Here is a 71,339-nt window from a genome sequence, read left to right on the forward strand (position 1 = left end):
TTATTAATTAAATCATTAGTGTAATAAATTATTTATTAAGTGACCCATTCCGATAGCGCACACACAGTGCGATTTTTCAGCACGCATAAGTCATTAGCCGACAGCAAGCACACCAGACTTGGTTGGGCTTGTGTGCAACAAAATGCTGGCAATGTGCGAAAATGCTGCAATTAGCATGCAGCCAGCCGCAGTCAGTCGCAGCAGCAGTCGGCAAGGTAGCTGTGAAAACACTTTCCCAATCATCAAAGTCATTCAAACGCTTTTCAACTGCACGCGCGTGCAGCGGCCTTCTGTGTGTATCTGTGTATCTGCGTATCTGTTGGATGCATATTGTGTTGATATATTAATGATGATTCCTCGTTTTTTTTTCTTTTTCATTCGTGTCTATCGAATTGCATGATTCAACATTCACACACACACACACACACACACACACACACTGCCCAAGCTGCGACTCTATCGTTGGTAGACTGCGTATCTGCTTGCAACGCTTTGTACCTGTGTATCTGTATCTTTGGCTGCAGTCGTAGCTGTAACTGCTTCTATTATGGCTCTGTTGTGCGCGTATCTCGTGCAGCTTTTGGGGGGCGTCAATTTTGTAATCGAATTAGCGCGCCCGCTGCGCAAATGAACCATAATTTTTATTTTGTGTGCACTCACATAATGCAATAAACAACATTTTATTTAATGTTTACACGACTTATCAGTAGGGAACTCCCTGCTCTTACTTATGGCAGGTAAATGCGATCATTTGTATCATTGTCAATATTTATAGGCACTTGTAAACAAAATAATGATGCAATAAAATTGTTTAAAATTATTGTTGAAGAACAGCCAAAACTTTTTATATTTATTGAGTATAACTTTAAGATAGTATAACTTTTCTGCTCCAAATGTCGAAGACTCATATGTTGTAGACACTTGAATGATAGATGGAGAAGAGTATATCTTTTTAAATCGATTGTTCCTTTTTCAACTGAATCGCATAGTTAAAGATTATTTAAATAAAATAGATTTATAATTCTATGACAGAATGGATATTTGCATATACAATATAAAAAATCAGGTGCTAGGCTTTGCTGATGTTTCGACAAAAAAAACCATCTAATTTTGGCAGCCAGCTGCCAAGGTCAATCAGAAATAGAATCGCATATCGAGCTCTATTTATTACTCACATCATTCATATTATGCATATTTCGAAGCAAGCCCCAAATTGTCAGTTTTCATTTGGCAATTCGAATCTCTTGTCTAAATATATTATTAGCACATAATCGAGAAAATATATATTTTTAGTGCTCGGACAAAGGCAGACAGCGATGCGACAGTCGAGGGTGAGTGTGAGTCACCTTTGGCATCGTTCCCGTCGCCGTTGAGTGATTTGTTGTTTGACGATTTATTCATGACGAAAAGCTAAGTACGAAGAGATACGTAGCTCTTAAGCATTAGCTGCGCGAGACATTTGACACTAAATGCAATTTAAAGGCAATAAAACAATGCACAAAATCCATTTAAATAAATGCTCATTATGCATGCGGCGTCATATCTCGAGAACGGCTCGAGAATTGCTCGAAATGCGAATTTACATACAAGGGGACACAGGGAGCTGCCAGACAGACACGAGATGCAAAAGGGAGTGCCATGTCTGCAGCGGTTCTTGGAGGCCTCGAGGTGACAACCAAGACGCCGTCGTCGTCGTCGTCGTCGTCGTCGTCGTCGTCGTCGACGTCGTCTTTGTCGCCTGACACACTGACACTGACGAAGCTGGGGGCTGCGCCTAATTGATTAATTGCAAAACAACAGCGAAACACGATTTGCATTTGGATTTTGGATTTCGGATTTCGATGTTTTTTAGAATGAAATTGGAACTGTCAATTTGCATTTAATTCGGCAAAAATAAATTGCCGACTGACTCACGACTTGGCTGCGGGTCGAGCAATTTTCGATTTAAATGAATCCACAAGGCTGAGATTGTTTTTTCAAGATACTACAATATATCGAAATTACTCACATAAAGCAATTTGTGCCTCACATCAGGCGATCAACAGCAGCCTGACGGGAAATTCAATTTGTTTATATTGATGCGTGCGATTTGAGTCTTTAAATGAATTGCCATTATTCAGATGCTAATTTAATGCGCAGGTCATTAATAATTATAATTGTCATAAGCCTAGAGCTGACCTTTGGCTTGGCCTTGCATAAAACAAGTCGCATAATGCAGCTGATTACAAGCCTGGCAACATGCAGCTTACATTGTATGCCCGCAGGCAGCAACAGCAGCGGCAGCATCAACTAACCGGACAACAACAACAACAACAACAACGACAACAACGACAACAATGACAACAACAACAACAACAACGGCAACGTCAACAAAGTGTCGATGTTAACATTAAGCCAGCGACAAAATGAAGCAGATAACTGCGGTTTTTAATCAAATCAAATGCAACAACACAGCACAAGGCAACAAGACAACAACACACATCGGATAGCTGTAATGTAATAGGCACAACAACAATAAACAACCGAATGGAAAGTGTTAAAAATCTGATTATCATGCGGTAGCGCTGTTTTTCACATGCATGCACATTTTTCTTCCCTCTGGTTTTGCATGCCAACTGGCAATTGTTGCTGTTGTTGCCGCTGTTGCTGTTGCTGTTGCTGTTGCTGTCAGGTAAATGAACTTATAATTGGCCATAGAGTACTCTCTTATTGACTGCTACTGGCAACAGCCATCACAAGCAGCAGACGTGTGTTGGCCCACAAATGTTGGGATGGTGCCTGGGTGCCACATGCAGCTGGGGCAGTGCATTCATTTCTCGCAGTTTTAATTAAAATGTCGCTCTGTGCGGCGGCAATTTTTCAGCACATTTCAATATTTATCGTAGCTGCCACACTGTGCAAACAAACTGATAAATATGTGCAGATATATTTTTTGCGCTGTCCATTGTTGTCGATAGCTTAAAAAAAAACTAAAATGAAAAAAAAGCCGAGTAGCCAATGCCACTGCCACTGCCACCTCCCCTGCCCCATTTTTTATGGCGGGCGCCGCCGCAATGCTAAGCAAATGATAATAAACTTTCACGCCCATTAATTGGCTTTGCGTGTTTTTTCTGTTTTTGCAACTGGCAACTGGCAGCCGACAAGTGGCCAGTGGCCAGTGGCTAGTGGCCAGTGGATGACGTCGCTGCTGCCCGGCGCTTGGTCATTTTTTTATAGCATGTAATTCGTCAGCAAAAATACTACACATAAGCATATGGCGGCGGCCATGAAGCCTGCGAAATGCAGCGCCATGTCACAGCAAAAAAAAAGGTCATAAAACAACTGCAAACATAACTAAAAACACTTTCACTGCAACCTTGAGCGCGCTCCCAGCGGACAGATCTGCTCTGCTCTGCTCTACAAAGCTCTGGTCTGCTGGGCTGTCCATCTGCGTGTACAGCGACTGTCAAGCAACTGTGGCTGATATGACTGTCTGCTGTCTGGACAGCCGCCCAATTAACCACATTTGTTTTGGGCTCGTTACATAGTTGGTTGGGTTGTACTGTGAGTGATTTCATTTCAAGTTCGATTACGCAAGTCTGAGCCGGCAAAAAGTTCTGTGCGTGGCCAGACGGAAACAAAAGACTTAAGCAACAAACTCGTTTTAGCATGCGATATGCTGCTGCAGCCGCGGAAACGTAGCTGCCTATTGAAACGAACTAAATTAACAAAATCATATATCACTGGGCAGTTGGGCAGCCCAGCGACCTCCCAGCAAGACGACTCGCTGCTCGGCCCCTCGCTGTGGAATTGCCGCTTGTTGCTGGCCTGATTTATGTCTTGCACCGAATGAAATGAATTGTGTAACCCTTTTTTGCCGGGCCAAAAGCATGAAGCAAGTTAACGCGAATTTCTTGTTTTTGATCGTGGGCAGCAGCACGCAGCAGCATCATGTGGCAGCATCAGCAGCCCGGCTATTTCATCTCATCGTCAAGGAGGTGCTGCAGATGCTCCTTATCGCTGGCGGCGCATCGCGGGCACGTTGCGGCCATAAAGCAAATCAAATTGCAACAATTGTTGGTAATATGTTAATAAATTTTTCTGATATATATATACATATATATTTTTTTTACCAGCAGCTTCACTTTCATTAAGTTGCGCGCGATTCTGAATAAGCTTCGTTGAAAGTGAATTTATTACGAACCTAACCAAACGTGGATCACGCAATTTCATTGCCGAAGCAAGATGCTGTTGGAGATGATAATCAGAGACAGTCCTACGCAATTTTCACTTGTATTACTCTGATTATAATCGGTGACTTTTGGGTTACTTTCAAAAACTGCAACGCCATATTACGCGTAAACAGATACGAATGGAAGACATCAAGTGTCTCAGCACTGTAATAAGGCTTGAAGACCGGAAAAAGTAATCAGACATCCAAACCAAAATAATAATGTACTTAGCATGCCTTATTTTATATAATACAAATTAATTAAATTCAAACCTCTTCAAAAAAAAGTACGTTGTTCATTGTTTTATTTAATTTTTTGCGAGTAAGATTTGTCTGCCCTTTATTTTAATATTATATGTTATATGAGTCAGCTCTGCCTTAGCCCTGTTCTTGGTATATATACTCATTTGTTTTAACTAGGATCAATTATAATTAATTTCATGTAATTTGTGTTTATCGTAGATTTCATATAAATAATTTATGAGTAATTTTTAATCGATTTGTAAAATTCGTTTTGGACCTTTTCATACTTTGAACTGGCATAAATATTTAGTAGCTGAACGCTTAAAGCTTATTGATTAAAATTGTGAAATTGCTAATTGCAAATTATTTAGCTATTATAGCTAGAACGTGGCATCATCGTATAACAATTTGTGTAATTACTTCATAAAAAAAAAAAGGAATTATATAAACCCAATGACCTGACGTTATAGCAAAAAACAAAAGGCGGCAACGGATTTGTCGACCGCAAAAATTCTCATGATTGTCAATTGACAGCGTCAGCTTTTGTAGTTGCCAGACCGTAAAGCCGCGCAGTAAACTAGCAAAACAAACTTATGAGTATTAGCCGTGAGTTTGGCATTTTAGCCAAATATGGCGCTGCATTTGAGCGGCAATTTATGTGATTTGTGCAAGATTTTGGCAAATGTTGCGCCAGTGCCAGTGCCAGTCAATGGCCCATTGCCAATTGACTTGTTGCGGGGTAAAGCCAGCTGAGAGCTGAGAGCTGAGAGACTGGCGACATGCAGCGATGAGGCCTGTCCAAACTGAGCCGCTATAGAGTCCCACGACTTATGTATGACTGGCCACTGAGACTGCGACTGCGACTGCGACTAATACAAAACTTTATGGCTTAAATCGCATTTGTTCGTCTCAGAACAAAATCAGCTTAAGGCCAGACACGCTGACACAAACATACACACACACAGACTAAAATCGAATACAGTAGCTCATGTGGTGTTGGATTTTCTATTTTCAAAAGAGAAACGCACTCGCTGCAGTCATAAAGTTAAGCATTAAGTCGCAGAGCCATGGCGTGGGCAGCTGAAAAGCCGAAAAGCTGAAAATGTTGGGTTTGCTTAGGTCAAGGCAAAGGCGCATTTACTTAGCGCAGGCACTATGCAGAGGGCTTGTCTGGTCTAAGTGCGACCTTGATTCCTGTTGGGGCCACGCACAACAACTTAATTTGCTCATAATGAGAATCAGCTGGCTGGGCAAACAAGCGTTGCTGATTTTCCACAAAGGGTGCCCGTCGCTCTTTTCGTGGTAATCCTGTAACCATGAATTATGCGCCCCGGCCATAAAAACCATTTAGCAAAATGCGCAACCAGGCACAACCATAATCATTGTAGAACCTTGAAGTGCATTTTTAATGCCAGTGCTTGTCTGATAAGATTAAGTCATGAAAAGGCTGCGCCCTGCCAAGTTGTTAGCAACAAGCCGCATGATGAGCACAGCCAGCAGTAGACCGGGCGCTGGCCAAAAGGAGAGGGTGACGTACTGTGTGTGTTTGCGAAAGTGCTTTGGCCGGATCTCAAGTGTGTCTACATGACTCTCACTTTTAGGCCACAGGACTGCGTGGCCCAGAGCTAGCCAGAATTGCAAGAAAAAAAAAAAAAACAAATAAGAGAAAAAACCACTTTCCTGGCCTAAGCCAAATTGTGGCACGACAACTGCTGCAACAACAACAACAACAACAACAGCAACAGAAACAACAACAATTTTAATGTACATTTAAATGTCGATTTTGCAAATTGTTGCCTGTTGTTGTTCAATTTCAATTATGTTTGTTGCGCAATGCGTTGAAATTGCGCGTACTTTTTGCTATTTGCTGTTGTTGTTGTTGTTGTTGTTGTTGATGTTGTTGTTGATGTTGCTGTTGCTGTTGCTGTTGTTAGCTGGCCAAAATAGTCATTGGCTTTTGTCTTAGTTTGGCTGTGGGCCCCAGCAAATTGTTTCCGCCTCTTGCAACTTAATTGTCTTGAACAACATAATTTGGCCACAGTTACTAGCGCCAAAAAGAAACAACAATTTTTACCTACAATTTATGTAAGTTAATTTCAATTTGTTGCAGTGGTTGTTGTTATTGTTGTTGTTGTTGTTATGCGCATGTTGTTTTTGCACTCGAAAGTTGCCTGGCATATTCTCAAGCAAAATGTGTGTGAGAGATAGAGAGGGAAAAGAAGAGAGGGTGGAGCGACCCAAAAAAAAATTCCCAAAAATTGCCAATTCATGCAGTTTAAAACATTTGTTCGACATTTCAAAGCGGTATTTCAATGCCGCACAAAAGAAAGGCATTCATATGCCGCAAACAAACAGACAAAGCCAGAAAAGGTCTCAATTCCCGCCGAGGTTATTGACCTTGTCGGAAGCATTCCGTGTTGCCAGGAGTGCGACTGCGACTAACTTTGCTAACAACAACAGCTTTATTCAGCCAGCAATTAACTTATTTTTGCAGCTGACTAAGACAAACTGTGCCACTGATTGCAATCACCCAACATCATGCCACACAAGTTGCCCCAGCTGAGGCAGTGCCCCAACTGCCCCATACTATAGCTGCTTAATGGAATTGAGCCAGCACGTGCCGCATAAATATGCTAGGCTCTGGCCAAAGTAAGTCAAATGTGTTGCCGCCATAGCCATAGACATGAGGTATGACTCAATGCGATGTTCTAGCTGAAAATCATTGCATGCATCGCTAAATCAACGACATGCAAAATGCTGACTAACCAACTGAGACGGCCAATGAAATGTATACAGGCCTTTGGAAAGTACTCACTGGCAGAAAGCGATTGCCAATGTGGTTGCTCTTGTTGTTGTTAGTTGTTGCTGTTGTTATTGTTGTTGTTGGTGGCGATTTCCGCGAAATGTTTGCCATGATTCACTGAACAGACTCTGGCATGTACTTGTGCTCTTGTACGAGTACTTTTGCTCGTAATTTATATGTAGACTTTTCCAGGCATATGTGTTCAATTTGATTTTCAACTGTCAATATGTTTGTTAGCATTGTCAATGTGATTGTGATGGAAAGTTTCAGCGAGGGCAATTGCCAAGTCACTGACCAATAGACTCTGCAACAGGCTTTGCTGTTAGTAAGTATGTTATGTAGCCTGGCCTGAGACTCAAAGCAACAGCAACATAAAGAAATGATTTGGATAGTCGAAGCTTACAATACAAATACCCTACAATAGCCTAATTGTGTGCAGTTGCTGCTTAATATTGAATGTAAGCCCATATTCCTGATTTATGCATGACTTCTTCCTTGTAGCATACTTTCGGGCTAGTGTGCATTTGAGTAATTGATTATAAGGTAGCTCTAGGCTATCTCAATTAATCAATGTTGCTTTTAAGCTAGACATAGGGTATCTTATAGTTTCTCAATTAATCTCAATTGATGCAGAGACACGACAAACATATCAGGGGCATCTAAAAGTCGACCACCCGTTCCGATCCCAAGGCAAAAAAAGGGTAGCTCTTGATCGAGCAGTGCATCACAAGGAAGATAACTCATAGTAGAGCACTTCATTTAAAACTAATCACAGGATATCTTGCAGTCGACTTCTATAGAGCGGACACTTGGACACTGGGTATTACAAAGTCGAGCATTTATTTTTGATTTTCCTGTTGTTTTTTGGTTGCTTTGAAACATTTTTACTAATTGCACATGAACAACGTTTATCACTCTGACAACATCAACTGACAACAACTGCAACAACAACAACAACAACAACAGCAACAACCACAGTTAAGGAGCAACAGGCGGGCATTTGTTGTTGTTTTTTCTGCTGCTGCAGCTGTCTCAGTATCTTTCTCTGTCTCGCAGTTTTTGTTGTGGTTGCTGCTGTTGTTGTTATTATTGCTGAAGCTGTTACAAGGAAAACTCATAAGCATTATCATTAACAATATTATTGTTGTTGTCATCAACAACAACAACAGCAGCGGCAGCGGCAGCGGCAGCAACTACAGCCCCTGCATCATCAATAAGCACAACAAACGGAGGAGCAGAGAGTATCAAGAGATCGTCGGACGCTGCCTGCGCATAATCAGCAAGGCATTTAATAATTTTTATGTTTATATATTTTGTACATTTTGCTGCACACCCACGCAGCTCCATTGACTGCAGACGACGTTTTGTCTGGGAAAGTTGTTGTTGCTGTTACCTTTGCTGTTGGTGCTGTTGATGGCGTTGATTTGTCGTTAAGTTTGCGTTAAGTGACCGTCATTAGTTAAATATGTGCATTTTTCTTTAAGGATTTTCGCGTTTTTCTTTGAGATAAACACTGAAATTTGTTGTTGTTGTTGTTGCCATCAAATTGCCATAATTCATGGCCAGCAGCAACAACTTTCCTTTTCCTTTTCATTGCAATTTCACTGCCTTGCTACCTTAAATTTGTGATTTTCAAATTTGTGTCAGAGAATTGGCCAACATTAATTGAATTAGCTGCCAGCTCAGCACATAAATTGGCATTGGCAAGTCATTAAAATGAGTTGGCTCGTAAGTAGCTGGCGTAAGTAGTTGCAGTACGAACGGAAGCTGCTGCCGCAGTTAGTCAAATGAAATTGAAAGACAATTAACCTGATTAGAGTGCGGCCGGCAACATGTTGCCGCAACATGCATGTGTTGCTTCTGTACTGCGGTAGCGGTACATTGGTATCGTTAGGAAGTCATATGGCCGAGCTGTGTGCTGCTAGTGGAGATCATTAATCACAGGCTGGCCGGGACTGCTGTGCGGATACGTAATTTAGTGGCCATAAATAAAAGAAACTTCGCACAGAGCTGCGAGTGAAATTGAAATGTTTAAGCGATGAGACAAATGCTCGACTTGATTGGAGCACAGCTTTAGCTTTAAGTTTTTTATTTTTGCCTTGTTTTGGCACTCGCCGAGTCTGAATTAATGACATTTTGCATGAGTTTCGATGTTGTTTATGAAAACAGCATTCAGTTCGCATTTACAGTTGGTCGCACTGATTGATACATGTGTTAAACAGAAAATGCTCGTAGTTCATATATATTTATCGTATGTTGCGGGGAATACCCACACAGTCAAATAGTGCACGCACAGCTGTCTGAGAAACAAAAGACTTAGGCAACGAACTAGGTTGACGAAGACAAAGCGTGTTGCAGCTTTTATTGTGTCTATGGCTATTTGTAGGTTTATGACAGCCATAGAACATAAAATTGAACTACCATCCAACAACAGCAACATCCGTAAAAAAAAGCCTTCTGTGTTCACGCAAAAGAAGAAAAAAATAGGAGAAAGTGTTGCAGGGGGTCTCCGGTCAGACTGCGCCGTTTGCCACATTGTCAACGCTGCGACATCTGCGAGGAAATAGTAAAAATAAATTATTGCTAAAATAAAAATCAAGAAAAGAGCTGGCAGCTAGCAGCCGGCAGCAGCCAGACAGCCAGGCACGCAGCCGTCCAAGTCGGGATGTTGTAATTTCAATTAATGTGGCTTATAAAAAAAATCTTTTAGAGCTTTGTGCCTATTTCGCTGCATGGCATTTAATTAAAACATGTGACGGCATTTATGAGGGGTGGGCGACATCAACCAGCGCTTCATGCGTTATAAACAAAGGCACAAACAACAACAACAACAACGACAACAACAACAGCGGCAGCAATAGCAACAAGATCGTCAACTGAGGCGGTTGAAACAGTGGGAAAAAGTGTGAAAGAAATACCTCAGGCGTCGAGCATCGCCCCAACGCGCAGCGGAATTTGAAAAGAAGTGAAATTTTTGCCGTGCTCTTGTGTGTGAGAACCGCAAAGCAATTAATTTGTATCAAATACACTACAGCTATCAAAATAAACGATTGAGGTAGTTACAGCTATACGAGTATTGGGCCCACTAAAACACTTGCATAAATTTAACTGATAAGTAAAATATTTTTTATATATCTATCAATATAAAATGACTAAACACGTAGTCAATTTGCTTATAAGCTGAAAAAAGCTCGTTAAAGATTTAATTACTTCGTAAAATCTATCTTTAATTTATTTGTTGTAAACAATAAAATCTAAGGCTAGATGTTATTACTGCATTGAATATATCCATAAAATAAAAATAATTAAAACGGTTATTTTTACTTCCCCACATTTACACAAGTAGAGTATCAATTAGTCAATCACAAATATCTAATGGAACTTTAAGTTGTTTTTGTCTTTCAACTTTTTTTTTTTGCAGCCAACTTGGTAGCAAAAAGCATTTTATAAATTAGAGCAACACTTGCTGCGCTGCTAGCGGCAGCTGCTGCTGCTGTCTTTGTTATTGTTGTTGTCGCTGGCGTTGCCGCCTTTATGCCGCACCTTGCATGCGAAAATCTTTTCACGCCTCGGGCCAGGCAACATGCGAAAAACTAATTTCGGCGCACACGTCGTATGTCTTGCTCTTGGTGGCTGCGGCAGCACTGCCTCAACCTGCAGCTAGACGACTCTCCATGCCGGAAGATGTTTCAATTTTGTGAAAAATCGCAACAATTAAGTGATTCAGGTGGCCTGATTTCTACGCTTAGACGCCAACTTTAGCGTTAACTATGCGAGCCCTGGCTGCGTTAGGCTCTATTGTGTTTGGGTCAAATTTGATGCGCCATTACGATGACATCATTCAATCGATTTTAAATGTATGAAAGACCTGTGCGAGCTTTGCATAATTTGTCTAAAATGGTCAAAAGACATTTGAACATTGAAATCGAACATAAATCGTGAGATGCTCGTCTTGTGCGCTAGTCACAAACGCAGCGCTGACAAATCAATCAAGCGACAAGAGCGAGGGGAAACACTTGACATTTGACAGATCTGGCTAATACTCGTGGTAGCAACATTTACAATCTAGCTAAATAAAGTTTAGAAGCTGGCTTAGCTTATATTCCCAATCAAAACGGTTATTGGCGCCGTCATTGATCCAAAAACAAACGATTTAGGCAACAAACTTGTGGCCACACTTGAGCATAATTGATGAATTTACCTAAATAAAGAAAACAACTGTAGAAGCTTCGCTTTTCCAGCAGGTGAAATTTTCATAATTATTAATGATGATGACTTTTTGCGCCAGCGCAAATATTTGACCAACTCTACACGGCCAGAGAGCACGACAGCTAAACGGATCCAGTACCGGGACAGAGACCCCAGACCCCATATTATGCCCAGCCAGATGAGTAAGCTGACCCACTAAGCTGGCCAGCACCAACGCTGTTGGACATTTTCCAAATGTTATTTTACCAAGTGCAAAATGTAAATGAAAACTGTGCAGCGCCCTGCGGCGACCCGGCACCAGCAACCGACATTGGTTGCAATAATTCAGTAATTTTAAAGCTTGTGCAATTTCATAAATTCACATTTTCAGCCCAGTGGCCAGCGGTTGCCACACATTTCCGCGTAATCATCATAATTTTTCATGATTTTCCATGATATTTCGTTTAATGCATTTGTTAATTTAGTGAAGTCCGCATCGGAGGAGTCCATTACCAAGTGAATACAATTTGGCACACCGCATAAAATGGCACATTTAAATACATTTCAATTTGGACAGTTCCACTGACGATGACTTCATTAGCCAACTCGTTTTGCCTGCAAAAGTGTTTCTCGATTTCTTGATTAATGCTGGCCAATGACGGGATCGATGCCAAGACACAGTTTCTTCTATATGTGCACACATACACATATTTAGCTTTAGCTTTAACTATGCTGCCAGCTGGAGCTGTGCTCCCTCGACGCCCAGTTGTCAGTTATCATCATCGTGCGAGCCCGTTCGCATGATCGCTTTGCCAGAATTATTATGTAAGTTTTGGCATATTTAAATGATTTATGGCCCGCGGCATTGGCCATCGGCCGTGCGGTCCAGCTTGCTCTTGGCTTTGCTTTTTGTATAAGATGTTAACGTCGAAGTTAAAGCTGAAATTGAAGTTGAAGTCGAAGCCGACGTCGGCGTTGGCGTTGGCATCGATGACTTCCTGTCCATGACCGACGTTGAGGAGAACTTTTCATATGCGGGACTTGAACTTTTGGGGGCGCTAAGTCGCAGCCATTTGTTATCGATGGTAAAAGTTGCAGGCACTGAAATATTTTACAGTTGTGTGTCATGAACTTTAATGTTAAGCATGTTTTTTTTTCTCTTCTGTTGCCATTGCAATTGCAATAGCTGTTGTTGTTGTTGTTGTTGTTGTTGTTGTTTATGCAGTTTTCATTGCGCCTGCCGATACCTTTAAATGTGAGCAGTTCATGGGAACAACATTCGAGAAAGTCGTTGTTATTGTTAATGTAGTTGTAGCTGTAGCTGTTTCTGGTGTTGCTGTTCATGTTGTTTGGCGCACATTCATAGGTGCCAAAGCTCGCAGACGTGCTGAGGTCGCGTCAAGCATCAAATGGCAGACCCAAAACATAATTACACGTGCAAAATCTTATGTCCGACAGTTTTGGGTTAACGCGACAAAGCATCACACGGCCACAACTTGATTGTCAGGTGTTGCAATTAACAGCACGTCTAATAACTCAATCAAAAGCACCAGAGATAGCGATGGATATGCCAAACTGACCCTCATCAATATATATTATAATACAATAATGAACAGCCATCGATGGAAGCTGCGCCAAATGCGTACCTAGCCAACAATTTATAATTATTGCCATTTATGTAAGTGCAAGCCAGTGTAAACACATTAAAAAACATTTAATATGTAAGTATTGTTGCTGTAGACAAGGCCTGCGAACTTGATCAGCCACAAAATACACGACGGCAGATGCACAGCCAACCGCAGCACACACATTAGTATGATCTTAATTAAAAATACAACAAACTAATCTATATAGTAAAACAAATCTTGGTTTTTTGATAGCCGAAACATAGATACTCTTTTACTCTTGGTATATGGATGCCTCCATCTTTGCTCTGAAAAAGAAGAAGCTAAACAATATGTGTTAGAAGAATGTATGTATGTGATTAATCATTTAACGCAGAGTGTTAATAACTAAGTATTTACAATAGTATGCAATCTTTAGAAACATTTATGTACAATCTGGATTATATAGTCCATGGACAGCAGCAAAATAAAGTAGCAAAAATATTTCTCACGGGTTTGTAATTTAAACTCGCCAACAACAACAAATTCGATTGTGTCGACCACAAGTTAATTGCAACGTTTGAATGCGATAGTTTTGTGGACTCTTGAAATATTTCAATTAGTTGTAGGAAAGGTGAACAGCAGACTAGGGAAAGAGAAATGTGAAACGTGCTGAGTAACAAATGTCTGGCCAGGGAAGAAAGTGCAAGCGCCATGCGGACAAAGAGGTCTGTTTGCTTAACCCCGTCGAGTATTGGCAAATTTATGAACATAAAGCTGCATTTATGCGTGCGGCTTATATGCAATAAAGGTAACTTAGTGCCAACAGTGTCATAAAGGCCGCTGCCACATAAACAACACATACCAACAACAACAACTACACGCACGCACACACGCACACACACTGGGGCGAAAAGTGAATTCAATAAGTGAATTTATGTGCAGAAACTAAAAAAGCGTAGCAGGCAGGCACATTGCCAAAAGCGAAAATAAAATTAATAATCACAAGAATTTCACTTTTCACGCAACGTCAGAAGACAACAACAACAACAGCAACAACAGCCGCATCGGCATCTACATTATCATTATCATCATCGTCGTCATCATCATCGTCATCGTCTGCCTTGTCACCCACAAACAGGCAAAGCGTTGCGAACACAGTTGCATAAATTTATTGAAATTTGCATTTCGGTTTTTCGGAGCTGACGCTTTTGTTGTTGCTGCTGTCCCAAGTTTTGGCCTACAAAAAAAATATGGCATCGATTGATCGCAACGCAAGATATTTCAATTAGCGTAAATACATTTTTGTCGTTGTTCGACCGGACGGACAGACAGACAGACAGTCAGAGAGGCAGACGGCAGTCAGAGAGGCAGACGGCAGCCAGATTGGAAGACGAGCAGCCGCGAAAGAGAAATCGAAAATCTGTACAGACGCTTTTAAACAGCAACAGATGCGTAAATGAAGTTACGATTTTGTCGTTATTTCAAATGGCCAATGATAACCGCCAGGCTCCACGATCTATGCAAGTTTCCTATGGACAACTTCGTTAGCGCAGCTCACTTTAATTACGGCTAACAAATGTTTACGTTAATGGGACTTTTTGAATATGCATTAAACTTGCTGGGACCAGATTAATTGCAGGAATTGTCTGTTTAGTTTTTCACGTTGCTATTTATAATACGAATTACACATACTTTATTTTACCTCAACTGTAAACACCGAAATTTGATGTGCTATAATTTGTATTGAATTTCGGGCGCAGCATGACAATTACTGGTTGCTATGAGGCAGCCACCTAATTAGCGGACTGCATATGCGTTATAGTGGCAGTTCCTCTTTATATTGCAAACACAAAACATTATACAAATTTATGCAAAAGCATTATACCAAAATCGAGAGCGTGTATAGCAGTGGTCAATGATAAAACTGGATCAAGGATCTTCCGGCGTAATAGTAACTCGCATTTGCTTAACGCCACGCAAAATGACAATATCCAATTCCTTTTTGCCGTCTGCCAGCGCATCGTAAACATCGGAGGAGTTTTTGATTTCCTTCTTGTTAATGTGCGTTACAATGTCACCCGGCTGTAGACCGCCACTAGAAAGTTAGAATGGACATATTACAAACGAAAATTCATGGATATATATAGCCGCCTACCTATGCGCCGGTGAGCCCACAATAACCTTCCACACTAGCACTCCGTGCGACAGAGTGTTGGGCATATTTTGCGTCCGTGACTTCAGCTCGAAGAGTATATCGGGGGTGAGGGTAAGCATTGTGATGCCCATGTACCGTTTAACTGGATAGCCTGTCTTGTAGGCGGAACCCTTCCTGCGTCGCGCTGCGGCACGCTCCAGAAATACTTTCACATAGTCTATGGGTATGGCAAAGCTAATGCCAGCTGTGACCTTCATGGAGTTGACACCAATGGCCTCGCCGTCCAGATTCACCAGCGGCCCACCAGAATTGCCAAAGGTTATGGCAGCGTCTGTTTGCAGGTAATTGATGTCGCGATTGCGCAGCCCCAGCTCCTGTGAGGCCCGCTGGGTGGAGCTGATGACACCCGCTGTCACCGTATTGCTCAGGGCCAGCGGGCTGCCCAGGGCGACAACCCATTCGCCAGATCGCAGTGTGCTGCTTTTGCCCAGCTTCATCACGGACAGGTTGTTCACTTGAATACGTAGTGTGGCAAGATCGGATGTTTGGTCCACATCCTCAATGGTGGCTGGAAAGGTGCGACCATCGGACAGACGCACCTGTACCATTGTGTTTGGCTTGTTGATAACCACGTGAGCATTGGTCAAAATAAGACCGTTCTGCTCAATCACAAAGCCAGAGCCGTTCGAAGCCGTTATGGGCTGGCCACTGAAATAGTCAAAGTGCCGCGTATCCTTTATCTCTATATAGACCACAGAGTCTGCGCAGCCGGCGACCACATCTGCAATGAAATTGAATTCACGCCGGCGTCCGCTCAGCGCGCGCGCCGAAATCGTCGGTGTCAACTCCTCCCGCTGAGCCACCATTGTGCTGGCCAGTGCGCCAAGCGAGAAAGGCACAAAGAACCGAATGACGCTGCGCCAACTAAAGCCGGTGTATCCATTTTTATTTTTGTTATTATTATTATAGTTATTGTTACTGTCATCGGTGCCTATGCCATTGGTTGCACCATGCGCGGATTTGTTGCTGCAGTAGTACAGCGTGGGCGCACTATATCGCTTCAAAAACACTTCCAGTTTGTTGATGCTGCGCAGCGCCATTAATTTATGTGATTATATATCAAAATGTAGTAATTGTTATTTAATTTGTGCTTCCATTTGACACTTGGCTGCACAGCTGTTTGACACATACGCAGAGCTGCCTGCTGTGTCACGCAACCGCGTTTGTTTATAATCTATCGATAACCGCTGTACAAGCAAGTCGTATGCAAATGTTGGTCGTGTTAAGTGACAGAAATATTTTTGTTTATTCCAAAAAAAAAAATCTTTTTTATTGTCATAAACAACAAAAAGACAAATAATAGAAAAACCACTTTGCTCAGCAGTCAATAAAAAATATTTTGCTTGTCATTCTACTATTGCCCAGTCTGCTTGTTGTACGACTGCTCGTTACGTGTGTGGCCCGATTAATGATGCTAGTTGTATCGATAACTGCAGCGTTAGCAGACTCTCGTGCGATTGCATGTCCAAAACAGTTGAAGAGGCGTAATAACCATGGAGCGAAATTAATTGTAGAAAAATTACTTAAAAATTAAATTTACGTGTAAAATGTCACAAATAATCTAGTAAAGCAACGCAACATCATGGAGGTGTTCCAAACCGATACACATTACATATTCGTGAAGCGGGACAAGAGTCTCTGGTGGAATCGCAAGACATCGGAATTTACAATAAAGCCAGGTAAATACGAAGATGAATCATTGTGTTGGTGCAGGCCAGCAGCTGTTTTTTGTAAGTCATCTGAAACGCGCGTTGTTGTTGCCTTGTCAGCATTGACTACACGTTTAAGCGCTTCAAAACAAACAAACAGACGCCTTGCAGTCTGAGCCCGACGCACTCAAATGTTTATAAATAAATATATATGCTGCTTTAGTTTTAAGCTGAATGTCAAGGCTATAAGTGATATGGCTTGGATTTCAGCTTCAGTCGCCCACTTTATTGCAGTTTCCTTTGTTTCATCCGCTTTGTTGTGGGCGTTTTTGCCTGGCTTTATGCTCGTATATACATACACACAGAGTACAGTAGAAACTCCTATGACGTACCTCGTCTGCAAACAGGTCCATTTTGTTTGCTTACAATCTTTTTAAGAAACAGTGTGCGTTTTTTATTGCTTCGACTATCTCTTTAGTTAACATCTTTTTCCGCAGAACATATAAAAATGTTAGAAATAACTTTTACTGTACATTGTTTATTATATATTCTGAACAGACATGTTGACATTAGTTTGTATGCATGTCCTTTTAATTGACTTACGCCCGTCGTTCTGTTAATTGCATAGGCTTGACACTTGCTGCCTTGACTAACACGCAACTGGCCGACCATTGAGTTTCCATTTAGGATTGGATTCAGTGTTTTCCCGTTGGAGCTCCACCATGCCATGGCCCTTGACGTGACTCATCAGCTGACCCTGGCCGTGACTTTTGTGTTTGTTCAATCGCCTAGTTTGTTCGCTCATAAATAAATCTCATTCAAGGTTGCAGCAGCTGCTTTTCATGTCAACTTTTGGTAGCCGCTGAATATTAGTTTTTTTTTGTCTTTGGCCTGTTTGTTTTGCCTTAAACCATAATTTAAAAAAAGTATACAAAACCTTTTGCATATACTTATAACATGTCCTGCCTTATAAGTTGTATAATATGTTGATCGGCATCAATAATTTTTTGTACGTGTGAAATGCTGTTCTAAACGATTTTCAGAAACTTAGTTAGTTTTCAGCAAGATGTCCTCTTCACTGCCGCGCAATAACTAGATTGGCATCAATCTCTTGCTTACATTACAGAAATAAGAAGAATTTTTTAAAAGCTACTTGGAAGTGCGATATTATAGGCTTCCGTTGTTAGTTTTTCTGGCATGTTGAAGTTTGTTTTACTGATAAGCCAGATAAACTAGCAAATTAGATAAGATTAACAGGAAATTGCTTTGCCTTGAACTAATATATTTATATAATATATATTTATAAGTATAATGTATGTCATGCTACTATTAAATTCGCTTTTAAATGTGCAATCCCACAACCAGCCACAGCCGTGAGGCACTTAGCTCAAGGATGCTTCAAAAACGGTCGTGCAATTCTATACTTTTCTTATTTCTATGTTTAGCTCAAGGTGGGGTGAAAGTGCACAGCTACATGCACTTGTCGCTTAATTGTCGGTTGAGTTCATTGGCACTTATTCCATTAGTAGCTCAAATCAAGTCACCCCCACACATTTACACAAACGTACATGTATAGAATGTGCTTATTCATCAACAGCTATATATATGTTGTTTTTTAAAAATAACAAAGTCGTTTTGTTTTCATTTCTATCATAAGTTTATCAGCTGCGAATTTTAGCTTATTACTGTACATTTATTTAAAGGCAAGTCGATCGACTTAACTATATTGAAAGGGAGGATTTTATTAGCAAGACCTTAAGCGCATAAGTAATCAAATGTAATTGAAGGAAAGCAAACATCAATTAGACGCACATTGTCGTTAGGCGGCAATAAAAGTAAAAGCTCTAATTGCTACATGATGGCAGCTACTGGCAATTACGTCCACCCATTAAACGGGCAGCAGAACATCAGCAATATAAATATATTATTACATGCATATGCTTACACCCACTGTTTTTTCCAGGATGGGATCTCAGCTCCGTCGAAGACATCGAATGTATTGGTGTTACGCATGGTATTGTGGGCGTCATTTCGCTGCCCAATGTTTATGAGCCGCACTTGGTGGTCATAAAAGAGGCGACGGCCGTTGGTGTGCTCTATCCGCCGCATTTGGTGTACAAGATCAAGTCCATATGCATACTCAGTGCCGATGAGCCGGACTCTGAGCTGTCTAACTGCACCAAGCACACAAAGTAAGTCTTACAGATTTTAAGAATATTTCAAATTATGAATCTGATCTATGTGGTCTTTTACAGAAGCAACAACTCCACGCCTACGCATAGCGCCTCCTCAAGCAGCAACAAAAACAACAATGGGAGCAGCAGAGCTGCCCAAGCGCCAGGCACAAAGAGCACTAAACTCTTCGAGGGCATGAATAAAACGTGGGGCGTGGTCAAGAGCGCGGGTAACACAATTAAGGCTACCACCCAGCAGGCAGCCAATTTGGCGACCAAGCAGGTCAAGAACTCGGTGGGGATACGAGAGCCCAGGCAAATCGAACGACGCATTACTGAGGAGCTGCACAAGATATTTGATGATACGGACAGTTTTTACTTTAGTTTCGATTGCGACATAACTAACAATCTACAAAGGCACGAGGTCAGGGCGGATGATGGGCAACCACAGCCAGATGAGCGGTTCTTCTGGAATATGCACATGATTAGAGATATAATCAAAATGAATGTGCGTATATGATAGATAAGGAGAAAATATAAATGATATAATATATTATGCATTGCAGGATAAAACATGGATACTACCCATCATTCAAGGTTTTGTGCAGGTTGAAGCAAGCGTCATAGGCAATGACTGCTTTACATTATCTTTGGTCTCGCGACGTTCACGTCATCGTGCTGGCACGCGGTAAGGTTAAGAATACTTTACGAATGACATGCGTTTAATGGCAAACTTTTACGAGCAGCTATAAGCGTCGCGGTGTGGATGAAAAGGGCAATTGTGCCAACTATGTGGAAACGGAACAAATACTCTCATTCCGTCATCATCACTTGGCGTTTACGCAGGTGCGTGGCTCGGTGCCGATTTACTGGAGTCAACCCGGCTACAAGTATCGCCCGCCACCTCGTCTGGATCGCGGCGCAGCCGAAACGCAGCAGGCATTTGAGCTGCACTTTACCAAAGAGCTGTCCATCTATGAGCGCGTGTGCATTGTTAATCTGGTGGAGCAGAGTGGCAAGGAAAAGCTTATTGGCGATACCTATGCGGAGCATGTGATAAAATACAACAACGAACACATTATCTATGTCACATTTGACTTTCACGATTATTGGTGAGCGGCCTTTGTTATAACTTGATATTCATGTATTAACACATATATCGGTATTACCTACTAGTCGCGGCATGCGCTTCGAAAATGTGTCAGCATTGATTGACGCTGTTGGCCCAGAGGCAGGTGCAATGGGCTTTCACTGGAGGGATCAGCGCGGCATGATTTGCAATCAAAAGTCGGTTTTTCGCGTTAATTGCATGGATTGTCTGGATCGCACGAATGTGGTACAAACGGCAATTGGAAAAGCTGTGCTGGAATCGCAGCTGGTTAAGCTGGGACTTTCGCCACCCTATTCCCCAATACCGGACCAGCTGAAGTCACCATTTATGGCACTGTGGGCGAACAATGGCGATATTATAAGCAGACAGTATGCCGGCACCAACGCGTTAAAAGTTAGAAATGGGTTTTTATTCTACCCGACATATAATTAATGCCCATATCTATCGTATTCCAGGGTGACTACACACGCACGGGTGAGCGCAAAATCAGCGGCATGATGAAGGATGGCATGAACTCAGCCAATCGGTTTGTAAATTTTTCCAATTACCTAATTATGCGTTCTTAATTATTTACTTTAGCCTACATTTTCTCTATTAACATTATTTTGTAATCTAATGAACATTATTTCATGATAATAATTGAAATTGAAAGTTATCTGAGCTGATATTGTAATAGTATGATTTTCTTCGTTGATTTAACTTATGTTCGGGTTGCCTTTTTATTTTTAACAACACGTCTTCTTACTGCTAGTACTGTAGAGAGACTGCCTTCCACTTCTTCTCTGCAGCCGCTTTTCTTTATCGATATTTACTTATCGAACTGTTATAATTAACATAGATAGTGACACTATAATACCCTGGCTAGGGTTACCAATGATGCTCTTATCCTATTACAACTCGGCCATCCTGACAAAGAGAGCTCCCGATCTCTGTCTTTTATATGTGTATCTATCTTTATAACTAATGCTTATTGCCTATTTTCGCATCCAATGCTTAAAGTTTTGGCTATTCCAGATACCAACGTACGGGTTGCGAGATAATTGAAAGCCTTCTACATCCTTTAACAAGTATCTATCATTTTTTAAAATCTTTTCTATACTATAAGGCCCTTTATATCTTGGTATTAACTTTTTTGAAACTCCTGGTGTGCTATCAAAATTTTTTACCATGACATAGTCACCTATTTTATATTCTACTGATACTTTCTTCTTTTTATTAATCCGCTCTTCATTTCTGATTTGAGCTTCTTTTTGATATATTTCTCCACTCTTTCTTATATTTTCTAAATTTCTTTTATCACACGTGTTCACCTGTGTAAACTCTTCTAATTTTTCTTTTAATTCATCAACAACTTTTCCTTTCTGTTGTAATCCGAATAACATTTCGCTTGGAAATTTCTTTATGCTTTTGTGTTGTGTGTTGTTTATTGCATATTCAACATTTTCTATAATAACATCCCAATGTAAACCATTTTCTGGCTCCGCCATTTTTGCCATCATCGGACCCAAGTCTCTATTCAACCTTTCCACCTGACCATTTGCTTGCGGACAACCCGTTGCTATTTTAATATGCGTTACTCCCTCATTTTTTAAAAATTCATCAAACTCTTTTGCAGTAAAACAACTCCCTCTGTCCGATACAATGAACTTAGGTCTACTATACGCTCTGAAATAATCTTTTAATGCCTTAATCGCTTCTTTCGTACTTGTTGTCTTTGCTGTATATAGTCTAACAAATTTTGAAAATCCGTCAACCACCGCCAATATATATTTATTAGCCCTTCCTGCATTAATTGGTCCATAATGGTCTATATGGATCATCTCCCACGGTTTGTTTCCTTTCGGTATGCTATGTAATAGTCCTTCACTCTTACCCGTCTTGGGGGCGAAGGCAATGCATTTTAAACAATTCCCTATATGCTTTATTGCTTTTTCCTTAATATATGGGAACCAGTAACTCTTTCCAATGGCATCGATCATCTTATCTCTCCCAGCATGTCCCAACTCATCATGATATTTGTAAAGTACATGTTCTTCCATATCCTTTGGTACATAAAAAACTAATCTGCCATCATTTGTTTTTCTGTAAATGACCCCATTTCTCATTTCGAATAGCTTGTGCTCTTCTTTTTCTAACATCTTTCTAATATCTACCAGTTTGTCATCTTTGCTTTGGCAAATAACTAAATTGTCCTCAAAACTATTGGATTCAATAACTAAAATGTCCTCATAACATCTGCTTAACGCATCCACATGTTGCATTTGCTTGCCCGATCTATGCACTAACTCAAAATCGTAATTTTGTAGTTCTAACGCCCATCTAGCAATTCTCGGATTTAAATCTATTTTGTTAAGCGTTAAAGTTAAAGAGTTGCAATCTGTCATTATTTTAAATCGTTTTCCCTGCAGATATATACGAAATCTGCGTAATGCGTAAATGATGGCTAGCGTTTCTAACTCAAAACTATGATATTTAGACTCTACTTCGGTTGTTCTTTTAGAAAAATAAAAAATCGGGTGTAATTTCCTATCTTCTTTTTTTTGAAATAAAACAGCCCCAAATCCCACTGCGCTGGCATCACAATGTAGTTCTATTTCTTCTTTGTAATTATATATTGATAGTACTGGCGCCTCTAACAATTTATCTTTTAACATATTAAAACACTTAAACTCCTCTTCTCCAAACTTGAATTTCTTATCTTTTTTCAATAAATCATATAAGGGTTTAGCTAATATAGAAAAGTTTAAAATGAACCTCCTGAAGTAGGAGCATAACCCTAGGAAACTTTGTACTCCCTGAATTTTGTTTGGTATTGGAAAGGATTTAACCGCTTCTAACCCTTTTTCATCAGCCCTAACGCCTTTACTATCCACCACAAATCCTAAATATTTAACGCTGCTTTTAAAAAATTCACACTTATCTAATTTCAACTCTAATTTGTTTTGCACCAGTCTTATAAACACTTCCTTTAAGGTCTCCATGTGTTCCTTTATGTTTGTACTTGCTATCATAATATCATCCATGTAAACAATTACCTTATTATCTTTTATCATATCACAAAATATGTTATTAACAAATCTTTGAAATACATGTGGCGCAGTTTTTAAACCCATGGGCATCCTAAGAAATTCATATTGTCCTAAAGGGGTAACAAATGAAGTGTATTTAATAGATTGCTCATTAACAAAAACATGAAAATACCCGTTTTTTAGATCCAACTTTGAAAATACTGTTTTTCCGCATAGTCTGTCTAATAAATCGTCGATCAATGGTAGCGGGTAGTTGTCTCTACATATAATTTTGTTCAGTCTTCTAAAATCAATACATAACCTCATGTCTCCAGTTTTTTTCTTCACTAGTACTATAGGTGATGCATACTCTGAACAACTTGGCCTAATGATTCCATCTTTTAAATAGTCGTCTAATAATTCTTGCAACTTTTCTTTTTCCATATAAGATAACCGCCTAGGTGTACAATTAAATACTTTGTCGTTTTCTAATCTTATGCTTAACTCATGTCTTAATTTTGGCTGATTTGGCCTTTTCGCTTTTACATAAGTATTTTCAAATAAATTTTCAAATTCACACTTTGTGCTGTAATCAATATCTTCACTTAAAATATATATATTTTCTCTTTTGTTAGAATCTTCCCAACTTATTGTTAAGATATCCTTCTCAAAATTCTCTTCTAACACTCCCATGATTTCGCTATTCACTGGCGCTTCATTAACATGATTATTAATTTTAACTGCACTGTTTCCTATATCTTCTATAATCACTTTTTCAATCCCGGTTTGATTATAGATAATTTCATCACTAACAACTTCTTCACTATCAGGTTCGAGCTTAAGCTCTCCATAACTAACTATCTCATCACTAACAGTTTCGATCCCAATCACTTCATTTCTAACTATTTCACCACTAATTATTTTATTTCTAACTATCTCATCACTACCAACTTTATCACCAAGCGTTTCCGGACTAACAATTTTCTCACTAACTAATTCATCACTACCAGTTTCGTTACTGACTATTTCCTTATTAACGATTTTATCATTTAACAATATAGTTTCATTTTGCTCGTGTTTGATATCTTCATCGTCCACTTTTTTTTGTTTTTCTTTGTAGCTTGTAGCTATGATATCATTTTTACCATTATTCTGGTGATCAACTTTATGCCCGTTCACAATTTTTAATGTTCTTAAATCAATATTTAAACCAAAAGAATCCATAAAATCTCTACCCAGCACAGCGTCATACCTCATAGACTCATTTGCCACAATTATAACATTAAAATAAACATTTATTAACTTTTTCTTCATAAAACATAAAATTTTTCCAAAATTTTTCAATTTACTTTCATTTAAACCTACATACGAATTTGCATCTGGCATACGCTTTACTTTTAATGGCACAAACTTTTCCTTTAAAAATGAAATAGGGCTGCCAGAGTCTATAAGGCATTCTGCAATTATTGATTTGTTAAATGAGTTACTAAAATGAATTCTTAAGTATCTTACATATTTGTTTTCCATATCATACTTTTTATTTGGACATCCTGCTATTAAATGATCCTTTGAGCCGCACGCATAGCAAGATCCTGCCTCCCGTTTGGGCTTTAAACAATCTTTGGCCCAATGGCCCTTAACATTGCAATTGTAGCAACGTTGTTGTTTGTCCGCCTGTGCTTCCTGTGCAGTTTGTTTCACTACATGGTTTCGTACCCGTTTAATTGGCAACTTTATAGCTGCAAACGCACGTAAAATTTGAGCCGGATTGGTAAAGCAATGCATACTAGCTTGAGTGCGCAAGTTTTCGCAAGGTATGCCTCGAATAATACCCTCCATTAACTCCTCTACATCAATGTTGATGTCCTGTGCCAATATGCTTTTTTCGCTAAAATATGTGGCGAACACCTCATCTGGTTTCCAAACCCGATCCTCGAACTTCTGTCGTAGTTCCGACTTCGAAAATCCTCCCCCGAAGGCCAAAACCAATTGATTTAGCATCTCGTCAATCGGAGCAATGATGCGCATAGGGTCTGCATGCAACCACTTCAAAGCACCGCCTTTCAATTTGCTTATACAAAGCAAGTGCTGTTGCATATCATTTAGTCTGTAGATCTTGGCCACATTGAAGAATTGCATTACCCATTTACGCACCTCACTTTCTCCAGTAAATTCTAATAAAATTTCCTTGGCTAACATCATCGCTCCAGTTTGGATGCAATTATTTAAGTTGCCTCCGACAGCGTTGCCACTTTCGTCGATCCTTCCAGCTGCCCCAGCGTTGCCCGCTGCACCAGCGTGATCAGCTGCACCAGCGTTGCCATCCGTTCCAGTGTAATCAGCTGCACCAGCGTTGCCATCCGTCGACCGTGGTCTTTCTTCAGTGTGACCATCCTCTAGCTGCAATAAATCGCCGACTTCACTTTCTTGCTCTCCCCCGTCGCTCCCGCCGATGTGCGAGTTGCGGTTCACCGTTACTTGAAATTCTTCTAGGAATTTTCGAGACGCTTCAATTTCGAGACGCATCAATTTCAGCATCTCGGCGCCATTTGCTATTTCGTCACGCTGTTGTTGCATTATGTTTTGCAACTCATTTTGAGCCTCAATTGTCTGTTCCTTGTTACGTTGAACTTCAAGTTCCTTTGCAGCATCGTCTCGGATATCCACTGGTACCTTATTTAATCTCGCCATCAGCTCAGTTTTGGTACCCTCTGTTGGCAAATTTAGTAATGCCAACCAACTTTTCAATGTCGCTATTGACACGTCATTTATATTTATATTTTCCATTTTGTTGTGTTTTTTTTTTTTTTTTTTTTTTTTTCTGAGTCAATCCCACTTCTGATATTGTAATAGTATGATTTTCTTCGTTGATTTAACTTATGTTCGGGTTGCCTTTTTATTTTTAACAACACGTCTTCTTACTGCTAGTACTGTAGAGAGACTGCCTTCCACTTCTTCTCTGCAGCCGCTTTTCTTTATCGATATTTACTTATCGAACTGTTATAATTAACATAGATAGTGACACTATAATACCCTGGCTAGGGTTACCAATGATGCTCTTATCCTATTACAATATCTCTTGGGTTTTTATTATTAAGTAATTGAGTATGGTCATCATCAAACTATCGCCCTGTTATCAATCAAGTTTTTAAATACCTTTTATGATAAGAATCGACAAAAGCCATTTCAAACCAGTTTACCCATTTTACTAATTCCGCATGCCTTTTACAAACTATAACTAATCACACTATGCAACAGCTTACGTGTTGGTAAATTGGATATTTATATAGGATTGAGCCCCTAATAACGAAATGGATGTTTTAACTTTTTCACAGTCAAGTTTTTTTTTTAAATATAATTGAAAATGTTGAACATATCTTGGCATATTTTTTTACCAAAACAATTCATTTCGTTATTGGGTCCCAAAATCAATTTGTATAGATTTCGGTTTCATCAAACGCAGTAACAAAAACTTAAATTCTGTCGCATAGTTTTATAAACGTTATGCAACTTATGTTATTTGTTCAAGCTTCAATTCAGTTGTTATACACTTCACCCAAGGATCAAAAGAGTTATAGATGATTAGCTACAACATTGCATACTCTTTAACTTTGAACCCATGCTCTGTACTTGGGTGAAGGGTATTCCAAACCACGTTCTAACCAATGGCAAACTGCTTAACTATAAACCCGTTTATCTATGACTCATAGCTAATGTTGTGCCAACTTCTTCGTAGCTTTTTCATTCAAAACTTTGCCGACTCGTTTCGCCAGTGCATTATTGATCTGATGCAGGGCGAGCTGCGGCATGCAGCTGAATTGAGAGAGGATGAAGTACTAGAAACTATTGTACACATACTCACACCCGAGTCACACCCACCATTACTTGGCTATTACAATGCAGGCGTCCTGGGACCTGAGCTCAAGTTGCTCGAGTCAATTATCACTAACAGGTGCGCAGATAGGACCATGTCTGAAGTCTTGCCCGCCGATCGACCAGATGGCCAAACGAACAAATCAAAAGAATTCATACAATTACAGTTTTTAGTTGCTCCAATTGTTACAATTTTCTTGTTTCTTACTTTATAAAAGGTATATTACCATACGACTTTCAATATTATTTCATTCATTAAACATCATTCATCTGCATCTTGCTTCTTTTATTAATGAAATTAACTTGCGATTTGCTAATTAAATTTATGGGTCATCCTTATGTTGCAGCTACTACCTAGCACGGTTTAAGGACTCATATCGCCAGGCCACTATCGATCTTATGCTGGGCAATCATGTCTCTTCCGAATCGCTAAGCGCTCTGGGCGGTCAAGCGGCTCCAGATGAAGCTGATGGTGAAAGTGCGGAGCAGGCCAAAATGTTGGTGGAGGATTGTCGCCGTTTACTGTTGAGCTCAGAGCAATATCCAGTTGGCGCTTGGGGTTTAATCGATGCGGATCCCAGGTAATTATTACAGATATTTCCCCGAGTTACCAATTTTCAACAAGTTTTTTATAGCTCTGGTGACGCCAGCGAAACTGAAGTGGACTCCGTGTTGCTGCTAACCGACGACTGTTATATTGTTGCCGAATACGATTCACACCTGGACAAGATTGTGCGTTTTGAGAAGGTGCATTTGTCGCAGATACGTCTCATAGAGTTGGGCATGTATCAGCAAACGAAAATATTTCAAAACTCCACGCCAGCGTATCTCTGCTTGCGCTTGAACTACTGCGTTGATAATCAAGAAGGATACTTTCACATGTTCCGCTCAGCCAACTTACGATTCTTTAACAATGCGGCGTATGTTATAAAAACTCAAGAGGAGCTTACCGAATCACTTACATCAATTGTGGAAATGTTTCGAATTGCTCTGGAGAATGCAGGCAACCCAGATGTGCGCTTTGTGACTGGCGGTGTGTTGCAGCGACGCAAGAGTAAGCAGCCATTGCTAGACGTCTCCAAAGGCATGCCACGTAACCTATCCGAATCTCAGTTGGTGCAGTTCAGTTCCAAGGCGCTGTCTAACGTAGCTGGACAGTTCTCGAGACTAGGTCAGACTTTCAAGAAACCCTCGAGCGCCGCACACGCCGGAAACGTGGCCGCCACACTTAATCCACAGGTGATGCGTCAGTCTGAAGGCACTGTCGTGGACCTCTGTCAGGAGGCCGAGAAGGCCGTTTTTACCGTTGGGGGCAAGCAGCGCGCAAACAGCAGCAGCAGCACGGATACAGAAGAACACGACAATAGCTTGTATGAGCCCGAGATGGACTCGGATGTTGAGATTGCTTTAGATAAAGCCAACTACAATGAGAACGCCTTCCTACCCTCAGTAGGCATTGTAATGGGCAGTCAGAAAGAGCAGCCGAGCTCCTCGATTAATATGCAGCAACTGGAACCAAAGGATAGCATGTGCAAACCGACTGAGGATGTGCTCACTATTTCTATAACAACAGTAACTGATAATGTAGGCTTGCCAAATGGGCTGCTGGAAAATGCGCCGCCCGTGCGTTCAATTACACCAAATCCGCAAATATGCGTTCAGGCTGAAGAGGCACAGGAAGTGGATGTTGAAGAGGGCATGCCAAAGCTCCAGTCAAGGTCGGTATTCTACACTTAGTTTCTCTTATTACAATACGGCTTTGTTTGTTGAGTTCTGGTTTTTATGTTGTTCTTACCCTATCTATACTCTACTTGTACCCGAATCCATATATTAGTATTTGTGTTCTTTTGTAAATGTATATGTTATGTTACGGTTATTGCAGATATAGCTCTTAAGTTTACAAGTATTATGTACGGCAACCTTTATATGTTCAATTTCACTCATATACGTAAAGTATTTATTATAAGCATATCAATATATATATTCAGAGCATGTGTTATTAAATAGCGAAACCTTTGTGCCTGTTTTTATACAATCGAAATGCTTAGAAAACGCTCAAATAAATCTATATGGCAAAAGTATTACCGCATTTTTTCTTTTCACGATTTGCTTGATCCGTTTTTAGTTTTGGTGACAGTGAACTTAGCATTCCGCTGGCCCAGCCAGTCAACAGCGAAGCCAACAAGCTTAAACATCTTACCAGCCCACTCTCAAAGCTGGCCAAAGGAATGCAGAACATTGGTATGAATCTGGATCCACGCAGACTAACCACCAGGGTGAGTTAAAATTAACTTCTTTATATAAGCCTACATCTGACTGTCTCGATTACTTGCAGACCGGCGCGCACTCGCCCACCAGCGTTACGGCGGAAAACTCTCCTCCAGAACGCGGTCCAGGTACCCGTGATCTTTTGATGGAAATGTGGGCAGCTGAGAAATGCAAATCCAAGCTAATAGCTCTATGAAATGAAATGAATGGAAATAAACTTCAGCTACACCACGCAATTACTTATTAGTATAGTGATATAAAGAATTAATTATCATACAAGTTATAGCTCAACAAGTTTATTCTAGCTGTTTCACGTGGCACTTTTATTAAAAAGGAATTTATTTAGTATATGTAGTCATCTCTAGTCATGCGGCACGAACTTAATATGTACGTCCCTTGAATTGTACACAATATTCCCAATGATTGTGATTGTAACTGCAGTGCGTTAATTGACTTGTTTTGTGTGTCTGTTATTAATTTATATACATTATGTGTTTACATTATGTATGTCATTTTTGTAAACACAAATGGTTATATTCGTATGGTAGATTAAGAAAAGCAAAGTGTGTTATGTATGCGCTGGTCACAAAAACAACTTGAATAGCTTTAGGTTAAAATATTTCAAATACTTTTCTTAATATTTATGTGCACTGATATAGAAAAGGTACGTCAAAAAGATTGCAATGCTTTATGAAGCTAATAACCAATTGCTCATATTAAATTGTTGAACTAATTCTTGATGCAAAAAAAAAAGACAAGACAAACAAAAGACTTGGCCATATGCGCATATAATTTTTAATTTTACACGAAACACAAACACAAATTAATATTTGTTGCTGACAAGTGCGTATTTAAAATAAACACTATAAGATTTAACAGTACCCGTTTAGAGATTAAAGACACTAACAATTTTCTGAAAACATAAAGCAATTCGGGAATCTAACGAATACAGATAAATTATACACAGTACAATTATCCGAATATGATAAATTTTACTAACCATAGCAAGTTTTATGTAGCTTTATAATGTAATCATGTACACGTTTACGCCACCGAATATTTACATAGATAAATATGTGCTAAATAGATGCAAATATATTTGAAACACATAGAAGCCACGAATTGCGTAAGATTTAGTTATTCTCTTTATACGCTTGGATTGTTAATTATTTTTTAAAGGATGCGTAAAACTTTAAATATGACAACTTCGATTCTATATTAGATGAAAACGATCAGATGATATAGTCATGTACGTTTATCCTTGCTCGGCTATGAAGCTATTTTGAATATGATTTTTAAATATCAATGAAAATATATTCTTCGGATAATGATACTACAAAATGCATAGACTTGCCGAATCAGAATCCTTCAAAAAGGCCCCAGAAAAGTCCGATACTTTGGTAAAGTTCAGTGAAAGTCGTTTGGTTAAGATCAGTTTTTTCTGTCGTCGATTTGACTAGGACATAAATGTTCGGCAACCGAAGATAACTGCGTGTTTTCTAACGCGTTTTGACTTATCAAGCCCATCCAATTGGAACGAAACGTGTCAGTGCCAAGTGTTGTCCCATTGTGTGATGGCCCTTGTTTACATAAGTGATAAAAAATGGCAGACAAGCCACCACCAAAGCTGGCCACCAGAGCGTCGCTGCGTTGTGGAAATCAAAAATCCATTAAAATACCACGGAAACGGACCATATAGCGCTGCCAATCAGCTTATGTATACATAAGTGTGTATGGCTCTATTGATATTGGAGTTTTATTTATGCGAACTTTGCCCCGGCCAAGCTGGGCCACAAGCCAGCTCCCAGCGAACTTTTGGCACGTCAGCTGATAAGAGCCACACGGTGCTGTTATTTTTTCTGTTTTGGCCAAGCGTCCAATATCATGCTAATGTTGCCACACAGTTGCATCAATTGTTTTTCAATCAAAGTGCCATCAATCTTTTTGAATGTTTGTTTAATTAACGCACAGGCCGCATGGGCTACCTAGCCCAATGGCAACACCCACAGCAGCAACAAGAACCCGGCGTAAATAAGTATAGATTCGTTCATGCCAATCCATTTGACCCCCGGTCACGCTTGATTGCCGTGTATCCCTGTGCTGGACCCCGATGCAGTTGTGCCCCCTGCTTTCGTTTTCGCCCTGCTTTAGCTTGGCATTTCTCTTTCGCATTTCACTTCCTAACTTTGTCCATGTCTTTTGCGTCCATTAAGTGTGTCTGTGCTAAGACTTGGAAATTGTCTTTTGAATGTTTCAATTACACGCCTTCTTAAGCACAGCGTTCTCTTCTCAAATTGAAGCAACGCTTGAGCCACCAGTTCCCTAGTTTTCAGTTGACGGGCGACTGGCTTGTCGTGCCTTCAGTATTTTGGCTTTTATGTGAAATACACAGATATTCAATGAATTTACTGCCTTCAATCTATCGCATGTACGTCCGTGTGTGTGTGTGTGTGTGTGTGTGTAAGGTTTCCTAGTACACTACCCTTAACATCTTTGCGCCCGCCTGCCACTTTCGTTAAACACTTTTGCCTTAAACCATTAATTTCCTATACGTTCGACTTGCACATGTTGGTAGCCAGGACCCGAGTCTACGGAGAACTTAATTTTATTGCTAAAAGCGGGTTAAGTGCTTGACGCACAGCTGAGTGCCTCTATTATATAAAGCGCAGAGCCCACTGATGCTGGCTCTTTGATAGGAATCGAATTTGCTTTATGGCATGTATGCTAATTTTATGTCTAGTTAACATTCGCCTTGGGACTGGGAGCATTGTCGATGCCTTGGAGTACATTTACTTTGATTGACTTTTAATTTACATTTGAGCCCGATGGCAGATACTGTAGCTGGTATCAAGGGTCGAAAGTTAACTAAATTATTTTATAGCATGCGAAAAATACGATTTAACTTCTGTTATTCCATATATCAAAAAATATAGCGACTATAATGCTGTTTTTGAGTTATAATTGCCCGTAATTACTTACCAACTGTTTATGCTTAAGCTCTTCAAAGGTCTATTCCTCAGCTCTTGATAAATGCCCATTAAAATAAATGCATACAATTTGCGTAAAACTATAAATTTCAAGTATTTGCACAATGTGAATAAATGAATCGCAAGAACCGTAAAATCAAATGATGCATAAATAAAATCAATGCCAGCCGGCGTGCCAAACATGACCTAAAGGTCAAAGTGCGCTATGTGTGCGTGATATACAAGGATGCATGTTTATGGCCACAGAGCAACCAGATTGACACTCGAAAGCAAATTAAATAGAAAATTGCGTTTTAGGAAAACTGAGCCAAAAATCGTTGTGAAATTTTATACATAATTGAATTTATGGTCAAAGCGTAGCACACACAAACACACGTCCAATCTGTGCATACAATTACCCAACATATAGACAGCTGAGGTCAGATCAGATCTGCGCTGTTCGGTGGGTGACTTGGCCCGTTGGCCTGTGGCTGTTGCACCACACGCCAAACAATTGGAAACCGAATGTCATCTTCAATTTCAAATTCAATTATAAAACAAATTGGTTTGAGCGCAAATAAATACAGATACACACACACACACACACGCGCACACGCACACACAGGAATATATGTGTGGTGTGGACTGGTCGAAATACTCGAGGCAACATCAAATGGCAAATCCATTCATCCACTTTGCAATTGTGTCCAGTCGCTCCAGTGAAATAAATGTAATGAAATGTTAACAAATGACAACAGGCTGGCAAACAAGTAGCAAAAACCGCAAGGGTGGCTCGCTTCTGCATCCATGCTGTCCGTCCAGCCAACGTACACACACACGCGCGCACACACACACACACACACTCTCCACGTATCGAATTAGTTTGATGAGATTTATTGGCTCAAGTCCCACTTGACCAACAGCAGCGCCTGGCCAGACAATTATGGATTAGTACCATTTGTTTTTGGTTGGCTAAGTGACTCTGGTCGGACTCTGGAACGTAACAGTCACATGGTCATGGGCGAATCATGTGGATGATGATGATGCTAATGTCGATTCCATGGCATTATATGGCACCGATTTTCATTGCCTTTGGTTCGGATTCTCTCTATTACCTAAACGTATCGGATTACCATGCGAGCAAATCAAATCCAAACCTACGTCCAGACCGAAACCCAAGCCAACTCCTGGCCAGTTCAGCCCACGCACGTCGCTTGTCAACGCCAGCCCTTTGCAGGTCCTTTGGGGAAATTTGTCAGGGCATCAGTAGCGTTAAGGTGCCAATTAAGGGCTTTTTAGTATCAATTACAAAATCGCACGTTTCCACACCTTTATCAAGCTTGAAGATGTGAGTCTATGTGTGTGTGTGTGTGTGTGTGTGTGTGGTTAGGTACGTATGAGTGCTTATGTGTGCGCATATGTACGGGGTTGGAGCCCTCCTCTTGTATTACGTGGTCGCTGTGACATGCTGGTCAGCATTCGGTTGGGGTTGGCGCTGTGGTTCTGGGGCATCTTTTGTGAAATTGTTTTGCTGTCATTGTTTTTATTTTTGCTCCCTTCTGTTTTGTCCTCTTTTGACACTCCGCATTTGACAGCCTCATTTTGCCAGTGATTTATTGTCTCGCTGCCGATAAATAGGGTTTGCCATTAAAGTAGTTAGATTCCTGGTACCATAATCGAGAGATAAAATTACCCTCGATTTGGATTTTTATTCCATGGAAGTGTTTAACTCAAACGAGAGGTGGGTTTCTAATAAGACAATTATCAGCTTTTAAATATAATTGTTAGTTGATGCGAAGAAATGGACCAACTATAACCAATAGAAGGACGTATCTTACATATTTTTGCAACAGATCAAAGGAACGCATATAAATTTGTTATAAAACATTTATAAGCTCTGCAAGCGCTTTTTTAATACTAATTGACAATTGACACGTTTTCACGGAGTGTTTATATAAAAATAATGATGACGATCTCTTCTGAAAGCTTCTCTTGCGATGCATGTGCACATCTTTATTAAAATATTTATTAAAACTTTTAAATTCCTTCAACTCTTGCTTATATTAAATAAATTGTCGAGTCTAATAGATGTCCCGGCAGCGCGTGTAGCTCTGCCTCTGACATAGATAGTTCGCCTTTTGAGTGCACACCCAGTTGTTCATTTGGAAGGCAGAATCCTTGCGCCACAAATGTATACAATGCTCAATGCCGGGATAGTCAGGCTGATGAATGGACCAAGATGTAAATGCCAATGGCAATCCGTTAGTTAAGGACATGTAATTATGATTTGTGATAAAATCGTTGCCCGATATCCAAATTCTTGCATTATTATCATAGCCCTCTTTTAGTAGATAGTTAGAAATAGCATTCATCTCTTCGGCCGATTCAATTAGGGCCAAATCTCCACCAAATTTACGGCATATGTGGACTGATTCGAACCAGCTAACCTTTTCTGACTTTTCAATGAAGTAGTACTTTTCACCAATTCTGATGTACTTCTTAGCCTCGGCGTTCTCGCAAACAAATAATTACTTGGAAAAATAAGAATTAATTCTCTTACGAACTTACTTAATATATTACCTTCAATATTATTTTTGTTGGGATAGTTGAAGTCATAAGCCAAAGCACTGCTAAGGCAGACTGCAAGAACAGAGTATACAAAATATCTCATTGTAGAACGCTTATTGAGTGAAGAGCAAGCTTTACCATTAAGGTTGAACAGTCAGTGGCTTTTTATACCGACTCAAAACAATTGCGAATATTTAAAATAACATGTACCAAGTCTTAAGTTCAATGACTTCATTGGCTCTGTACTGTTTATCTTATCGTGAAGAATGCAATTAAAGAAAGACATTGCATTTAAGGTATGCTCTAAATAATTATTGATTAAAACTCACGAACGAATCTTTCCAAACGCCAAACTTTAATGTTTGCCATTCGAACATGATAAAATGTTCCAGATACAATTACTTATTTATTAAAGCGAAGACAATTGGAGCTATTATTCATCTCATCGGCTGATTCAATCAATACCAAATCTCCACCAAATCGAGATCTTTCAATAGTACTTCCTAGCAATCCTAATGTACTTGCGAGTCTCAGCACTATCACATTTCACTGTTTGGTTAAAATTTTGTAAATCAGCTAATAAAATAGTTATACAAGTGCTTTGATATACTACCGCCAACAGCAGGTTTGCTTGGATAGTTGAAGTCATGTGTTAGTGTACTGTAAATACAGACTGTAATAACAATAGCTTGAGAATACCTCATTCTCATACTGTGATTAAGCAATCAATTAGTTTCCAAGTATTAAGCTTGATTACATTTTAATAACATTAAATATATTATATATTACCTATATGTATTTTTCTTGGCATTTTTTGCAAATGAAAATATAAAAAATATTTTGTTCAGTTGCCCTCGCACGCCGTTAGATGACACTACATATATTCAATTAGTGCATCTAGATTTATTCTGTAGTCCTTTAAAAATTCATAGCATAGCTCCCATCATCATCAGCCTTAGTCACACTTTTACACATATGTATGTACTATGTCTGCGGCTTGCGCCTCTTTGAGATGCTTCACAGCTTCAACTTTAGCGACAGCAGCAACATCACGTCATCCACCGTCAGTTGGTTTCGTGTAATCCACACCCAAAATCCACGGCAGCGTGTCTAAAGTTACACCCAATTTCGACTCGTATTACAAATTAAAATGTGCCGCAGCCCACACGGACGCACACAAACACAGAACCACTTATAGACTTATATGTATATGTATATATACCATTTCATACCAACACAAGGACCTGCATGGAAGCATTTGAAACTGATTAGCTGGCACCTAGCTACGTTTCCTCTGCCTTTCCCTTACCCAGCCACATAGTCATGCCCATTCCCTTTCAGTTTTTGTTGTTCGACTACTGCGGCTGCCACGGGTCAATGAGATGCTAAGCATATGACAGGCATTGAAAGGGTGTCGTACAACTTTTAAAAGATTGTTCAATTTTTAAGCAGGCCATGCAAGGATTTACAGGAATTTGTTAGCTGTTGCTTTGTGGCTTTGACAATTCAAGGGATTGATGGATTTTACTTTTGTAGCGAGCGGGCAGCCGTTAGACTCACAGTTCACTGAGCATATCCTGCCATCGAGCCATTGATTTATTTGCTCGCATTTGTAATTTAGTTTTTTAAAGTTCTACGTTCCTCCCAAAACTGTCAACAGCTGAGTCTCAAAACGGTCTGCCATGCATCATGATGCTGCTTATGATTAATCGCTGGTAATTATGTTGATTAATTGCCTTATTAGAGGCGCTAGTTTTTGCTTTTTGGTATTGTGCTGCGTGAGAAGCGAGCATTGCCCGTAGATCATGTTTTTAGGAGCGTGCTGTGATTTAGTGAGTTTTTGGAGCACTGTGTTTTGTGGGGGAAAAATGCCTTAAAATAGTCACGTTGCCCCCACTCTGCGCCTTAAGTCATTCTTTAATTACCAGAAAGCCATTTGGCACAAATGTTTTCCTTTGTTCGCTTGTCCGCATGGCAAACAAAAAAGCAGCTACTGCCCCAGCTCCTGGTCCTGCTGCTGCTCCTGGTCAAGCCATAATATTTCATTACATGCTGCGCTTTGCTTTTTTTTTGATTTTTTTTTACTTTGCCATTTCGACAGGCACTTAAAATTAAGCGTGCCCAAATCCCCAAAGACCGCAAGCCCAACATAAACAAACTAACCGAATGAATGCAACTGTGAATGCTGCGCAGCATCCGCCGGGAATACGACTGGGTAAGCACTGGGTGGCTGAGATGGGGCAGGGGCAGTGGCAGGGGCTGACTGGCTGGTAACCGCAATCATAAAAATAATAACCACATTATTGTGTTTAATAATGAAAAATATCATTTTCGGCATAACTTTTGGCTTTTGTTTGTGCAGCAGCCACCCCCAAGTTTAACGCCCGCATTTTGGTTGGCCGTTGCCGTTGCCGTTGGGCCGAGCAACCCTTAAATTCGCTTAAATATTAACCGTTGGAACATATTTTCTAGATTATGTTCATTTACTTGCTGGTTGTTCTTGCGGGGGAGTCTTCGCATTGAGTGCCTTTTGCTTAATTTGCGAGCGCCGGCATCCATCAAAAGGGGTGTGTTTCAGCGTCTTGAGTGCGTGCCAGGAGTGCTCGGAGAACTGGTATGGCAGCCAGTGGGCCACCCTCTGGCTGACTTTGTTGTTTTTATTGGCATGTTGACTTTTGAAATTAGTTTTTAATATGCGCAAATACTTTGCATATTTGGCTCAAGTGCTCGACACCGACAACACACAAAGTGGACGAACATTTTTGTTGTTGGCTTCCTCGACAATCCAACAACAATTGCGCCATATGCCCTTATCGGCATTAAAACGCAAATATTTGTAAACAAACTGAAATGAAATCCACAAAACTGTTGAACCCCTCTACGAATCGTAAAAAAACAAAAACAGAAAAATCTCTGCATATTGACATCAATTAAAGTGCATCAAGTCGACACTCAGACAAACAACATAATTCACAATAAATGTGTGTTGAGAGTCTCTCAACTCGTCCTGGCAACAGCAACTATTCATTAGCTACCCCCGCGGGCTGTAAAAAGGTTCGAAATGCGGCAACAGCAGCCGCAGCATCCCAGTCGGAGGTCCGGGCCTTACCCTTGTTTCCGCAATGTTCCTGAGGCGACAAGCGGCGGCTTTTGCATGCGTTGAATATCGCCTGGGGCTGGTTTCTTGGGCGGGCCGTCGAGGTCAACTGAAATAGTTCTATAATGAACAAAAACACATTGTAAATTGTTCTGCTTGCATTGTAAATGGGCACAAGTGTGCTGCGAGACCCTCTAAATGGGTTACACTGAGCGAAATTCTTCATAATTAAGTTAAGTAGAATAGTTTAGCTATATATAATGAATTTATAAATTTTATCAAATATTATTTAAATACTTATTTATTTTCGTAACTGGTAGATGTTGCACAGTGTACCTCGGCTCTATCATGTTATGTTATTTCAAGTCTTTTTAGCTGCTTTTTTTCCAAGTGCAGCGCCACTTGGACATGCAAACAAAATGGAGCCGGGACTCTCTTGCATTGCTAAAAGTGTATCCTTGTCTAATGTAAAGGGCAAATTAGCAAAAACCAACCCAGCAATTTAAAATAAAATGAGCCTGGCAATGTCCTTAACTGCGCTGCCTTTTACTCTACTACAAACTTGTCCCCAGACAATTCAATTTCACTACCACAGCCAAAGGACGTCTGGGGTACACAGGCATACACATATACGAGTGCTTGGAAATGCAGGAAAATGCAAACGGTTTTGGGCTTGCCACGCACAAATCACGGCGATTCTCCGGCCTCGTCCTGCCCTCATTCACCCGACTACGACGTCGACATGCAAAACTGCCGCCACAGCTAATTTAATAATTTATCATTTTGCTGCAGGGCAACAACAAAAGATTATTTAAATTCGCGTATTACACAACCGGGTAGATCGGATCGATTTGAAACCAGTCGAGTTGGGGTTCCCTTCGTGTCTGGGTCGGGGGTTGTACCGGGCAATAAATGATGTGTTGGCCCGCTGGCAATGCAGCGCAATAATTTAAAAATTTCCACACCCCAGAAGTGATGGTGGGCTGGAGCTAGAAGGGGTGCATCATTTGCACAATTATGTATTTCAAATTAAATGATGTGGCAGGATTCAAATTTTTCACAAAATCTTCACTATTCTAATTGGCGCTTCTAATGGCGAATGCAGCGAATTGTAAACTATATAGGTTGACAGTTCCCGAGAGCGAGTAACCCTTTAAGCCCACTTGAAACAAATTTGTTTACGCACAGTTGTGAAATATTTTGATTTATATAGACATGCAGACACTCGAAGGAACCCTCGCATAGCAAAACACATACAAGCATGTATTTGTAATCCTTTCATGCCCAATTCAATTGTTCGATTTGACAAATTGATTTTCACTTTAACCGGTTCGCTCTGATTGCTTTGGCTTTCAGTTTGTTTACTTTGGGAATTGACAATTTTCTCATTTTTTCATAGATTTTTTGTTGTCGCTAGTGTTGTTGTTGAGTCTATTTCGCATTTGGCCACACACGCGTAAATATTTATTTAGTTCTGGACACTGGAAAATCTCGTCACGCTTTTGGCCGCATTGTCGCCCACCATTTAAATGCACGCAAATTGCTGCTTGGGTTTGGTCTTGGCCAAGTGCTCTTCCAGCCCGTCTCGATTACGAGATGCTAACAGGGCCGTCAGATGTTGTTGAAATTTATGTGCCATTGGGCAAAGCTGTATCCAAAAAATTAATTGCTTTTGCAAATAGAGTCCGCTACAGTTTGCGGCAACACCGAAAAGTCTGCCCCGCATAGTTGACAACTTGGCCTTTTGTTATGACCATGTAATGGTTTTTATTTGGCCTCTTCGTTGGTCTACAAATAAATGCACTGAGCTTTAAGCAGGGCAAGTTAAAACTATATAGAGGAAAATCTAAAAGCATTTCTATATAAACTTAAGCTCAGCTGGACATACAATTTTACTAATCATGATTTTCACATATACATTCTATTTCTGAATAAGTAATTCAACTGCATTCGACTAGAAGATTACGTTTAAATGTGTTTTTACTTAAACTTAGTTGATATCTGCGAGAACTTTTTTAACTTTGCGACACATAGAATTTCTCGCTTACAGCTAAGCCCACGGATTTCTCTCAGTGCAGTAATTTGGCTAGTCATATTTTTTACGCCAGAGCATACTAAGCCCGCCATTGTTTTCCAACTAAACGAGGCAATTGCTGGTTGGCTCTATGCCCCCCAACTCGAGTATCCATTTTGAGCTCCTGTTTCCATTCTCGGCTTCCTACCTCTAGGAAGCCAGCGAATATAAATTGCGGCTTTATCAAAGCGCACGTCAAATCTCGTTTAAATTAATGAGTTTGAGCGTTGTTTTTTAGCGTGTTGCCAACGTTGTCTCTGCATAGTTTCAAATTCTGTTTATTTATGCGTCATAAATTGCCTGAAAGAAAGCATTGCAGCGCTGCCGGAAGTGGAGAAGCAGCAGCCAGCAGCCAGCAGTCAGTCAGCCAGGACAGAACGGAAGCAACGCCGCCAGGCAGAGGCACTAAAATTATGAAACATTGTTTGCCACTTTGCGCTGAAGGCTGATATCGATTATGGGGACACCGAGGACTGCCAAGTAGCAAACGGCAAGCGCCGGGTGTCAAGTGTGAAATGAGAAGGCGTTAAGTAGTCATAAGCTTGAGCCAAACCTGACGCACTTGAGCAGCCACCCCAGCCCTAGCTCCAGACCCGCCATTGGCCCACTTCGACTCAAGTTAATTAAAATGTTTATCGTGGCAAAGTGTTGATGCCGGCAATACCAACAACAGGCTCAAGTCGAGCCGGTTCCAAAGTTATTAAACTTATTGTGGCGTGTAATTAGCTGACGAGCTGTCAACAATATAAGCGCCAACCAAGGCTCCAACGTGCCGCATGCCTCCGGCCAGGGAATGGATCATTTTACAGCGCGTTTGGTTTGTTTGCACGCCAAATTGTCGGCTGATAAATCAATCGTTGCTCTTGGGTGTTGGTGGGCCATTATAAGCAAAATCCTTGCCAGTTGTTTATTTAATTGACTTGTGAGTATCGTCGTATCCCAGTTGCCCGCAGTCTCCGCCGGCCCATAACAAATTTTCATAATTTGCCGTGCCGTGTGTAAATTGCGGTTCCTATTACAGACACGCCCTCCCAGCTACAGATTGCGATTAGGTTGTGGCGTAGCAAATGGCGACGCAATTATCTGACACTGTTCCTGTTGGCGGCTTCTTTTAACAGGCAATCCAAGCGGCTCGAGTTACATTTATTTTTTATGCTCTGTCGTATTCTAAAACCTTATTTACGCCGGCAACTGCGGCCTTTTAATATGTGAATATGTATATGAAACCACAAATATACAAGATCAATATGAGATATAAAGGTGACGTCTAGTTGAGCATATATGTATATGCGAATCCAGGCGATTTCAAGATATAGTTTTGGTGTCCTATCATACTAATGCATCATTACAACCATTTTAGAACATTAAACATATGCCCTGTTTATATAACTAGTCGATAATCCGTGTCCAGGTCAAGCAAAACATCTGCTATGGTTTTTCTTATAGGCAATAAAGTATTTTAACTGCTCTGAGTCAGACTTCTTCCAGGCTTTCTACAAATATCATATACAGTAATACTTTTAACAAATTCATTACACAACTATCTGTATTTAAGATCTCGAGCCAGCTAAACCGTCAATAAAGAATTTGGACAACCAACATTTATATCGTAAGATATATGTAAATATATACATATAAATCTATTACCAGGAGAAAGGCAGGCTTTTATAAATAAAAAATTAATAATAATCAAAAGTAGAGATCGAGTTATAAGAAGGGCAGGGGTAGGAAAAAATGCGTTAGAGAGAGAGAGAGAGAGAGAGAGAGAGAGAGAGAGAGAGAGAGAGAGAGAGAGAGAGAAATAGAAAAAGCTTGAGAGCGAGAAAAAGAGATAGAAAGAGAGAGAGGGACAGACAGAGATAAAGATAATGTTTAAAAAGAAAGATACATTTCCTAAAATTGTTGTTAATATAGTATCCATAATCGAAGGTTGTTAGTCTTTCTCAAATTAAATTAGATATTAATTAATATAGTAAAAGAAAATAACATACATACAAACATACCTAGTGTTGTTTTTCCTTGAACTATTAAACTGTCTGCGCTTGCAATCAATTTAATATCATATTATTTCTTGGAATTATATTGCAATTTCTTGGAATCAAAGAGAGCAATTAAATATAAAGAGCTTAACCTCCACTATGGATTAATTTTATTTCAGATCCTATTGCATCTTCCGACTCAGCTGCCGCATGCAATTGTTTTGCCATTAATTAATTAAGTTGACTACTTTGGAAAAAGTTTACAGCCTTAATTGAAAAATGAGCCTAAGCTGCTAATTAGCATATTGCTTGCGAACTCGGGTAAGGGAGGATCTGAGTGCTGACAGACCTCTGACTCTCGCTCTCTCGCTCTTTTTCTTATTTGCAATTAGTAGCATAAATGAATCAATGACTCATACTTGAGGCGTGAAACGAAAAGTTTGCACACCCAAAAACTTTTGCGTTAGCCTTAGTCCTGCGAGTCCAATGTCCTTGTAGTGACCGCTACTGCAACTCTAATTGGGCACAAACACACATGAGCTGGCGACCTGCCCAGTGGACAGTTGTACAGTTGTAAAGCCTTTTTTGGAGGCCGCAGCCATGCGTCAAATGGCAAATTGTTTTATTACAGTTTGCAGCAACTTTGTTATTGTTGTTGCTGCTGTGCTTTTTTATTGGACACCCACCCAGCGGCACACACTCAATTAAAACTCAAGACCCTTCATAATGCATGCGCCTTTTAGTCTTGATGTTTTAACCTTTTCTTTTTTTTTCCCAGCTGCCGCATGGCAGAAAAAAAGGATTATTTTGATTTTTTTTCGGCACATTTTGCCATGTTTTTTGGGCCAACTGGGGAGGAGTTGGGGGAGATCGTCTAAAAGTGTGTAAAGTTTAAAGAGCCTTAAGGGATTATGCGCGCAAATGTGTTGAAATTCGGGTTCTAATGAAAGAGAAGGAATGTGGCAAAAAGGACGAATGTTTTGTGCAGTGGTTTATGGGTATTTATAGATAAGAAGGTAGCTTGGAGCATGTTAAAGCCCAAACTCAGCGCCTCCCTATTGACTGACCACTTATTAGTGCCCGGGTTACTGTGCTCAGTGTCCTGTGTCCAGTGTGCCGTGTCCTGAACGCCAGCTGCGACAGGGATAAGTGGGCATAAGCCACAAAGAAAGTCTGCCATTTACTTTACTTTGCCGTTGAGTAACATTTTTAAATTCGTATAAGTGGGCGCCTTAGGATCTTGAGGGATGGCATACAACAACTAATTTTCGTTTAAGAATTTTGTAATTTCAGTGTAATTACATTTATTTGTTTGCTCAGCATTGACTCGCTGACATTTTTGCACCCTTTGAAGTCTGTTTGCTCAATACTAAAATCTGTCAACCTCCTCCATTCAAGTGGCAGCTCAAGTGGTTGCCTCGACCTTTGTTTGCTTACGTGTCTGACGCGTGCTCAAATATTGTTGTTTATGCAGCTTGGCACGGACATGAGCTGGCAGTAAAATAATAATGTCAGCTCTAGATCATATGCTCACATATAATCAATATATCTGGTATTATTTGTGATCATTGCTCGCATACCTAGTCTCCGCTGGCAAACGCAACCCAATACATTTATGCTGACCATTTTGCCAAGCTTAACTAAAGGAATCTAATCTTTAAAATATGCTACAAAGCACTTGACACACGAATTTCCTTAGGGCTTTGAGCTATACTCAGATCTCGCATCACCCATTACAGGCAACAACAATAGCAAGACAGCAAAAACAAAAGGCAATCAAAAAAGGACACACTGGGCCAACACCAAACAGGGAAAGAAAATAAAAAAAGAAACATAGGAAAAAAAGTTGCAGCTAAGTTTCCAGTTTTTATTGTACTTCCTTGCGCCGTGTTGAGGGTAAATTATACTACGTGAGTGCACATGGTGTATTTCCCAAACTCTACTTAGTCCTCATCAGAAGTGGCTGCCTTGGTGGTGCGTTACCAGAATCAGATATAAAATACATTTAAAAAAGTAAACTCGTAGGTATTAAAAAGCAGAAAGACAAAGCCAAGTGTAACTAAGTAGAATGGGTCGAGGGATGTGGGCAAAGAGAAGCTGACAGGGCTCTAAGTAGACAAAATCGACAAATGCAACTGACTCTGTGGCAAGTGGCTTACAGCTGATGCCTTCCATTCGCTTTGCCCTGCCCCGCCTTGACTATGTTAATTTGGTTGCTACACAAACGAGATTGATTTCGGCATCCGCACACTTGACTTGAGTCGATTTAAAATTTTGCACCACAACAGCATGAAATATTCAAATGGCATTCAGTCGCACACAGTTCGATTTGTTTCGAGTGGCTCAATCAACTCGCAAACATCGACAGCTTCAGCATCAGCATCGAAAGTATCTGAAGCATCGATAGCATCGACAGGAGCCGCATCTGTTGGCCTTAAGTGCGGTTGCAAATGTCAATTGGCCGTTTGGCCAAGAGCGAACCGGTAACAGGCTGCATTTTAATTTTCTTTTGCCCTGCCAACGGGCTGGCTTTCGAATCTCCTGGCTGAGCGTCCGATGGGAGCTTCTGAGAGATTGGCAAACGGCAAACGGCATCGATCTCGTTTTCTTATTTACATTAAAAGCTGTTTGCATTCACTTAAAAGGATAAGCAATGTCCTTTTAATGGGTTTCAAATTGAATAAAGGATTAAGTTGTTAGTTTAAAATTGAATTGCGTGCGCTCGAGTAAAAGGCTAGAGCTAAAGTCTTACCTATTGCCTGTCCTGTAAGGGTTACATTTACCACGCTGACAATTTCACGCCGCACACGGCAAATTCTGGGTCGTAACTGCGTTTAACGACTGCATGAAAAACCAATAGACGTGATGACCAAAAACCCATGTTCTAATTAGCAACGGCTTGCACATTACCAGCGCCAGGATAATAGTCCTGGCAACGTTCCGCACTCGCAAACTACATGAACTGCAGCCATAATTCTAGGGGTTGCCAGTTAGCAGCCAACGCCAATTATTTGGCAATTTTGTCAAATCAAATGGATGCGCTGAATTGTCATAACGACCACATGCGAGGATTTTATTTGCAAAGGCGCAGGTGTGGCGTCCTTTTGCTCATTTCCTGTCAGCGTAAAGATTTAACGAGCACATTAACTGAGCCCGCGAACAAAACAGCAGCAGCAACAGCAGCTCGCGGGTTGATAAGTCAAAATTATTTGACTGGAAAATGGATACATCAATAGAGATACATAGGTACACCAAAAAAAAAGTTTTAATATAAACAAGATGAAACTAAACTAAACTATAAAATTCATAAAAAATATAAAATCAATATAGATATAAACGTATATGAACGCTGAAGTTTGTATATAAAGCTAAAACATGCTTATATTTATTAAAACCGAAAATTCCTAAAATGTTAGATCTTTTGCGTTATATTTTTATAAAATATTAAGATCTTTTCTATTATGTTTCCTAAGGAGTATTAGAGGTTATATTGAAAGGGGTCATATATACAATAACATGCACAGATAAATAATAATAATAATTATAATAAAAAAATTAAGAGTGATAATAAAAAAATAAATAAATATAGAAATTTGAAAATAATTTTTCTTATCATTTTTCCAGGTATGTAAATTTCCAAATGAAAGTATTTCTCGTTTTTAATTTTGTAAGCATAAATATGATTTATACCTAAAACTGTTCGAGTAAAATAGTCACCAAGTTAGATCAAAATTTCAATTGACTTTTTTTTCCAAGTGTATACTTAAGAGTGCGCATATTGTTAAGTGATATAAAGAGCGCTGAGCTCTAAGTATACCGCATGCTGTGTTGGTAGCTGATAATTAAGTAGTAGCCTTTTGGGCTGCTCATTTTAAAACTGCCAAGTAAAGGCCACCCTGAGCTTAGTTGTTGTCTGGTTTATATGAAAACAAATTTGCTCATTACGCGCAGGACACGAAACCAAAGACATTTGCAACTGTCCAGAGCGCCACTTGCTGAACAACTGCCTATTTATTTGCGTCTAGCTGCTTAGTTTATTTGAAGTGCTCGACTAGGTAAACAGCTACAAGGCAGGACAGATGATAGGAGGATGAAGTGGAGGAAGAGGAAGAGTAAGAGAGGCCACAGCTTTTTGTCTGTCTAGCATTTGTTTGCGGGATTGAACTAGTTCTGTGCCGGTCCCCTGGGTGCCCGTGTGTGATTGAGAAAAATCTAGCGCAACAAATGAAACCGAGACATGAAAGGTGCAATCGCTAAGCGTCATTGCGAACCAGGGGATGGAAGGTGGAAGGTTTTGGGCAAGCGGACATGGTGCTGTTGTTAGTCAGTAATTGTGTTGCCTGGCCAGCCAGTAATGAGTTGGTTTTGGGACTATAATGAATAAATAGGCTACATCCATAGCTATGAACCCTTGATGATGTCTTTGCCAAATGTAGCATAAACTTTCAGATTGAGTCGGAGCAGAAGAACAGCTTCTGGTGGTACGGTACTCTGTGCTTGCAACCAATTCGTATTCCCACTTGGAAGCAGCTACCAGCAAATACATTTGTAAACGTCTTCAAAGCCAAATTGGTGAAAAACATCTGGAACAACATCCTTGTCTTAACTTTTGGCTTAGCCACCTCTTGCCCATCTTTCGCATTATAATTGCTCGAAATGGCTTCACTTATAATTACAGTAGTTTGTTTGCTGTCTGCTCTTGTAGCTTGTTTTTGTTTTTGTTAGCCAAAAACTTTCAGCTGCAAATTCAACAAACGACAAAGAATAAGGAGCTGGGGAGGGGGCAGACAGTCGCTGTCTGGTTGCCTTTAATTATGGCTGCCTTTGTTTTGATTTGCGTGTAATGCCGGCTTAAATATGAGACACTCATAAGCGGATTTACAGCAAGGGGTAGCAATGACATAAACAATCTACCCACACTCCCAGACACACCCACTCGAATGCTGATAGTTTTATGTTTGTAGCTGACAACGCTGTTAACGGGTGACCGGGGGGGTCAGATTCGGCAACAACACTTTTCCAAATTTGCGAACAATGCCTGGCCGCGTGCCACGTAGTGCTCCAAGCAACAACAACAGTAACTGTAACTGATTTGCCAGCGGCGCGCATCTAAGTATGCTTCAACAGCAAGCCGCTCCCAATTGACCGCCGCCCGCCGCCAGCGCACGCCCACAGTATAAACAACTCAATTTGAATGCATTTAACCGCGTAATTGAGGCACGTGTTGGACGCTACGCGTGCGCTATTTGTGGCTAAAGCAACCCGGGGCTGCCTTTCGCTCCCACCCAACCCTCGCCGCTAAGCACGCCAAATTGCAAACCAATTGGCATGCAACTGGTCTGGTAATGTGGCTCGAATGCCTTTCAGCCTGGCCGTGTGCTACCCCGCGCTGCACAGAAATTAGTGCGTAAATGTTTTCTCACCAAATAAAAAGGCACAGCTCCCATTGTCGAAGCGCGGTTTGGCTTTGTGCCCCATTTCGTTGCGCTTGCCGGAGAATTAACTGCGAATTATTTGGGCAGATGACGAGTCACGGACACGCGTTTAATTTACGTTGAATTCGCAATGCTTTTCTCGGAGAATTGTTGGGCTTGCCGCTTGACAGGTAGCTGGTCGTGGCATTAGATGAGCTTAGCTAAACGATGATGAATTACGATCTGGTGCAAAGCAAATGGGGCCAATAGCCCCTATTATATTTAAAACTTATATAAGAAGCGATCCCTTAACTAACTTTTTTATTAAGTCCCCATTCTGTCTCTCTCTCTCTCTCTCTCTCTCTCTCTCTCTCTCTATCTCTTTCCCTCTCTCCCCGTCTCTTATCTCTAATCGACCATTAAAATATTTAATGTAATTTTCATCACAAAGGTCGTTTACAGTTTTATTGCCCATTTCAAATACTAATAGCAATTGTGTGGCAGCAACAACAACATGGCCGCACTAAATTTCGTGCCAACAATGAAAAAGTGTTACGTCGAAGTTCTTTGCAAGCTTCAATTCTACATGAGCACAAATTGCAATTTAATCCACAGATGTCAGCATTGCGTTCTCTGCCTGACACAGTTTTGAGCCTGGCCATAGCCCTTTTTCTTATCACACAGCCCCGTGAATGCACGTGCCGAGCGCAACCCCTCAGACTCAGTCCTAGTCTCAGTCCTCAGTTTCGTCCTCATTCAGCTAGCTGGCTGCTAAGCGTCCCACGCGCGTGTCAAGTTGAAAAATGGTATTAAAGTCACATTGACAATCATCAAAATGTGATTCGCTTGCAAACAACAATGGCAACTATGCCACCCCGGTAGCTCCGTAGCGGCGCTTGACTCAAGACTCATGTGGCAGGCGGCCCGCTCCCCGGTGACACTTTAGCGTGTAGCCTACCCTCATTCTCCTGCTCTTCATCAAATGCGCTGGGCAAATCTGTCATATAGCCTGGGCAAAGGGCCTCTTGGGAGCTTGTTTATGTCAAGCTCTGGTCATAATTTATATGGCCGCACATATGCAAGCATTCGGTTGTGCGTTCGGGCGTATGGGCGTGGCATGCCAGTTAAATTTTAATTGCCGCGAAAGTCGCTGTCAGCCACAAATAGCGAACTAAATGAACTAAACTAAGACATGAGTTGATCTACCACTCCCAATTAGACATTCCTCTTGCCGCTTGCCGCTTGGCAACCAAGCGAGATTCACTCCATTGCTCCATTCTGGTTTATCTGCCTGCCGTCAGCGTCTCTGGCGCGCACTCAGACGCGAAATTGTCGTCAGCGTTGTCGAGCTCCTTGCAGTCGCAGCGCGCCAATCCAAATTCAATTAAACAAACACAATAAGTTTCGATAAAGCTGCGCTGATAAGCACAGCAAACTAAATATACGCATAAAATTTACTAGATTCAAAGAGAGGGGAGAGCGCCAAAGGGATGAGAGGGCATCACGACTGGGTTTGGGTGTGACAAAACACGCATGAGGGGCGGACTGCAGAAAAGTCAATGGTGCAGATTAAGTGTTGCTCATGCTGCCAACACACACACACACACACACACACACACAGTCTGAATGAAGTATGCGTAATCTGCAGCAATTCAGGCGCAAAAAAAGGTTCTCGTAAAATACGTAAACAAAGCAACAAAAAATTTATATATATAATATGAAGGAAACAAATTGGATTCCAAAACAAGTCCTATAAAATAAAATTCAAAGTAGTTTAGGCAAAAGACCCAAAACACTCAGAGAGAGAGAGAGAGAGAGACAGAGAGAGAGAGAGAGAGATAAAGGGAGTAAGAGAGAAAGGGAAAGCGAGGAACAGAGACAAGCCTGAGCAAAACAACTTAATTGCGTGAGTGTCGCGTTTTGATCCTGCAATGAGTTTCGCCGGAACCAAGTGAAGTGTTTCTGCAAGAGGCAACTGTCTGGCTGCCAGCTCTTTCCATAGTGGTAGTTGTTGTTGTGCCTGTTGGTGGTGCAAAATGCTTAAAATGAGATTTACTTTATTATGGCGCTTATTGGAAAGCAATTGTCTTGGATTTGCGTTTGGGCGTTCGCCGTCCAGGACAAGGCTAGGCTAAGGGTAAATATAGGGGGAAAGCTAAGTATTACTGTAAGTGGGCAGGCGTTTCGTTTATTTATCGTTTCAAAGATTTGTCTATGGGTGAGGAGATGTCTTTGGGCGTAAATGCGACATATTACAATAAATTACATAAAGTGGGCTATTTCAGGGAGTTTTAAGCGTAATTGTAATGATCAAAAGTTAAAAACTCAGCCAAGAAAACTAAAAAGAATAAAAAATATAGTTTCAATTTTTTAATTAATCTCAAGAGCGTTGATCTGAATTTCATACTGACTATTATAGATTAAAGTATTCAAGTTTTAAGGATTTTCCTTTAAGATGATTTTCTCACTAACTAGAGGAAAGTCTTATAAATATAAAGACTAATCTTCGTTTTATTAATATTGTTTAGCTTAAAAGATTATCTTCAAAATAAATAAAAAAATAGGATAAAGTTATTTGATTTGAGGCCAATTCACTTTTAACTGGGCAGCAGAATAAACTAGACTCTAGTCGCACCATAAATTTGTGCTCGCACATTTTCATTTAATTGTATGCAAATTGAGCTCGTTTGTGCGCATTCGAATTTTAGAGAATTTAGTGCGAAATACGCTAGGATGTCTGCAACTGAATAATTTAGTGGCTTACATTTACAGAAATTAACGCATATATACACATAGACACCCACACAGACATGGTTCATGCATAATATGCATATGTGGGTGTGCTTCAAATGGGATTTGTGCGACTAATTGCAAAGTGCTTAAGCAAAGCTTAAAACAAATGTAAAAGCAAATTTTTAATAAATTATTTATGCAAATGTGCCTTAGCGGAAAGAAAAAACTTACACACATCCGTCCTACGCTTGCGGGCGAGTAGTAGCTGCCCGCAAATGCAATCAAATGTGCGAAAATTTTACAGCCAATGCACGCGGAATACGCGGCGCGTGTCGCGTGGCTTTTCACACAGAGCTCAGCGTACTGGGCTCGGTGGCGTAATAGATATTAAGGGATTTCCGCCGTGACTCCGTTTGTTTTGTTTGTTTGTCTGCCGTAGCTGTCAACGGCACTCGTAGTCAATCCGCATCCGGCTGGCCGTCCGGCTCAGTAGCTGCTCCTGGAGCTGGCCATGCATGGATTTCTGTTTCAATTATGCTGGCCACCAAAAGCGGGCACAATACTAAGGAGCAATGCTCGGGCCCGGCTGCCAGGGAGTAGTTATTATAATATCAATGGGCGTGAGGTGTGCCCGTGAATTTATTCATTTTGTTGTCTCTGTTTTGACAACTTCGCCCCGACCATGGGCGCAATATATGCCCAGCATTGTATCACACAAATCGGATTAAGATATTTCGTATTCGTTTGCCACATAATTGAATAGCTGCGAGTGTGTGTGAGTGCTTGAGCCGCACGCAGCAAATGAGAAGCAAATTTAAAATTTTACACTTGACTTAGCATTGTTGTCCTGTCATTTCACACGCCTGCCAGAGAGTCCTTCCAGTATGTCGCTCCGTCTGTTTGGCAATCAGTCTGCTCCGTTTATCTGTGTGCGTCACAGCGATAAATTGTTTTTTGCCCTTTGCTTATACAAACGCATTTAAATACCAAAAACCCCACCTAACATATATATATATATTATTTTTCTCTGTTTTATTTCTTTTTAGTAATTTTTAAAATGTTTTTTTTTTATTATTTTTAATTTTATATTAACGCCATTTTAGGGGTCGGTTTTTGATTTTTGATTTCGCTTGCACTTAAATGCTAATAAATTGTTCTTAGTTATAATAATTACATACTCAAAAGTAAATAGTTACAGTAATTACATACTCATTATTATAATGCTAGATATGTCGACAACATCTTTGGGCTTCGTTGGCTGTAATCAGTTTATGCGCTAGAATATGCTTTATAGGTATTTGTACAAGAATTATGTACAGGCGAGACTAAACAACATTTAAAGCGGTTTCATATTTACAATGCATTGGCTCCCGGGCCTGCCCGTGCCTCTGCGCCTGTACCCTTGGCACGCTTTTCGAACAGTTGCAACAAACGCTGTTGCATCTTGCAATTTTATGAGTGCGAGTGGCTCAAGTGGTGCGCGCCCAGGGGATGAAAATATGGTCCGTACGGCGGATAGGGCACGGCGTGCGGATAGAGCAAACTACTGGCGTAGGCACCAGGTCCAAAGGAGCCACCAGCGGGTGGCGGCAAGGTAGGGCTGTTCACGTCCATTCCTGGGTTTTGCTTTTTCCACTTTGTACGTCGATTCTGGAACCAGATTTTGACCTGCAAATACGAAGAAGTTCAGCATATTGCCAGCAGTCCCAGTCAAGGCCCATTCTCACCTGCGTTTCAGTCAGGCTCAGGCTGAGGGCCAAATTCAAACGCTCGCACACGCTTAAGTAGCGCGTCGTCTTGAACTTATTCTCCAGCGAAACCAACTGCTCGTAGGTGAAGGCAGTGCGTGCGCGTCGCGGCTTGGAACCACCACCACCGCTGCCACTGCCGGACTTTCCATCGCCATTGCGACTGCCGCCTTTCTTGGAATCAGTTTCGCTGCTGGGATCATCTATGTCGCTGCCATCGTCGCACATATCGTCCTGATCCATATCATTTAGATCCTGAGCTGCAAGCAGAGAAACAAATCAAATACAAGATAGTTTTTTTGCATAAGCCAAGAGCATCATCAATCAAATGGCTGACAGTGCGTATGGCCCGGGGCCAGTGGCAGATTCGCAAGCTGAAATCAATCACCTCGCATCAGTTCTAGCATTCTGAATTAATTGGAATCTTGGGCACATGTTGACGCACATGTGAATATGGGCGGAGCCGTCCAAAACGTGCAATGGCTGGGCAATTAATCGTTATGTTGCGGTAATCGAATTTCAATTAACGCGCCCAATGTTCAGCCAGCTACATCTGAGCCAACTGTTCAACTCCCGAGCCACGGCATATTGATTACCCAGTTGAGCTAGTCCAGACTAGCTTTTTGGCAAGGTAAGAATGTTTTTTTGTCAACTGATTGGATAAGCTTATGCAAGCAATCTGTATGTAATCGATAGCGATGAAAGTTGACACTTAATTAGCTTGACAACGACTAAAAATTAACTCCCTAGACTTTTTGCTTGCATAAAATAAGACGACACGTTTTCTGTTTAGGCCACAATATCTCACCTAACTACAAAACAGCCGCTTGCTGAATTATTTCAAAACTGTCAACCGCCATGAAAGAAACCGACTGGCTGTATTATAGTGGGAAAGACCAGCAAGCAGTCCTGTCCAGTGCAAACAGCGCTGCAAAATACATGCGCCTGGTAATTGGTCAACATGATTGGCCATGTTTGCATGTAATTAGCCTGGCTGTAGCCATCAAAAAGAGCGCCACAGACAGCGCGCCAATTAAACAGAAAATTAACATGAACGCTTCATTTAATATTTAACGATATTGCTAGCCGTCGGCGTTGTCCGGCGTTGTGTGGAGTTTGTCCTTTCAAATGCAAATGACTCGCATGTCGACCACCGCACTGGTAATGGGCTGTGGAGTGTTTGCAGGCACTTTGATATGCATTAATGGCACATTAGATGCCCGAATATCTCATCAATATCCATTGAACTGCTCCGACGACTGCTCCTGACCACAATTGGTTTGAGTCAATTGAATTAACAGCCCCGTGGGGCGCTGCTCCACCAGACGTTTAATGCGTTGGCAAACAAACGCGAAAAAGTCGAAAGGTCCGCAGACAGAGTAAAACTGGTGGGGTACGGGGACCGGTGCGGGTATTGTGTACTCCCCTGAAAGGGTGTTTGCGCCCTATAAACAGTCAGCCGCAACCGCAGCTGGTTAATAAGCGCTGCAGCCACCAGCTGCAATCCATGGGGGCGGAAGTGTAGTCTGTGATGGCGGGGTCTAATTAGGGTAACTAACCGTCTGTGCAGTGCAACATGGCGTATGCGCGTTGTCTGACAGCCGAATAGCTGAAGGGGCAGCACAAACATTTGATATTTGCAAAGTTACATTCAATGAAAGCTAATATCCATAATATCCATAATTTGTCAGATTATATTAATTAAAATCTTAGAGTCATCATATTTCATATTTCAAATATCAAATATTATATTCCTAGTTAGCTTTTTTAATTTTCATCTCAGATTTTTATTACAGTCATTTTTTATTGAAATCTAGAAATACAATTCATAAAATATATTTCGTCAGTCGTGATAGTATAATCATTTTTATTCTTTGACTTAGTATTTGTTCACTAAAATATATCCCCTCAGTTTCCTCATCGTTTTAACAATACCAACTTCATTTACGGCTCTCCCTTTCTTATCAGTCGTTTCAGTTCCGTATGCACCAGTAGTAAAGTTACTGCAGTTAATTATAATAATGCTAAAGCAATTCATAAGCAATTTTGATGATATGGCGCGGCGAAGACAAAGCGACGTATACAAAGCGCACAGACAAGGCTCATTTACCAACAGGAAATCACACATACATAAGCTCCCACACAGGGAACCTCGATGGTGCAATTTAAAAGCCAAACTCGACAACCCTTTGAGTTTAACAGCAACAATTTAAATTAAAGAGAAAGCGAAAGAGACAAACAGTATACTAAAAGGACATTAAAAACTATTTTCAACAACCGAATCTGCGATACTCTTACAAATAGTCTAAGGTTAAAAGAGGGTAAAATGTATAATGCCATAATATAAGAGTCTGGCAAATTTCATGTTGATCTACTCTTTGTCTCAGAAGCTTCTTTTGGTATACGTTACAAGCAGCATATGAGAGCTGTTGTATCCCTTGTAAAGGTATATACAAAAGTAAATAAACATGCACGACAACGTACACTTTGAAGCCATAAACTTAATTATGAAATCCGAGTGTTAATTACCACAGCCATCGTTATAATTTACCAACATACACACGCACAGACAAATACTCGGCTGAGAGCTTTTACAAAATAGCTTTTAAATTTGGGCTCCAGCACGGCTTTTCAGGGGGCTTCATTGTCGCAATCATTATAATCGCATACGCTTGGCCAATGCGACCCCGGGGAGCGTTTGTCGTCTCATTTTGCCATTTTCATAAAATAATAAATGAGTTGCTGATGACGGATATAAAAAACTGTGCCGGGGCTACGGAAATTGTCGCCTAACTTTACAGAATTCACAGACACGCACACAAATCTGCAAGGTTCCCTGGGGCGCCAGGAATACGACCAGCCGCAGGACCAGCAGTATACACCAACTCATGGATACAAAGTCTGCTATATATGTATATATATTTATATACATACATACATACATTATATATATATATATACATATATATGTATATAGATGCATTGGCATTGGCATTGCATTTTGCGTGGGTTAGAGCGAGAGCGCACGACTGAGCGCAAAATTGAGTGCTGAAAAGAATAAAAGTTTTCGCAGCCATTTTACTTTTTCGGGGGTTGGTTGCCAGCAGATTCGCTCCCCTGATTCTTGCTGGCACGGCATGGCCACCCACATTTAAATGTTGCCACATAACCATTTTATTCGACCCAACCCCAGAAAGAGCACCCGTACCCGCACCCGCACTTGCACCCCTGGTGCCAGCCATGCTCTGTGCGCCCACTTAGTTATCGCATGTTTTTTCATATGACTTTTGGGGCGAATTTCTGGTGCTGCCCGAGCCCGAGCATAATGCAGATTGGAGAGTGTATGCGGCCATCCATGCTACTATCCGTGTTGTTTTTTATTTTCTTCACCCCAAGCCCAATCTGTTATTGTGTATGTACATAAGTGTATGTGTTTTGTTTTGTGGCTTTCAACGCTGCTTTTAGTGCATTTGCTAGTTGTATGCTTTTGGCTCAGTTTTGTTTTGCATTTTAAATGGAATGCAAATTGCTGTGCGCCTAGCGACCGGCGCCGATGAATGGCGCCTTAGAGAATTGCTTGCTGACAATCTGACAAATGCAGCGTATGCGTAATATTTATGAATTATTAAACGGCATGCACACAATGCATGCAGTATGATTCGATAAAGCCAAAGAGGGGAAGGGAAGGGCTGTGTGAGGTGTCATAAAATCTAATTAGTTGCCAAGACAAAAGCCGCATAATTACGCTAATATAAACTGAAGCGACCAGCAGCAACATTAGCACCTACCATGCCATAAAATTAAGTGTCGGAACGGGGGGTGCTTTAAAGCTGTAAATGTGTATGTGTGTGTCCTGGACAGAGCCATTGAAGCGGCTAATGAATGTGCGGTAATTAAGTACCTTGCTAATTAATGGCTACAGCATCACCAAGCAACGAGCAGCGAACAATCGTTGGATCACAGGCCGCAAACCCTGCGTATGCGTAATGTGAACATCCTGCCCGACTGTATGCTGTCCCTCTGCTGTAAACTTCAACAGACTGAATAAACTGCCAGCAACAATAACACGAGCACGAACAGCAACATAATCATTGCCAGCATCATTATCCTGTTGTCCTGTGTTGTTGCCACCGCTTGGGATCGTTGGTGCGGTCATTCAGTCTGTTTTATTAGCAGTTATGTTCGAGTACTGGGACGCCACAGCCAGCACCAACCACCTCCGCACCCAACGCCATTGATGAAGTTAATTGTGTTTTATTAACACAAACACAAATGCAAACAGTCACACAAACTGCCAGCAACAACAACAAAAGCAACAACAACAATAAACAGCAGCAGCAGCAGCAGTAGCAGCAATGGCCGATTATTTGTTGCTGATAATGATGTTGTTGCTGCAGCCGTTGTTATTGCTGATGTTGATGTGGTCTCCGCCATTTTCACTGTTTATAATTTTGTACATAAGCGCTTACCGAAGTGGCCAATAAAGCGAGTGGCTTGTTTGTGTGTGTGTGCATTTGGGATGGTGTGATGCTGTGAGTATCAATGCTTGTGTGAATGTGAGTGCAACTTACACTCTTAGAAGAGCTGAATGACTGGCTGGTAATTGTCTGATATGGCTGACGACATTGAGTGCTGTATATTATTGATTAAAGAAAAATAGTTAAACGTTTTTTGGCTATGATTACCAAGAGAAAGAGACAGAACAGTTAGCTAGTTATCTATCAAATAAAAGTCAGCTTACATACCTAGCTTCGCATCATTTCAACATAAATAGAATTAAATAATCAGTTTTATGAATGAAATAAATAAAATCTTAATGGCATCTTAAGCCAACTTACGGCCATCTATAGCCAATGCTAAACAACAGCTAAGCTCTGATGCATTTAATTCAGTCTGATGGAGCCCAATTATTTGTATAGCCATCATTTTACTTCTTATTTTATAGTTGATTAAATCTGTCGTCAATCTATAACTCAATCTAAAATCTATTAAAGACCTAATACTATATACCCAATTAACTTAGTTGTATTCCGTTAGAGCTTGCTCTATTAAATGTGATTTTAAATAAAATTAATTTTCCTTCTCTACTAATTTGGTAATTTTGATACATTCTTATAGAAGTTTAGGTTTAAGTTCTTTTCCAGTTCTCGATCACACAAAGTAACACTGATTGTAAGTTTTGTCACCTTATTTTTTGCTAGTTCCCAACCCCAAATTATAACTTCTTAATCGTAATTCAATTTCAATATGCCCAACCTTCAATCAGAATCAAATCATGACCAGCGTTCAAACAAACCGTTTCCCAATTGCAAAACTTGACTTTTTACGTGTCTTGCAGCACGAGCATAATACAGGATGCTTCCCTTTTTATACACCCCCACAACTTTGTGACTATCGTTTATTTTTGCGCTTTGCATCAGCTTAGCAGTCCTGGTCTGCCTTCCCCACGCCTTTTATTGCCGAGTTCACCACAACAACTTCAATCAAATTTGCAAATTTTTATTTGAGCATTTTCTTTGCAACGAGCCAAGCATGAAAATCAATTAATTTTCAGCAAAATGTTAGCCAACAGCTAGCAAGAGAAAAATAAGAAGAAAATTAAAAAAAGAGAGTGCCCGAATACATGGCCAGCAGAAAAGCTGGCAAAAAGAAATATTGAAAAATTCTACAGAGCAATTGCTTTTCCCAATTAAAACATCAATCAATCAATTAAAACAAATTCCATGCAAAATCCCCACTTGAATATGAGTGAAGCTCTCAGTCTAAACAAGTTTTATACATCTCTCGCATTGTTGCCGCATTTGTTTACCCGGTGAATATACTCGAAATATAAATGCTTTCATAGTACCAACATACACACACACCCACACCGACACCCACACCGTACACCCAATTTGGCTGCGTGTACGTGACTTGCGCCTGAAAGCTGGCAACACAAAATCTCTGCTCGTTCAAAATGGCAACTTTGCTTACCCTCTTCTGTGTGCGGGCGTGTATCCGTGTGCGTCTGGTCGTCGGGTGCGGGAATTTCCGCAAAAAAAAGAAACAAAATCAAAATCAAAACATACCAAAAGCTACAAGCGGCAGTTTAAATACAGCCCACACATCCACACTCATGCAGACACAGTCAGAAAACGACTGCAAAAAAAAGCGCTCGAATAAAGTTGGCAGATTGGAATAACAAGTGGAAACGAAAACGTTTTGCAGTTTCTCTGCCCTGCTCTGATCAATATAAACATATTATATATATATATATATATATATATATACAGCACACACATACAGATGGAAAGGTGCGTTTCCGTTTTCTGTTAGATTCCAATCAAATCAAGCACCAATGACTAGCACAGTTTTCTTTTTTCAGGTATTGATTTTAGTTAGTGCAGACACTTACCAGACATATCCTCGCTGTGCTCATCATCCAGATGCTCGTGCATGTCCTCATCTCGCTCGTAGCTCCATTGACGCGGATGTCCAAAGGGTGGTGCTGTCGCAGGCAATTTGTTGCCCGTAAACTTATTGGGATCCAATATATTCTCCACGGAGAAAGCCAGACGCTTGGTGGCCTCCCTGTCGCTAGCTCCACTGGTGGATGCAGTGCCCGCACTGTTGGCACTATTCGGCACGGAGCGAGTTAGATCCACGGGGCAGACCTGAATTTGAAGCGGAGTAGATAGATGCAAAGAAATCTAAGCATGGAAAAATCGTATGCAAAATATTTTCAAGCTATAGACTTACCGACGGTGTGCTGTGCGAGCCGGAGCCATCGTTGCTGTCCTCATCGTTGCCATCGACGTTCAGCTCTTCGCTGGTGTCGCTGCGCGCATAATTAGCAGCCGAAATCTGGCGAGATGTGGCTGCCGCAGCAGCCGCTGCAGCTGCCAGGCCACCCAGTTGTATTCTGAAACCGTAATCACTTAGGTCACGGCCAGAGGGTGAGGCGGAGGAGGAGCTGGTCGATGCCGCGGCCGATGTACTGGGCGCTTGACTTTGACTGGAGCGCGCGGCAACCGCTGCCACCAGCTTAATGCGCTCCAGATCCATGTCATTGGCGGATGTTGGACTAATGCGGCCCAACACTGGATGTGGACCAGCACCCAAGTGGAGCTGTAGCGATGCGCTAGACATGGCCTGTGGCGGTGGTGGCGGCGGCTGTGGCTGTGGATTCTGTGGCGGTGCTGGGAACGCGGAATGTGACGGATTTGCTGGTATAATTGCGGTGGCCAAAGGCGATCCCGTTTGTGGCTCGGAATGTGTCGTTTGGCTGCTGCCTGTGCCTGTGTTGGGCGATGTGGGTGGCGACAGCGGTGAGGTAGCGGGCGATGGTGGTGCAGTGGTGCCGCTGCCATTGCTACTGGCAGTGGGCAACGCTGCAGTTGCACGCAAATGAAACACAGCGGATGCTGGATGATGTGAATGTGGGTGTGCAGTATGGTGATGATGATGGTGCATGTGCTGCTGCTGTTGCTGCTGTTGATGGTGGTGCTGAGCGGCAGCGGCTAGAAACTGTGGATTCTGCAACAAATGCGGATGCTGCTGCAGCAATGCCGCATGGGGATGCTGCAAAGGCTCCGGTCTTGCCAAATGACGCACTGCGTTCAGTTCCAGTAGCTTGCGCTGTTGTGCTTGCAATGGAAAGCCACCGATATTCGCTGGCGGTGACTGCGATCGGCGTGAATTGTTCTTGTTGTTATTGTTAACATTGTTATTATTATTATTATTGTTGTTGTTGTTGTTATGGCTACTTTTCTCCTTATCTGCATCCTCTTGCGTTGGACTCAAGCGACTGAGCATGCCTGATTCGCTGGTCATTTGCTTTAGACGTTCAATTGAGTAGCGCAGATCCTGATCCTGCTTGGCAGCTTGTCCACTGGCGCCTATTATAAACTTGGGTAACTTGGCAGCTGGAGCGCTAATGGTAGTTGCTGCACTGGAGGCGCTGCTGGACACGGACACCCCCTCGGCACCCACATTGCTGCCCATATTAGCCAGCTCGGGCGAGGTGTTTGACTTGGGTGAATCTGGATTCGAATTCGGACTCATCAGACCGCCGACGGCCGTGGGCTGTGCCCCAATGCTATCACTGGGCTTTTGCGCTGGCGACTGCAGCATCACCATATCGCTTATTGCACTTGTCTTTTGTCACTTCACAACACTGGAGCTCACTTGTTCACTTCAATTCACCTCAATTGGCTTCACTTGCTCAGTTTGTTTGCCGCGACGTGTTGTTGTCACCTTGATTGCAGTCAATCGACTGTCACTGATGCCGCCGCGTATCTCTCAATATCTGAAGCTGCTGCGTATGATGCTGCCGCTGCTAATGCTCTTGTTGTTCTCGTTGTTGTTGTACGCTTATCGCGCTGCTTTTGAGCGTAATCCGCGCGCGCGACACTCTACACGCAGCCGGGGCTGAAACGGAAATGGAAACGGTAATGGTAATGGCATTGGTATTGCTCGACAGTGTTTGAGGGTTGCTGCTCGCTGTCGCTGTCGCTGTCGAGTGAGTCTTGAGTCGCGTGATAGTCCAGATGCTGTGGCTGCCGCTGGCCCGTGGCAAGTCAACTAAATGGAAAGTGAACAAATCTGTTGCGGCGTCTGTCGTTGCCTCTGTTTTTGCTGGCTGCTGCTGCAGCTGCGGCTGATGATGCTGGTGGTGGTTGCTTTGAGTGGATTTGCACTACGCTCCTGCTCTCTGCTGCTGCTCTCTTCTCGTGCTGCACACGCCCACAGCAGTTAGTTTGAGTGATTCGGGCTTTGAGTGGCCTGGCTCCTCCTTTTGCTGTACTCCGGCAGGACCTAATCTCGACTAGCATCTAATGATTTAATTTGCCTTGTGCTCGTTAGCAAGCGTAATGGTCTGTTCCTAGGTCTTAGCCACATTGGGCGGCATAAGCAAACGGCATGAACAGGGGAGACACGCTATCTTTTTCTGTTGGTCTGTCTTTACCAGCTCATTCTCTCTTTCCCTCTTACGCACACGGCTGCCCAGTTTTACATAGTTTCTTTTCTTTTCACTCTGTTGAACTGCCACCCAAATATGCGCTCGAGGATGTGAGTAATTGTCAAATTATTTAGCGCAAAATTTGTTTGCTTATGCGCTTCGTTGGATAAGAAACGGATCTCAGCTCTTTATATTTAAAATGCGCGCTGTTTTATACAATTTTTTTCTTTTTTTTTTTTTTTGACGCTGCGTTGTTGTTTCTTTTCTCATGCCTGGTTTGTTCTTAGTCATATATGCATGAATGCTCTGTGCTCTTGTGGCTAACAACGGCCAACAAGCAATGCCAACAAGTCGCGAGCATCAATTCGACTTGCCAATTCTTTTAACGGCTAATTGAATCTGAGGTAATTTTGAATGCCTAATCATTTTGTTAATTAGTTGATGTTAATTGTAAGTAACAATTGACAGCCGACTTCGATAGTAGCGACAACAAATTCTTTAAAGGCCGTCGTTGCCAACCAACTCCTCGACTTTTAGCCTTGGAACACGTCTAGTTGACACTATTTGCTGTTTCTCTATGTAAAACTCAAAGCGGTCAGAGGGAGACAGCTCACACAAACTAAACCGCCGCCGCCACCCATGTTTGCCTGGCTCTCTTTCAGTCTCTCTCTCTCTCTCTCTCTCTCTCTCTCTCCGTCTGTGTGTGTGTGCTTCGCTTCTCAGTTTGCAGAATGTTTTAAATTGAACAAAAATTTATATGCGCTTTGCACAGACAATTTAATATCGCATCCAATTTGCGGTTTATACGCATCGCAGCAGCGGCCCACATGGGCATTAAATGGATGAGGGGGTACACAGACAGAGAGGGAAAGACAGAAGCAGAGAGGGAGAGAGAGAGAGAGAGGTTACTAAGTGGATAGCCTGCTGCTAGCCTGGTTGGTTGATTGCTTGGCTGGCTACTGGTCGTGCTCATGGTCGGGTTTGAGAGCACAATGGGGCGTATAAGTGACATCGTTAAGTGGACGCAGGACGGCAAGGATGCTGCTTAATGAACTTCAACGGCATTCCCTCCTCCGCACAGCTCGCATCGATCCTGCTGTTGTCCTCGTCGGCACTCAGTAGTCGGCTTCTGGCATTTTTAAGCGTATTTTTCTTGTGCTCGTTCCGTTGTTTTCGTTGACTTTGCGTTGCTTCAGCTTTTTGCGTGGCCAACGCCGGCGGAGCTGGGCGCTCGTTAGCGCTGCTCGGCTTCGCTCCTCTATAATTAACCACAAAATGAGGGGAGATGGCATTCTTAATGAGCAGCTTGTTATGCCATTTTCGTTTTAATTACTTTTAAGATGCTTGTTACCAACACCAGTGCGGCAGCTCTGCGCTTTAATTGGTCCATTGATGAAGCTGAGTATGTGATTTATGTGTATGCGTGTATAAGTGTATTAGTGTGTGTCTGGGTGTGCGTGTGTAACACACTGCGCAAATTGGCTATGCGTTTTGCTCCGTTTACTTTACGAGCCATCGAGCTAAGCAGCTTTCGATGCTTCGCTGACGATGAGTAGCCAGAAAGTAGGCTACAGCAATTTCGTTTACAATGTACACCTCATTTTGTGGCCGTGTATTAAGCGCTTTACCCTTTTACATGCAAAATTAAATGATGCGCATACGCACGGTAAACCCGCAAATTATTTTAATTGCCTGTCTCGTCATTATTCATTATTTAAGTGCGCTCAAACAGACGATGGATACTCACACGCTATGTGCGAGGGCGATGTTTGTGTATGTGTCTGTGTATAGAAAACTGCATATGTACACCACACACACGCACACACAGTCAGAATGATTTGGGCGGCTCGCCAGACACACACAAGCCGCTGTTTACATAGACATGAAACTTTTACGCGAAAAATTGCTGTCGCCTGCCGCATCTGCATATGTATCAGACTCGCATTCTCTCTCTCTCTACATCTCCCGTTCTCTCTCTTTCCCTCTCTGTTTCGCGATTTCGGTACTTTGTGTCACTATCTCTTTCGCTCATTTAATTAGTGAAAATATGTATTAAATGAGCAGCTCTTGTTAAAATAAATAGTGCATGCAATGGCAGCAGCTACGCCCACCTGCTCTGTGCCCCTGCACATTGCGTTGGATTTCAACAGGCTGCGAAAGATTTACAGCTAATTAAAAGGCGAATGTGCATAAGGAAAATCGATAATCGGAAAAAAGCCGCTGACCTCGCGACAAGCGCAATTAAAATTACAATTGTGGTCAGATGCGTAATTATGGGCTAATTAAATTATTTTCCATTTATTCGCGAGAATTATTTATGCGCATTTTCTGCTATTTTCACGCGCCTAAACTGTGCGAATTGGTTGCATATTTGAATATTTGTATATTTAATGATGTGCACTGACCAGGTGCGAGCGAGATGCCACACGCTCAATACCGCCCACGCTCCCACTCTTTCGCCTGGCCTTTCTGTTGATTCGACCATTTTGTTGTTTGCACTCCACTTTCCGTACGCCCAACGTTAATTTGTTTGACTAATTAAACTAATGAGCGTTCAAAGTTAATACATAAATTAGTCAGCCAGTCGAGGCATTCCACTCAGCGGTACGAGAGGGCGGGAATGGCTTATCGGCCGTCGGAACCAGTGCGCAGCAGCTGTGTTTGGCTAAGCTTATTGCAATTTTGATTGCGGCTTTCCAATTAATTGCCTATGGCTTTGTGGTTTTATGGACTTATAAATGCGATTGCAGCAATATTTTGTGAATAAATGTACAATATATTTTTAAAATAATTAAAGAGCATAAATAAGCAGGCTTAGAGCCAGTTAACATATTTGTTTATATAGTTAGGACCTAAAAAGTTCTCATACTTCACACTTTCGTGTTTATACTTTGATTGGGTGGACCAACATTGAGCTGATTTAAGATATTAGGGTTACTTAGCTTAGTGACTTACTATTTATAAGATTATGTTTATTTATACACTATGAAAATGCATACCTACTCGTTATTATTATTGAAAATGGGCTTCTTACGCTGTGACTTTTGCTATATGTTAGGATCGAACAGTAATATTTGATCTATTTTCACATCAAATGCAGGATATTAAGTAGTCGCATAGTAGAATGCATATAGTATATAAATATCTATCAATTTGTTTCTCGTCCTTTTACCCGAGGATCGTTGATGTTGCCTGAGGCTTTCAGATACAAATCAAATATGCTGCGCTAATTCCTCCATCAATTTGCAGCTCATTTCATATGCCAACGCATTTGGCTGGGCCTCGTACGTGCGAAAAACCCAAATGCTGTTCAGATTGCCGCCGGCCGACGAGTGAGTCTACCGAGCGCCCAGCAACCATCATTGCGAGCGGCTAGCTAAAAACTAGTTTGCATTCAGCTTGTAATTAGAAAATTTCCATGCAGCACGAGGTGCGCGAACCTGGTGAAATGAAAACAAAAACAGAACGTGCTAATTGCAAATTAATTATGCACGATATTGAATTTGCACTAAACGCAAAGCGGAAATGCCGGACATGGCCAGGCAAATCTGGCAAAATGGCGAGCGTGTTAAAAAAAAGGCGCTAAGTGGCTCCAACGACGTGATTTGCATGAAATGCAATTAGATTTTAGGCAAATGAATGCCACGGCTTCGTACTCGCCGTTGCTGTTTTGTGGGTGGTGCGCTAATGGCTGACCCACTTAAGCAACAACAGCCAGAACAAGAACAACAACAACAACAAGCGCTTGCGCTGTCGCAGAAGCAGCGGCAGAGGCAGAGGCAGCAGCAGCAGCAGCAGCAGAGGAAGCAGCATATAAACAGCTAAAGTGTTAATTGCCATAAATGCTTGTCATTGTAGCGGTAAACGACAGTAGATATTTGCCACGTTGCCACTGCGCCAGCGCCCACACACACACACGCATACCCATACGCACAGCGCGCCACGAGCTTTGCTTGAAGCTGAGCAGCGCACGTCTGAGCATTGCACTCAAAATGAATGAAATGAACTGCTAAATTATGCACGCGATTTAACCCTCATTTCGTTGGCCACACTCTGACACCCGCATGAACCGCAGCCCCGCACGCGCAGCTCACGGCGCAGACGCCCTGACGCTGGCTCTCAGTACTCGCAGTACTCACTCAAAGGCAACTGTATGTGGCCACGCCCCTGGCGTCTGCCCACACTGGCAGCCAATGAGCGTCGCTCAGTTGCCTGTAAAGTAAGTGCTCAAAAACTGAGAGCCTCGTCAAGCGCTCAATCTGCCAAGTGACTTTTTCCAACATGGCCGCCAGCAGCGCTCACTCACTCAAGCAGTGAGTAAAAGAGCGAGAGAGAGAGGGACAGAGTATAAGTGTGAGCGCTTGCTGCCTGCCCTCTCGTTGTGGCCCATGGAACTATTTCAGACTTTTGCACCTTTTATTTGGCCATTTGTGTGTAATTTCGGAAAATGTTGGCGACATTATTCCCGCCCGCCTAGCCAGGCAGGGTCTGAGCTTGGGGTCGCACGCTTAAGTGTCCTCTAGGGTACTTACTTCGTTAGCAGAAGTTTCTCGCCTCGTTCCATTGTTGTTGCGGTGGCTGCTGCTGTGCTTGTCGTTTTGCGGATATGTCTCTTATTTTCATAACTGTAAATTGCTTTAGATATTAAGTCTGCTGTGCTGACTGCATGGCTTAGGTGCGATGGGCGGGCGGGGCATGGCCGATGTACTGGAACGAGTGACAGCTGTGCACTGGGAGTGCGTTTTCCTAATAAAGCGCTTGTTGCCAGAACATTACGACAAGTTCTTGGGTATTTGATATTTGTAGTTTTAAAATCTGTACATATATGTTTGTTTGCAGGAATGTACGGCTGTATATGTGTGCTTCCATTTGGATTTACATTATGCTTGTTGTTGCAGCTGCTTAACAAACTTTGTGAGCTCACGATATCCTAAGTACTTCCGGCTCCATTGCGGAGCAATTTAAATTGAAGCTTAGCGAACTTATCAACAAACAGCAGCAGAAATTAAAACTAGATGCGTGCTTTATGAATCTCAGCAGATATCTATATCAAAATATAACAATGGAGTGCGTACTATGGCATTGTTTATCCTCCGTATTTAATATGTATCTCTTGACAAATGGATGGACAAGAAAACAGCGAAAATAAAGATTTTAATATGCGCAAAATTGAGACATAAATTAAAGACACATAATGCTCATTAAAAGGCCGTAAACGATGTACGCACAACGTCAGATTGGAACTGAAATGAACGAAAGGCAACAGTCAGAGAACACGCACACACACATGTACACATTTCTGGGCCTCCGACACTTGGCAGCAGATCAAAGAGCAATGGGCAAAAACATTTTGCTCGTAATTTAATTGTTTCGAAATCTGAAATTAATTCATTTTGAAGCCGACTGCTTAGGCAAATCAAAATAAACTATGCGCAACGGCCGCAGCATCGCATAACCCAGCACACAAATGCTAATTGGCAAACTCAGCGAGTCAGTCGGAGAGAGAGAGAGAGAGAGAGAGAGAGAGAGAGAGACAGCGCGCAATAAATAAAAAAAAATAAGAGACAGCCACCCACAGTGGCGGCGCTAAGTAGGCGGCGCATGGAGAGAGCGAGGCAGTGAGAGCAAAAGAAAGAGAGAGAGATGGGGAAACTGTTATTTCTGTGTGACATTTTTTACTGCGCGCGCAATTTAAGTTGAAATTTATGTGGATACCCCAACAAAAAACAAATACATTAAAAAATGTAAGAAAAACAGGCACAACAAATATGCACAGCTCAATGTGTTAAACGGCACATGTTATTTAAAAGCTTATTTAATATTTGTTTTAGTTTGGTTGCGTAGGGAGCGCAGCTCAGCCCATTTGTCTTCGCTCAAGCGTGGAATATTTTTGGCATAAAGAAATTTGTTAATTTGTTTTTGGCTGTGAAATTAATGATTAAGCACACCCACACACACACACACACACACCCACTCAGCTGCAAAACAAAGCAATAAACTACCAATATAAATAAAATCGTTTTGTCTGCATGTGTGTGTATCTGTGTGCTGCACAATATATGCGCATAAAATATTTAGCAATGCTCACACGAGCTTAGATTGCATAATGCATATTTTATGAATGTTTTCGTGTTCAGCTCCCTTTTTTTTCGTTTCCGTGCAAAGCAGCGCCACAAAAAGTGTTGAAAAATAAAAATAATGTGCGCCGTTGCGCTAAAAAACAACCATTTTAAAGCCAATGCGGCAACAAAAGGAAGCAGGCGCTACAAAAACAACAATCGACAAAACCACAAAAACTACAACAATAAGCCAAAAAAAAATGTATATATTGTGTACTCGTAACAATGTAGAAAAGCACAAATTCGCCCTCATTGTTGCCAGTCAGGATTTAGGATTTGACCCGCTGTTTGCCTGTTTGACCTCCCGCCCGACTGCCTGAGCAGCAGCCAGCGCCCAGCTGACTCTGTCTGCCCGTTGGCTCCATCATCGGAGTTGCAGTCACTGTTGGGAGTTCTGATGGCAATCCATCATTTGTTTTGGCTTTGGCCACGTGATTTGCTTATTTGTTTATTTGACAAGCCATATTGTATTAGCCGGAATAAATCTGAATTGCCTTTTGCTCGGCTGCCTCTCTTGATGACTGTCCATGGCCATGAATAAATAATTTTCAAATCAAACATGAGCCAAGCACAGCCACAATTTAAACGTAATTTTGAAGGTGCTCGGCAGTAACGATTGGAATCATCAAGTGGAATAGTTGGGCTCCCAAAGGTGTGAATAGCTCAGTGCGGTAAATGAATCATGAATACATGATTTCTCAAATGAGCAAATCATCTTGAAACTTGAGGAGAATGAGCAAAAGTAAAGCTAGTTAATTGACTATATTGTATGTAAATAGTATTTAAATTCTTAAATAATTTTATGAGTGTGTTTTAAAATGTATAGAAAATTAACTAAGTACTTTTGACATAAGACAACACAATTCGCAGCCAAAGTAAATGTTTCAATAACTAACACAACCAAAAATGCTTGCAAAGGTTAAACGGTTTGGACAAATACTTATGCATCATAGCACATTAATAACACAGCTTAAGTGCAGAATATTAAGCTCATAAACTAGCAGCATATATATTTTATAAAATTAAGAGCAATTCTTCAATTAAATAAAATTAATTTGATGGCAAGTCAATTTAAAGAACAGAGAAAAAGAGGAATCTCTCTGGATCTGTGGGGTTAAGTAAATATTCTTGTTGTTCACCTAAAAATGCTTGCCTTTGTCATTGAAATTGATGTCTCACTCTTTATGACTATAAAAACAAAACAACTTCCTTCCATATAAGTTAATAAAGTAGCAGCCACCTAAAACTTGTTATCTTTCCCAACGTGCGGCATAGAGGCCGTGAATATGAATGAGCTGCGCCGCCAATGCTGCATAAATGTCAGTGTCATGTGACAAGATGCGCCCTGTTGCAACCCCAAAAGCTTGGGGCTGCCTTTTTATAGAAATTAAATGACTTCAGACAAAATATGAAACATAAACTCAACACTTCAATAACGAACGGGAACAATGTGTCATGCTATAGAATAACCACAGCAGCAGCAACAACAACAACAACAATAGCTCATCATAAATCGCAGGGCACATTTGTGGTTGTGCTCTCAAAAGATGCAAAGACTTTTTAACACTTTCGTTGCGACAATGCGGCGACGGCAGCCAAGTTGTTAACATATTTTTAGTGTCATTTTAAAAATTTAAATTGTCGTAATCGTAAATTAATTTCATGGCTCATAAAAATGCGGAACAACAACCATAGAGAAAGAGGGAAAGACACCCGCACACGCACGCACTGAAAACCGAAACCTTATCTTTCATTTTGAGTAACAGCCGGATTTGTGTTTTATAACGAAGTTGATTCAGATGCAGATACATTTGTATCTGACATTTTATAAGCAATCAAATGAGCATCAGTTGGATCCGCCATTCGTAAATTGCAAATTGAGATGGAAACCAAAGCCATTTAAATAAATTAGACAAAAATAAAAAGCATGCGATGGCAACAGTGTTCTCTGTGCCAAATTAATGTGACAAAATTCATGTAAAATTTAGAAAAATACATTAAAAAGTCATAAAAACATTATATTCAGCTGTATCCTAATTAGCTGTGCATATTATTTTTGAATTCTCATTTTGCTGGCCTGCAAGCGATATATGTGTCAACGCCTCGCAATAATTATACGCAAAATAAAAACATCGCAACTGTGTAGCAAATGGCCAAAGTCTTATAAATATATAGCAGGATGCTAGTCGCAATTAGAGAGCTACACTCCATGTGGGCCCAGGGCAGGAAATGCCAGCATGTGCAGCTGGTAATTGTCTCCTTGTTGGGTATCAACATTCCCCATTCTAAGGTGTCAATTAAAGGCTGACACATATGTGTAGCTCTATAGTATATATCCGGCTGAAGGCTGACTAAAAAGCAGCACATTTCATAAAGTTTAAATGTGCTTGATGAGCTTGAAATGTTATTGAACTTCTTAGCGTGAACCGAACCTTAAGTCAAGCCAGCTGTCCAAGGTCAAAAATATCTTACACTTATTCAATCTTATTTGGAGGATACAAATTGTGTGTAGAAAAGAAATCTAGTCCGCAATTCCATGTGAAAATATTTTTGACATGCAATATTTTCAGTAGAACGGACACTTCTAAATTAGAAAGTTGAATTGTGAATTGAATTTATTTTTTTTTATTAAAATTGTAGAAATATTGATGCCGAGAGGCAGGCTCAAAAGCCGAATCCAAAGACAGGTTTCCACCGTGAACAGAACTACCGACAATTTTTTTTTGGGCTGGGCAGCGGTTTATAGCTTTTAAATAGCTTTGACTATTATGCCCTCGCCTCAAGTAATTTTAATCTTTTTATTTAGTTTCTTATTCGAATTCTGAATGCAATTTCTTAACGTTTCCACTTTAATATTTGATTGGCGCATCAAGAGCTATCTAAATCTGAGCCGCCGAATCAGGCAGCTATTTATGTGACTTGGCTTGGCTTGGCTGCTTCTTAAAGATATTTATGATAAATTAATGCGGTAAATGCAACTTGTAAATCTGTCACGCGTCACACTAAATCATTCTGGCATAAGTAATATGCAGTTTAGCCGCGGCCAGCTGAAGGCAGGAGATGGCTCCTCGAGATGCTAAAACGGGCACGCAACTGTTGAGGGCGGGCAACCCCGCATTGACACACAGTTGGCAAAGAAGGCAACAAGCAGAAGATGCTGCCACAAAATCAACAGATGCTCAACAGTAATATTTGAGACTCAGGCGGGGGAGTGTGAAATTATGTGCGCTGCCGCAAGTGAAACGCCCAGAACAGAACAGAACAGAACAGAAGCAGCATCGGGAGCAGAGTGAGAGTTGGCATGGGCTGGGCCGCGGCTAATCTATGACAGAAAACATGTAATCGGAGCTGCGTCTGCCAAGACCTGAAAATAGCGAGACATACCACTTGAACGGGCATCAAATTAAACCTTTGGCTCCATTCGCAGCTCATTGCAGCGCGCAGATACATTTGTATCTGCAAGTCGATTCCCAAAGGCTGCACTTAAGTGCTTTGGGTGGCCGCTTAATACACGACCCCGCGCCTAATTAAAATCACAATCAACATTTTACAACAAAATGTACAAATTAATTATGTCGCCGCAGTTTCCAAACTGCGAGCAGCAACAACCTCCAACTTGCATCGCTCACGCTGCGGCTCATTGGCAGCGCGGGTTGCAGGGCGACATGGGAATCGGGGGAATTGGTATATGGGATGCAAATGGTACAGCCTCTCCAGAGAGGCGGGCCGGGGCGGCACTTTCTTTTTATGAGTGCGCCTCTGCCGCCTAATAAGTGAAGCGTGAACTAATTGAAATTTGTTGCGCTGACATTTTGTACAAGTTCTGTTTACAGCCAAGGCAAAGACGAAGCGGAGGTCGGTGCTTGGGCTGCTTTTGTAGCTGCCACTGCTGTCGATCCTCTCCACTTAATTAGTGCGCTTTCCGTTGCAGTTATTGTCTAATTTTAATTAATTTATCACAAACATAAAATGGCGCAACTCCAGACATTTCTTTGCCTCCCCCAACAAATCACTCACACGCCTCGTTGACGCTGCCGAGTCCAGGGCTATTGATAGCTTCGAGCAGCACAATCCGCACAGCCCGCACTCCTCCCGCCGCCAGCCCACTTGCCGCATAAATTTCCACTTGAGATTCTCGGCATTGCTCGGCAATCAAATGAAATTTATGATGAGCTCTGAGGACCGGACTCCGCCCGTGAGTGTATGTTTTGACATTGTCAACAGCCAGGCAAACAAATAAGCGAACATATAAGTTATATACGCAACTGCCTGCTCCGGGGCCACCAGATGACATTTCTAATGTCACTTTGATTGTGTAATTTAGATTTTATTGCCGCCATTCAAGCAAAGC

At 41.3% G+C, this 71,339-nt stretch overlaps 5 protein-coding genes across 7 annotated transcripts; 1 reads left to right on the forward strand and 4 right to left on the reverse strand.

Annotated features, from left to right (window-relative positions):
* Positions 1-14,700: 14,700 nt before the first annotated feature.
* Positions 14,701-16,502, reverse strand: HtrA2 (HTRA2-related serine protease). Its single transcript, XM_002054390.4, has 2 exons — positions 15,207-16,502; positions 14,701-15,146 (listed from the first exon to the last, which is right to left on the reverse strand). Exons 1-2 carry the CDS (start codon positions 16,304-16,306, stop codon positions 14,981-14,983), a joined length of 1,266 nt encoding a protein of 421 aa, XP_002054426.1. The 5' UTR covers positions 16,307-16,502; the 3' UTR covers positions 14,701-14,980.
* A 138-nt stretch (positions 16,503-16,640) lies between these two features.
* On the forward strand, positions 16,641-30,471 carry sp3 (phosphatidylinositide phosphatase spermathreecae). Of its 2 annotated transcripts, XM_002054389.4 has the most exons (12): positions 16,641-16,945; positions 18,879-19,107; positions 19,171-19,597; positions 19,656-19,777; positions 19,836-20,201; positions 20,266-20,593; positions 20,656-20,726; positions 26,945-27,160; positions 27,429-27,662; positions 27,717-28,799; positions 29,207-29,357; positions 29,417-30,471. In XM_002054389.4, exons 1-12 carry the CDS (start codon positions 16,849-16,851, stop codon positions 29,543-29,545), a joined length of 3,453 nt encoding a protein of 1,150 aa, XP_002054425.1. In that variant the 5' UTR covers positions 16,641-16,848; the 3' UTR covers positions 29,546-30,471. The 2 variants fall into 2 exon arrangements, with proteins under 2 accessions (XP_002054425.1, XP_015026932.1); XM_015171446.3 differs by lacking the exon at positions 26,945-27,160 and having other exon boundaries at positions 16,645-16,945.
* On the reverse strand, positions 20,882-26,278 carry LOC138910865 (uncharacterized). 2 transcript variants are annotated; one of them, XM_070206686.1, is made up of 2 exons: positions 24,743-26,278; positions 20,882-24,665 (listed from the first exon to the last, which is right to left on the reverse strand). In XM_070206686.1, the coding sequence occupies exons 1-2, from the start codon at positions 25,993-25,995 to the stop codon at positions 24,560-24,562; spliced, it is 1,359 nt and encodes a 452-aa protein (XP_070062787.1). In that variant the 5' UTR covers positions 25,996-26,278; the 3' UTR covers positions 20,882-24,559. The 2 variants fall into 2 exon arrangements, with proteins under 2 accessions (XP_070062787.1, XP_070062788.1); XM_070206687.1 differs by having other exon boundaries at positions 24,721-26,278.
* Positions 30,472-34,216: 3,745 nt separating the features above from the next.
* On the reverse strand, positions 34,217-35,034 carry LOC138910927 (C-type lectin 37Db-like). Its single transcript, XM_070207128.1, has 2 exons — positions 34,896-35,034; positions 34,217-34,839 (listed from the first exon to the last, which is right to left on the reverse strand). Exons 1-2 carry the CDS (start codon positions 34,984-34,986, stop codon positions 34,397-34,399), a joined length of 534 nt encoding a protein of 177 aa, XP_070063229.1. The 5' UTR covers positions 34,987-35,034; the 3' UTR covers positions 34,217-34,396.
* A 16,178-nt stretch (positions 35,035-51,212) lies between these two features.
* On the reverse strand, positions 51,213-60,462 carry slou (homeodomain transcription factor slouch). The gene is made up of 4 exons (XM_032439411.2): positions 58,667-60,462; positions 58,323-58,581; positions 51,908-52,188; positions 51,213-51,848 (listed from the first exon to the last, which is right to left on the reverse strand). The coding sequence occupies exons 1-4, from the start codon at positions 60,044-60,046 to the stop codon at positions 51,633-51,635; spliced, it is 2,136 nt and encodes a 711-aa protein (XP_032295302.1). The 5' UTR covers positions 60,047-60,462; the 3' UTR covers positions 51,213-51,632.
* Between the last annotated feature and the right edge of the window lie 10,877 nt (positions 60,463-71,339).

The sequence above is a fragment of the Drosophila virilis genome, chromosome 2, assembly GCF_030788295.1.
Source record: "Drosophila virilis strain 15010-1051.87 chromosome 2, Dvir_AGI_RSII-ME, whole genome shotgun sequence".
Lineage (NCBI taxonomy): Eukaryota > Metazoa > Arthropoda > Insecta > Diptera > Drosophilidae > Drosophila > Drosophila virilis.

What these genes read in the sequence shown, in the direction of transcription:
- sp3 (XM_002054389.4), top strand. Translation starts at nt 16,849, where the DNA reads ATGGAGGTGTTCCAAACCGATACACATTACATATTCGTGAAGCGGGAC. An exon ending in CGTCATCGTGCTGGCACGCG is followed by an intron (nt 19,778 to 19,835) that starts GTAAGGTTAAGA and finishes TTTTACGAGCAG; the next exon opens with CTATAAGCGTCGCGGTGTGG. An exon ending in GGCATGAACTCAGCCAATCG is followed by an intron (nt 20,727 to 26,944) that starts GTTTGTAAATTT and finishes ACTTCTTCGTAG; the next exon opens with CTTTTTCATTCAAAACTTTG.
- slou (XM_032439411.2), bottom strand. Translation starts at nt 60,046, where the DNA reads ATGGTGATGCTGCAGTCGCCAGCGCAAAAGCCCAGTGATAGCATTGGG. An exon ending in GCTCGCACAGCACACCGTCG is followed by an intron (nt 58,582 to 58,666) that starts GTAAGTCTATAG and finishes CTTCAAATTCAG; the next exon opens with GTCTGCCCCGTGGATCTAAC. An exon ending in GCACAGCGAGGATATGTCTG is followed by an intron (nt 52,189 to 58,322) that starts GTAAGTGTCTGC and finishes CTCTGCTTGCAG; the next exon opens with CTCAGGATCTAAATGATATG.
- LOC138910927 (XM_070207128.1), bottom strand. Translation starts at nt 34,986, where the DNA reads ATGAGATATTTTGTATACTCTGTTCTTGCAGTCTGCCTTAGCAGTGCT. An exon ending in CAACAAAAATAATATTGAAG is followed by an intron (nt 34,840 to 34,895) that starts GTAATATATTAA and finishes CCAAGTAATTAT; the next exon opens with TTGTTTGCGAGAACGCCGAG.
- LOC138910865 (XM_070206686.1), bottom strand. Translation starts at nt 25,995, where the DNA reads ATGGAAAATATAAATATAAATGACGTGTCAATAGCGACATTGAAAAGT. An exon ending in GCAGGATGTCCAAATAAAAA is followed by an intron (nt 24,666 to 24,742) that starts GTATGATATGGA and finishes CAATAATTGCAG; the next exon opens with AATGCCTTATAGACTCTGGC.
- HtrA2 (XM_002054390.4), bottom strand. Translation starts at nt 16,306, where the DNA reads ATGGCGCTGCGCAGCATCAACAAACTGGAAGTGTTTTTGAAGCGATAT. An exon ending in GTGGGCTCACCGGCGCATAG is followed by an intron (nt 15,147 to 15,206) that starts GTAGGCGGCTAT and finishes CTAACTTTCTAG; the next exon opens with TGGCGGTCTACAGCCGGGTG.